Source organism: Medicago sativa, chromosome 3 (assembly GCF_051527215.1).
Source record: "Medicago sativa cultivar Bolivia chromosome 3, Bolivia_mono, whole genome shotgun sequence".
Taxonomy (NCBI): Eukaryota; Viridiplantae; Streptophyta; class Magnoliopsida; order Fabales; family Fabaceae; genus Medicago; species Medicago sativa.
This window is the reverse complement of record NC_140751.1, coordinates 36,728,071-36,800,159: the sequence shown is the minus strand read 5'-3', so window position 1 is coordinate 36,800,159 and position 72,089 is coordinate 36,728,071. Positions and strand designations below refer to the sequence as shown.

Here is a 72,089-nt window from a genome sequence, read left to right as displayed (position 1 = left end):
GGTGAAGAATCCACTCAGTATCAGAGGCAAAGAACCTGATGAATTCTTGCCTAAGGAGCTGCATCTGATTATTCCTTCTGAGATCCTGGAGAAGATTGATGCACCTAACCTGGCTCTAGCTCAGGAGAACAAGGTGCTCAAAGAAGAAAATGACAGGCTTGAAACAGAGCTACTAGAGCAGAAGCTGAAGATATCAAAGTTGGAAGCTGATATGCAAGAAGCCAAGATCAGAGAAGACAACTACAGAAAAGATATGGACAAGAAGTATGCTGATGTTCAAGAGCTTTTGAAGAAGATTTTAGAGAAATAAGCCAACCCATAGTTGCACACTTTTAGCTTATTTTTTTTATCTCTTTAGGCTTTTAATATTCTTTGATCATCTCTGCTTCTTATTTAGTTCTTTTCGCTTCTGATATTATAAGCTTCTGAATTCTTCCTGCTTCTGAAAATCTTTAACTGTCTATACCTTGTGTGTTATTATTTGCTTTGATAATAATGCTTGCTATGCCTGTTTATTTAATCTTTGAAGATGGTTAATATGCTTTAAAATAATTTGAATTATGCTCTGAACCTTTAATCTTATGTTTTTCTCATCTCTTCTTTTTGTTTATGTCTTTTTGCTAATGACAAAAGGGGGAGTATATGTGATAGTATTTAAAGGCTCTGAGCCCCATTAATAATATTTGATAATTTTGAAAAATTTCTATCTTTTTGTTTTACCTTAAAACGGTGTATCAAAAAGGGGAATTATCAAATTTCAAATAAAAATTAATTGAACCATTCTTCTTATCTATAAGTCAATTCTTTCAATTTTTTTTAAGCTCTGATATTATTGTGCGAAAAATGAATTTAATTAACCTGGATAGAACTTAGGGGGAGCTTACAAACCTCACCTTAAAAACTATCAGACTCAGGGGGAGTTAGAGCTTACAAACCTCAGACTCTGAGCTTACAAACCTCAGAAACCCCAAAGTCAACTCTTTAATTAGATTAACAACAATTGACCAATTTTAAATACTATTGTTTGTCATCATCAAAAAGGGGGAGATTGTTGGAACAAAATGTGTTTAACAATGAACCTCAAAGAGTTTTGATGATAACAAGGTATTAAAAATTGTAAATTGGTCTAGCTAATATTTGTTCAAGTGTACAGGACCACAATTAAAAAGGTACATCATTTATTAGTTCTGAATGAGCAAATAAAGAGCAAATGAAAATGAAGCTTAGACGATTCTGAAGGCAATACGCTCCTGAAAGTGGAAAGCGCTCCTGAAGTCAAGCTGCTCCTGAAGATAGTAAACGCGCTCCTGAAGAAATAGTGCTCCTGAAGACAAGAGGTCCAGAAGCCACATTATCAGAAGCTGCATCATCAGAAGCTGCACCATCAGAAGCTGCAGAAGCTGCTTCATCAGAAGCTGCATCATCAGAAGCTGCCTCATCAGAAGTCATTTCACCAGAAGCTAAAGATCAACTGGATTTGCAGAAGATTCAAGATTGAAGAATCTACATTGCAAAAGCTGTCTATTGGATTCGAAAACACAGCAGAAAATTAGTGGAACATTGCAACGGTCATTTCAAAGGTGTTTTAAGGCATGTGCTTGCAATTTGGACGAAAGCGTTGACATTGTACTATTGTACGAACTGTACAACCACCTTCTCCACTACTCTCTTTTGTGTCCACGCTACAAGACAAGAAAACAGCACCAGAATATGGCTTCGCCTGCATAGATGTTCCTTTGAATAAGGAATGGATTTCAAATTTGTTCTTCATAGGACAACAACCAAATCAGGCAAAATATCATTGGTGAAAGATCAAGCATCAACAACGACTCTTTGGTGTGCTGGCAATTTCACAACGTCTCTTTCACACCTCTATATAAAGGAGTGAAGACTTAGAGTTTTGGTAATGCAAGAACGCTGAACGAAAGACTCACAACATTTTTACAAGTGCCAAACCTCTGCTGAAATTGTTCTGCATTCACTTAGAATTTCTGTGTCTCAAAGTCATATCTTAGAAATTCTTAAGTCCATTGAGTCTGTATCTGATTTATATTGTGAGCACCTCTGATTGTATATCAAGTGTTCAACCTTAAACAATTTTCTGTGTAATTTTGTTTAGTTAGGAAGTCTCTTGCAATTGTGCTTGAGCAGGAAGTCTCTTGATTGTGTTCTTGAGTAAAGGAAGTCTCTAGCTTGTGTGCTTGAGAAAAGGAAGTCTCTTGCTTGTGTGCTTGAGCAATTGTAATCAGATATTACTCTTAGTGAAATCTCCTTGGAAGTGCAAGGGGGACTGGACTACTTCCGGATTGTGGAAGGAACCAGTATAATTGCTTTGTGTCGTTCTTCTTCTCGCTCTCTGTTTTATTCCGCTGCATTTAGATTCTGATCATCACTTCAGAAGCTGTCTCACTTAGCTTCTGATCAGTGTGTTCATTTTTTAAGAGAAACGAAGAATTTTTCAAAACACAATTCAACCCCCCTTCTTGTGTTTTTCTCACCTTCACTATCTTCAAGCTCTTTGTCATGAAATTTAACGTGCATTGATTCTTCAACACAGAGTGTCTCTGAATTATACACTTTGTATGCCTTTGACCTTTCAGAGTAACCTAAGAAGATTCCTCTTTGGGCCTTGGCATCAAATTTCTTTAGGTAGAGCTTGTTATTTAGAATGTAACATGTACATCCAAATTGATGAAAGTATTAAATATTGGGTTTTCTTCCTTTAAAGAGTTCATATGCTGTTTTCTCCAAAATAGGTCTAATATAGATCCTGTTTTGAACATAACATGATGTATTCACTGTTTCTGCCCAAAAATGTTTAGCCAAATTGTTTTCATGGATCATGGTTCTGGCCATTTCTTGTAAGGTTATATTCTTTCTCTCTACAACCCCATTTTGCTGTGGAGTTCTAGGAGAAGAGAATTCATGGATGATTCCATGTTTTTCACAAAAAGCTTCAAATGGCTCATTTCAAAATTCTCCACCATGATCACTCCTGATTTTCAAAATCTTTTACTCTTTTTCAGTTTGAATTTGTGTGCAGAAGTTACTGAATACATCATATGCATTATCTTTACTTTTCAGGAATTTCACCCAAGTCCATCTGCTGTAATCATCAACAATGAGTAATCCATATTTACTTCCATATAAGGATGCAGTACTCACTGGTCCAAATAAATCAATATGGAGTAATTCTAAGGGTCTGGAGGTTGAAACAATGTCTTTGGTTTTAAAAGATGATTTCACAATTTTCCCGCTTTGACATGCACCACAGAGTGCATCTGAATGATAGTCAATGTCTGGTAGCCATTTGACAAGTTGTAACTTACTAAGCTTAGAGATTAACCTCCAGTTAGCATGTCCCAACCTTCTGTGCCACATCCATTTCTTATCATTCACTGATATAAGGCAAATCACCTTCTGATCAGCAGTTCAGAAAAATTGATTTTATAGACATTATCAACTCTCTTTCCCTTGAACACAATGGATTTGTCTTCCTTGTTGATTACTGTACAGTTGGTTTTCTCAAAGAGCACATCATAACCATTATCACAAAATTGACTAATGCTCAAAAGGTTATGTTCAAGACTATCTACCAACCATACATTATTAATTGAGGTAGAGGAATTACCAATAGTTCCTGTACCTATGATCTTGCCAGATTGGTTGCCTCCAAATTTCACACTTCCTCCTTCTTTCATTGTTAAGCTGAGGAAGCTGGACTTCTCTCCAGTCATGTGTCTTGAGCAACCGCTGTCTAGGTACCATGATCTTTGCTTTGGTGCTGCTCTTAGACATACCTGCATCATTGACATTTTCAGATTTAGGTACCCATTGTCCTATGGGTCCTGAAAGGTTAGTACTTAAGGCTTTACTCTTCACTCCTTGTACCTTGTGTTGTGAGTTGGATTGCTTCTGATTAACCATTACCTTTGGTTTTGGTACTTCAGAAGCAGTAACTGTCTTCTTCTGAAACTTAGACTTCAGAACCTCAGATTTTGGTTTCACCAGACTCTGAGGTACAGGTTCTGATCTTTTCAGGATCCTGATCTTTGAAGTCTTGGAATCAGATTTGATCATAGCCTTTGACTTAGAGTTCTTTGGCTTTGAAGTAATCTTAGCCTTAGAGCTAGAAGCTTCAGGTTCTGATTGATCAACAGTTTCCAACTCAGCACCTTCAGGTACAAAAACTGTTTTCAGACCTTCCTTGATGCATTCACAACATGCTTTGAGACTGATTTCATTTGGTTTCCCTCCTGAAAAACCAATCCCTTTGCCATTGTTTCTGTAAATGCTATAAATCATAGAAGCCACTCTGCTTCTGTCAATGCCAGATATGATAAAATCTTCAAGAGCAATTTCATGGTTGCTTAAAGGTTTCTCGTTATACTTTTCTTGTAGCTTCTGACATAAGAACCTGAGCTTGTCTTCATATGTTTTACAAATGAAGTCAAAGCCCCTAAGTCCTTCTTCAGAAGCTTTCAGATCCAATAGAGTTTATTTTTGTTGTTTCATTAAATCAACATATTTTTCTTTTAAATCCTTCAACTCATTGGTTCTTACTTCAAAATGTGTAAGAAGTTCTTTAAGTGACTCAACAAGTTCATTTCTGGGAATTTTGGAATATACCTCGTTTTCATCTTCTGAGTCTGAATCTGATCCAGCTTCTGAAGTTGCTGTTGCTACCAACTCAACAGCTATCTTTGCATCTTCATCAGCCTCCTCTTTATCAGATCCAGATTCACTTCCCAAATCATCCCAGGTTGCCATTAAACTCTGCTTGATCTGCTTCTTGAATTTGCTTGGTTTGAATGTAGACCTCTTTGACTTGTCCTTTGTCTTTTCTTTTTGAAGATCAGGGCATTCAGCAATGAAGTGTCCAGGCTTCTTACAGTTGAAGCATCCCTTCTGATCTTCTTTCCTTGAGCTTTTGGAGTTACTCCTCTTGGTTAGAAACTTTCTGTTCTTCTTGGCCAGATATTGAAGTCTGTTTGAGAGCATGGCCATTTCAGCAGCATCTGGTTCAGAATCTGAACTTGATTGTTCTTCCTCTTCAGATTCAACCACTTTGAGAGCTTTTGATGACTTGCCTTTGGATGGAAGAGCTATTGATTTACTCTTCTTAGTAGACTCATGTTCATTAAGACTTAACTCATGAACTTTGAGAGAACTAACAAGATCTTCGACACTTAAAGTGTTTAAATCTTTAGCTTCCTCAATGGCAATCACCTTTGGTCTCCATCTTGCAGGCAAGCTTCTGAGTATCTTGCTCACATGGTCAGAAGCAACATAGCTCTTCTTTAGAATTTGTAACCCAGAGACTAAGGTTTGAAACCTTGAGTACATCTCCTCAATGGTTTCATCATCCTTCATTTTGAATAACTCGTACTGATGTACAAGCATAAGAGCTTTAGCCTCTTTGATCTTCTTGCTGCTTCGTAGTTTGAACAGAGAGAAGCAAACATAGCTTTAGTAGTGGATTTGTCACTCATCTTCATGTACTCTGCTCTGGGTATAGCAGTGACAAGAGCTCCTCTGATAATATGATGCTTCTTGTAGAGTTTCTTCAACTCAGGAGTATGTTTCTTTCTATCCACAGCAGCTCCTTCTTCGTCAAGAACTAGGTCACCAACACCATCTTCTAGTATATCTCATAATTCTTCATCTAAGCTCATGATATAACTATAGAAGTTGGTTTTCCACCAAGAAAATTCTTCGGCATCTCCATTGAATTTTGGAATCTTTCCAACACTGGATTTCTTACTATCACTATAATCATGTGAGACATTTTTATAGCTGTTGGAGTAAGCCCTAATAGCCAATCTATATTGATTGGGTTTGGCTTTGTATCATGATATTGATATAAATATATATATATTGTGAAAATATAAATTATAAGGCGTTTCTTTATTGATTTTGATTTGTTTCAAAATAATAAAGTCCCTAGAATAGTTAGTCCGTTTAATGGAACATTAAGTATAACTTAATTGTGAGACCCCGTTAAACATAAGGAAACTATTCTAAAAGTATCCGTAGTCAAGCTTTATTGAGAAGTGGGATATCATTAAAGCATAGAGACTATTATGTGGGTAGACTGATGATCACATCTCACAGATCATGGATAAAGAGTTATCAAGTCTTCACATAGATATAAATATTAGGAGTAATATTTATATTGGATTGACCCACCGTGAGAATACTACATAGTAAGTTATGCAATTGTCATAAGATATACTCACAATGATAATAGTGTATATCGCTCTTAGACCTGAAACCACTATGATCCCTAGATGTGGACTCAAGTGCTTTGTTGCCATTCTAACGTTGTCTGTAAAAGGATAACCATAACGTTGGTTGATGGGTACTTGATGAAGCATGCTGAGGGACATGAGTGTCCTAGATGGGATTTGTCCCTCCTCATAAACGGGAGATATATCTTTAGGCCTCTTGATGAAATATGACTGTAAAACTGCATGGCCATGCCGAACTAAGTCAATATAAGATATTGGACTTATTCGTTATTCAGTATATTTCGGAATCAAGGAATATGAATATTGATCTATACAAGGGTGACAATATCTATGCCTTGGGATCAATAAAGATATCGAGACAAAGGAGTAAGTGTACACATGAGTATTATCATGGAAAGGTTTCGTCAGATCACTTGACATTCTTGTCACTTGGGTAGCAATGATGTGTTGCTAGATACCGCTCATTGTTTATAATATTAAATATTAGATTTAATATTATTGCCAACGTGACTAGAACCTATAGGGTCACACACAAAGAACAGTCAAAAGAGAAATATATAAGTATGACTTATATAAGGGGTGCGTTTAGTAAATAACACTAATTAGTTAGCAAAATTACTAAACTCGTTGTTGGGCTTACTGAAGCCCAATAGTGACTTATGACTTGCAGAGCACACTAGAAGTTCTATAAATAGAACTCTGGTGCTGAAGTTTTTGGTTACACGTTTTGAAGCAAACCCCTTTCTTCTCTGCACTTCCAATTCATTGGCCAGCACCGAGTTTTGGAGGAGCACTGTTCGTGTGGACTTGCTAGAGGCTTTGCTGCTTGCTTGGCTGTGATCGAGATTCCAGTTTCCAGTTCCAGCTTTCAGATTCCACAGTTCAAGGTAACAATCGAATCACTGATTCATGTTTGAATTTCGTAATGATCCAAGGAATGAAAATCAAAATTATTCCGCTGCTTCTACTCCATTCTTCTATTCGATTTTCCTTCAGTGGTATCAGAGCCAATTACGAAACCATGAATCGGATTGCTTTGTTACTGCTTTATGTTTTAATATGATTAAACATTTTGAATCGGAATTAAATAATAAAGAGAATTAAAATTGGCATCGTATCATGTTTTCTGTGCATGGCTTTTCGATTTGTTTGATGTTTCAGAAACCGTTTCTGGTGAAGTATCGACATATCGATTATACATATCGACGGGAACATGATTGGAAACAAATCAAATTAGATTATCTTTTAAAATTGTTTTAAGAGATAATAATATTTTCGCAAATATTTGATTTGCTAATATTTTGATATTCTATAAGGAATTAATTTGGAATGCAAATCCGTTAATAAAATAGAATATTAAGTGTTAATATTTTATTATTTAAATTTAAATATTAATTAAAATTGATTGATCAATATCATATATGTGATATATGATTTTAATACAACATCATTATATGTGATATATTGATGATATCATTCGTTCAATAGGTTTTATATAATTGATTGTGAATTTGTAGTCAACTCGTGAGATTGAGCTTCGAATACCGATTCTGGTGAAGCATCAAAGATCCGGTTGTCCATACTGAACAAACAATTGTTAAAACTATTGATGTTTGATTGTTGTATTAGGATACCTAACTATACAAGCGTTGTATTATTATGGTTGTATCATTCGATCAATTATTTTCAAAGAGATTGTTGTGAATTTGAACAATTCGTGAGAGTGAGCTTCAATATCCGAATCTGGTGAAGCATCATAGATCCGGTTGTTCATGCTAAAGAAACAATCCTTGAAAATATTTATGTTTAATTAATTTATTTAATTGGAGAAAGGTAGTAAATTTAAAAGATCATGATTTTGAAAGAGTTTCAATATCAGATATGATTTTTGAATTTGGTAATAAAATATTTGCTTAATTTTAGCCCTGTAATTTGTTTTGGAAACAAATTGATTGCCTAAATAAAGCAGATTTAATTATAATAATTATTTAGTGTCAATATTACTATAATTAAGTAAATAAAAATTCTACCTTTTGGATTGTTTTTCAAAAGTTGTTTGAAAGGTAATAAACGATCCTAAATTGATAGTTAATTTAAAAGATCATGATTTGAAATAGTTTCAATGTCATATATGATCTTTTGAAATTATTTAATCGATTTGCATGACTTTAACTTGATTTGTTTATAATTTAAAAGAATCATGATTTGAAAGAGTTTCAATATCATATATGATCCTTTTGGATTTGATCATAATATTTGCCGAAACGATTTGGGTGTTCATAAACGTGTCAAGTGTTGATGCGAAATACGCAATCTAGAATATTTTGGAACACAATCTGAGATATTTTGGTATGCAATCTAATATATTTTAGTACTTGATCTGAAATATATTTTGGTACATAATATAATATATTTTGGTACTCAATAAAATATATTTTGGTACATAATATGAGATATTTTTGTACTTAATATAATATATTTTTGTACTCAATATAATATATTTTGGTACTCAATTAAACCCCCAGCTAATCTGCGTAATGTGATCATATGTCAAATTTTAATTTAATTTATTTAATTATAAGGTATAATTAATAATAATAAAAGTGTGTTTGTTATTATTATCATGTGAATGATTATGGCCCTAGTCCTTTTATTTTATTTCTTTTGGATATTAAAATATGGCCTGCGTGTCGTGCCTCTCTCTTATATCTCTATTGTACATTCTCTTCTCATCCACTCCCTCGTATGTAAAACGAGTTTCTTTCATATGTAATGTAAATAGAATGCAAGAAGTAATAGGGCTCATGACGTTAGGATAGTCCTGGAGGTCAAGCTTGGAGAAGCAAGATCGTTTCTAGGATTAGTTTAGATTTTCTCATTGGCTTGAGAGAGTCATAGCGTTAGGATGGCCATAATCATGTCACTTTTATTATTGTATAATCGTTATGCATGTTATGATTGGAGTGCGAATATATATTATATATAAGCCGTGGTGAGGTGAGATCAAACTTAATAAAAATCCTTCAATTCAAAATATTAAGTTTAATGCTTTCCAAAAGTTTAACACCCTTCAAGACTAATATCGAAATGTGTAGGTTTCGCCTCCGCGAGGTGCACTTTCTATACTAGTAAGTTGCGGTGCGGTAATCCAATTTACCCAAGTGTTATTCTTTTGGGTTTAACTTAACTAAATTAATTTTAATAAGATTAAAATAAATTTAGAAGCAATGTTTGGGAACATCTATATGATAGATTAGAGTAAGGAGTTATTCACTCAAATGATTTGAAAGTTGTATGAGATACAACTGGAAGGAGTTCCTACCTAAATAACTGAGTTTTGAGTACAGCCCCCGTTGACTTAAAGCAAGGTGAAATATGGATTTCAACCCACTAGAAAATCTTCCAACGGGATTTTCCGAATCAAGTGTTTTGAAGGTCATTTGATTTGAGTAAAATAGTGGGAGCGTATTTAATTAAAGACCTATTTAAATATGTTTTAAATCATGATACATTTATTTTATTTATTTTCTGTATTTAGAATTTCTTTAGCATATAAATTTTATTATACTGTTAAAAGTTCTTATGAAGAACAAAATTTTCAGAAAAGAGTTTCTGAATTGGTACAAAATTTAAGAATTGTTCTTAAGAATGAGAAAAACTGTATATTCTTGAGCAGTTATTTCCTAGCAACTTTCTATGTCTATATTTGAAAAACAACGCTTATCAGAAGCATTGGGTCAAATGAGTAGATATAGGATATCTCATAGTGGTAACGACGATGGAGAATGATATGATCATTCAACCTCAATGTTATAAGATGAATAGTTTAAGGCTATCAAGTAGATGTACATGGATAAGAATAAAATTCAAATTCTGTTTTTCTACCTTTGAAAGGTTAAACACGGTTGCAAAAAGGGGAAGCAATTATTTCAAAAGTTGAAAAACAAAAATTGCTCGTAGTTTTGAAAGGGTCAAAATATAAGATAGAAGTAAGACTTCTTATCTACCCATATAGTTATAGAAAGTTAAATTTCTACTTCTGCATCATAAGTATATGATATTTGATGATTAGTCTCATATTTGTTGAAATATAGAGAGTTCTAAAGAAGCGGGAGATTAACTATAAGTGAAGTCCACTTACGTCTAGAATGAAACAAATTGTTTTATTGACGTAGGAGCTAATGCTTGGACTTAAATTTAACTTGATATGGAACCAAATAATTGTTATTAAATTCCATATAAAATAGAAGCATCAAATCATATATCTTGCATTGACAAGAGAATGATTGTGTAGTTGAATAAAAAGACAAATGTTGTCCTATTATCCAAATAATGTTTTCTATACAAGTGTGTTAATCAAGTAATGGAATTGAGTTCCATGATCTTGATAAGCTGGTCTATAACTTATGTGAAAAGAGGATCAAATGAGATTTGAACCTTTTGTAGATTATTGGCATCAACGTTTAGTACAAACAGGTGTGATTCACATTTCCAAAATCCATGGATATGGACTATTGGACTCATTTGATTTTATATCATTTGAAGGATGTGAGCCCCACTTTTCAAAAATAGATTAGTACACCGGTCACCAACAAAGGTGAAAGGGCACGTAATTTATTTGAGTTTATATACATATGAGATGTATATGGAGAACTAAACATATTTGCTAGATATTGTTTCTATTACTTCATCTAACATTACTAAATCATTTAGTAGAGAAGAAAAGTGTATTTGACACGATTCAAGAAGACTTTGAAATTGTTCAAAGATTTTAACAATGAAGTAAAAGGAATAAGTTTGAAAAGTATAAAGACTATACGAGTAAGTCGTGATTGTAAATGCTTGATTAATGAGTATAATTATCGTTTCATGTTTGACATGACTTGATCTAAAATAGTTAGATTATAGCTCAAAGACTCTTGAAATTAATTAAATTACAGTTATTCTTCACCCACAACTAGTTCTAATTGAGTAATCATAAAGGCACCATATTAGATATGGAGGTAAGAGTACCTATTCTTGACTTTATGATAATTTGAGGTTATATGGTTACTAGATAAACTAAACTTAAAATTAAATGAATGTATACTTGTGGAGGTTCTCTTAGGAAACTAGAGGATACTATTTCTACATCTTCTCCCTTGACAAAAGTTGTTTGTCGCTAGAACTGAAGTATTCCTTTTCAAGGAATATAGCTTTGCAAGAGCCAGTGGGAGTGATGTAGAACTTGAATTAAGTCAAGTAACACAAAATACACATCTCTCTAAGAATGGAACACGAGTTGATTCAACAAAGGGTTGTTGTTAAATCACCAGTTTGAGTAGCACAAGATCTAAATGGCTTGAACTTTGAGAAGTGGCTATATGCCATGGGATCTTATAAAGAATCTATGTACACAGACCATATATGGATATTGGAATGTGAGTTTTCTTTTAGAAAACTGACATGGATAGTATTATGAATACCTTTAAGATGTGATTGATTGTAAAAGGTTTCTTGCAACTCGTGATGCAAATCATGACGAAACTATTACATCATTGTAATACTTAAATCTATCGATCCCAAATTCCTGTTGTTGTATAATACATGTTCTAGAAGATGGATAACGAGGTTGTATTCCTTAATTGGAATAACCTTATATATGTATTTGACATATGTATGATTTCGTTAATCCAAAGGATACTAGAAAGGTAGATGTATTATCAAATTCATTTATGAATTAGAGAAAACTTCTCGAAGTTGAATTATTTATTTTATTAATGAAGTTTTATGAAAACTATGATTAATAAAGAAATCTTGTGCACACAAGTAAATTAGTGGGAGCATTTATATTAGTTTGGTGGAGTATGTAGATGACATACTAGTCACCAAAACAATTCATCTACTCATGTAAGACATGGTTAGAAAATTATTTCTAATATGTACCAAAATTGATTATAGTGTTCGACACTAGAATACCTTCAAGAATATCCTTGATGTCTTAAAGGATATTGGATTGTTTCTTGAACACGGATGAAAGAAACGTTGTAAATGAGTTACAATACTGTTGAATTTCATATCAGTGTACAGTATATGCTAGGATATAACCTATGAAATTTGTAAAAGTACAAGCTTCAGATAGTTGTTGTTCTATTACAGATGTCAAATATATATGATTTGGATTGTTTCGCTCATAATTAAGTGAAAGCATGTGTTTCATGCATTGTGGATTCCATTGATCTCGTCTGAGGTAAAATTGGTTTAAATCTTGCGAGCAATGAAAACTTGATCTCACCAATGATCCAAATGTATACTTTGACACTTCAATTTCTTTTCGATAGAAGATCGAAAGTGGAAATTGAAAGAGGTATGACCTACAAACATAGGAAAGAGTTCCTTATCTGCTAGTAGAGTATCTTGTCCATAGTGTGTTTGATGCTAACACTTGACCAATAGATATTGAGTTAATATTTGATTGGCTTTTAGTGCTAGTGGGAGATTGTTGGAGTAAACCCTAATAGCCAATCTATATTGATTGGGTTTGGCTTTGTATCATGATATTGATATAAATATATATATATTGTGAAAATATAAATTATAAGGCGTTTCTTTATTGATTTTGATTTGTTTCAAAATAATAAAGTCCCTAGAATAGTTAGTCCGTTTAATGGAACATTAAGTATAACTTAATTGTGAGACCCCGTTAAACATAAGGAAACTATTCTAAAAGTATCCGTAGTCAAGCTTTATTGAGAAGTGGGATATCATTAAAGCATAGAGACTATTATGTGGGTAGACTGATGATCACATCTCACAGATCATGGATAAAGAGTTATCAAGTCTTCACATAGATATAAATATTAGGAGTAATATTTATATTGGATTGACCCACCGTGAGAATACTACATAGTAAGTTATGCAATTGTCATAAGATATACTCACAATGATAATAGTGTATATCGCTCTTAGACCTGAAACCACTATGATCCCTAGATGTGGACTCAAGTGCTTTGTTGCCATTCTAACGTTGTCTGTAAAAGGATAACCATAACGTTGGTTGATGGGTACTTGATGAAGCATGCTGAGAGACATGAGTGTCCTAGATGGGATTTGTCCCTCCTCATAAACGGGAGATATATCTTTAGGCCTCTTGATGAAATATGACTGTAAAACTGCATGGCCATGCCGAACTAAGTCAATATAAGATATTGGACTTATTCGTTATTCAGTATATTTCGGAATCAAGGAATATGAATATTGATCTATACAAGGGTGACAATATCTATGCCTTGGGATCAATAAAGATATCGAGACAAAGGAGTAAGTGTACACATGAGTATTATCATGGAAAGGTTTCGCCAGATCACTTGACATTCTTGTCACTTGGGTAGCAATGATGTGTTGCTAGATACCGCTCATTGTTTATAATATTAAATATTAGATTTAATATTATTGCCAACGTGACTAGAACCTATAGGGTCACACACAAAGAACAGTCAAAAGAGAAATATATAAGTATGACTTATATAAGGGGTGCGTTTAGTAAATAACACTAATTAGTTAGCAAAATTACTAAACTCGTTGTTGGGCTTACTGAAGCCCAATAGTGACTTATGACTTGCAGAGTACACTAGAAGTTCTATAAATAGAACTCTGGTGCTGAAGTTTTTGGTTACACGTTTTGAAGCAAACCCCTTTCTTCTCTGCACTTCCAATTCATTGGCTAGCACCGAGTTTTGGAGGAGCACTGTTCGTGTGGACTTGCTAGAGGCTTTGCTGCTTGCTTGGCTGTGATCGAGATTCCAGTTTCCAGTTCCAGCTTTCAGATTCCACAGTTCAAGGTAACAATCGAATCACTGATTCATGTTTGAATTTCGTAATGATCCAAGGAATGAAAATCGAAATTCTTCTTCTTCTTCTTCTTCCGCTGTGTATGATATCTTTCGATTTTTCCTTCAATAGCTAGTATCACCAGATCTAGTAGGAGGAGGAGTAGACATGTTTTTCTCAGATCTTTGACTGTTACATGGTTAAGTGATACACAACAGACCAAGGCTCTAGATACCAATTGAAGGTGAGAAAAACACAAGAAGGGGGGTTGAATTGGGTTTTGGAAAATTCTTCGTTTCTCCTAAAAACTGAACACACTGGTCAGAAGCTAAGTGAAACAGCTTCTGAAGTGGTTATCAGAATCTAAATGCAGTGGAATAATACAGAGAGAAAGAAGAAGAACGATACAAAGCAATTATACTGGTTCCTTCCACAAACCGGAAGTAGTCCAGTCCCCCTTGCACTTCCAAGGAGATTTCACTAAGAGTAATATCTGATTACAATTGCTCAAGCACACAAGCAAGAGACTTCCTTTGCTCAAGCACACAAGCAAGAGACTTCCTTTGCTCAAGAACACAATCAGGAGACTTCCCTGCTCAACCACAATTGCAAGAGACTTCTAACTAAACAAAATTACACAGAAAATTGTTTAAGGTTGAACACTTGATATACAATCAGAGGTGCTCACAATACAAATCAGATACAGACTCAATGACTTAAGAATTTCTAAGATATGAATATGAGACACATAAATTCTAAGTGAATGCAAAACAATTTCAGCAGAGGTTTGACACTTGTAAAAATGTTGTGAGTCTTTTGTTCAGCATTACCAATTCTCCAAGTATTCACTCCTTTATATAGAGGTGTGAAAGAGACGTTGTGAAATTGCCAGCACATCAAAGAGTCGTTGTTGAAGCTTGATCTTTCACCAACGATCTTTTGCCTGATTTGGTTGTTGTCCTATGAAGAACCAATTTGAAATTCATTCCTTATCCAAAGGAACATCTATGCAGGCAAAGCCGTATTCTGGAGCTGTTTTCTTGTCTTGTAGCGTGGACACAAAACAGAGTAGTGGAGAAGGTGGTTGTACAGTTCGTACAAAGTACAATGTCAACGCTTTCGTCCAAATTGCAAGCACATGCCTTCAAACACCTTTGAAATGACCGTTGCAAAATTCCACTAATCTTTTATTGTGTTTTCGAATCCAATAGACAGCTTTTGCAGTGATGATTCTTCAATCCTTGAATCTTTTGCAAATCCAGTTGATCTTCAGCTTCTGGTGAAATGACTTCTGATGAGGCAGCTTCTGATAACGCAACTTATGATGATGCAGCTTCTGATGATACAGCTTCTGATAACACAGCTTCTGATGATGTGGCTTCTGGATCTCTTGTCTTTAGGAGCACTATTCTTCAGAAGTACTTTACTAACTTCAGGAGCGGCTTTACTTCAGGAGCACTTTTCTCTTCAGGAGCGAGTTGCCTTCAGAATCACTAAGCTTCAATTTTGTTGATTCCTTTTGCTCTTTATTTGCTCATTCAGAACCAATAACTGATGTAACTTTTTAATTAAGGTCCTGAACACTTGAACAAATATTAGCTAGTCCAATTTACAATTTTTAATACCTTGTTATCATCAAAACTCTTTAAGGTTCATTGTTAAACACATTTTGTTCCAACAGTTATGAGTATTCCCCCGGACCTATGTTTTGTTTAATTGAATTGCTAAAGCTCGTTATGATGATGGATAATAAAGTTTACTTGAGTTTAGAAAGATATATGCATATGGGTGATTGAAATTGATATTTTTGAAATTCAAATGAAAATTTTGTAGGTACCGGTTTGTTACGATTCGCGTAGAGTGGGCTAAACTCACTAGAACCAAGATTTGATGGCACATATGTGTTATCAACTTGTTCTGTGATTTTAGAGTAACGACTGTGACCTATGTTTGGTGTATGTTTATTTATAGTGGAAAATCATCAACGCCAATGATCTGTGTGTTATATTATAATGTTTTCTTAAAGAAAGAAATTAACGAGCAAGCATTAGTTGATTACGCAAAACATAGTATGCGAGAATACGAGGATGCAATGAAGCAAGATCAAGAAAGGCATGTATAATTTATGATGAATCTACCATGAGAATTCGAGATTGCTCGGAAACAAGTTTAAGTATGATAAGTATATGTCATGAGGTAAACCCAACCTGTGGGAATGTGAGGTCTGTCCCCAATTAAAATAATATGGTAATGCGATAAGTCTACCGTGAGATTCAATCTTACAAGGTATTGTGAGGTGCAAGTTTATGGCAATGGTTGCCACTTGAAAGGTTTTGAGAAAGGTTCTAGAAGATGATGCTCATATGGGAAAAAGAATGTGAAGTTTCAGTCGTCTCAATGGATTAGAATATTGGTTAAAGTCAACTGGTGGGAATCAGAGTGGCGCAATGGAATGTTAATAGATAAAGTTTTCGATAATAACCATGGAACAGGAAACTTGATAGTAAGAGTCTTCTTGAGAAGCAATATGGGACAAGCGAGAAGCTCACGAAATGTTAAGTAAGCAAAGAGATTAATACGGACAGTGAAGGATATGGCAAAGGTATAATGGATGCATCTTCACCAAAGTAAGATAGGAAAGGCTAGAGTCACAACAAATGAAGAGTATGTGCTATGATAAGAGAAATAAAGGTCAAAGTCGAAAGGTTCCTTTTTGTGACTCAAAGTAATGATTGAATTATCAAGTGTGGAACCGGTATTAGAAGAAGAAGTGTCATGCAGGAGAAGGTAACAATTTGTGATCGTAACCGAATATGATGTTTTGAAGATTCAAGTTTATTGCTCTTAGAACGAGGAAATGAGATATTGTTATGAGGGTCAAGGATCCTATATGATTTATGTTATGCAATAATGTGAGTCTCCAAGATATGTATGTAAGTCAAGAAAGAATAAGAAAGAAGTTACTTTCGAAGTTCAAGAATTTCATTATGGAAGGAGATACAAATCATGAGTTATGCACGATGAAGTGCATACCCTCTTATGTCAAACTTGTTAAATGATCACGATACTTGCTATGAAGATTCCGAACTATGATTTAAAAAAAAAAAAAAAAACCTCTTAAATTTAAAATGGGTATTGAGGGACTTGGAAACGAAATTATTTTTTTTAACATGACATTTTTCACAAATTCTTTTAAAATATTATGTCTCTATTCGTTCCAAGGAAACAGAATTAACAAGGAAAATTATTAGTCATTTTGTACTTTTGAGTTGGACACTATTCTTTTTATGTCATTTTGCTCTTGGCTTATCGAAAAAAAACTTAATGACTTTGATGTCACTAACATTAAAGATCCTGATGCATGAATCTTCCAAACACTTTAATAGTCATATTTGTAGTCTTTGTCACATTCGTAAACATGTCGCTGCTATATTCTATGTACCTGGATGTTGTGAATATGTTTTAAATTCATATTTTTTTTTGGTTTTAATGATTTTTTTATGTGTAACCCTCCGATTCAATGGAAGAAGAGACATCAATAATATGAGTTCAGCCGAGAGATAAGTAAAATCTGACTAATAATTGAGCTCAGTTTTAATGATTTTGTATATGTATATGAATTTACCTATGAAACGATGCATGGAACGTAGCCATTATAAAGAAGTTCCACGAGTTATAAAACTGAGACTTTTTAAGTTTAGTCATTACTTAATTTTAATAGTTCTCTTACTCTCTGCAAAAAAATATGCACTCGGTATTAGTCTCTGCTCAATTCAAATTTGTTAAATTTATGTTTAAATCTAAAGTTTTTGAACAATTTTTTGTAGACGTGTTAAGAACATTACTAAAAGTTCATCCCGAAAAAATTATCGCAAAATATGATTTTTATGTCCAAATTTTATTACTTTTATCTTTAACTTTTGTCTTTTTAAAAAATTCATATTTAATTCGTTTCATATTAAAAAATTCTAAATTTTAGTATATGAACATTTCATAGTGTTCTAAACTTGCCTGAAAAAATCGTTCAAAAATTTAAGAATTTAAGGATAATTAAACAAACTTTGTTTTAGCAGGGACTAAAATTAAAAGTAATTTTTTTTAGTAGGGACTAAAAAAGCTATTAAAATTAAGTAAGGACTAAACTTAGAAGTTCCCAATTTTATAGGGATCAAAAACATATTTAACCCTAAAAACTATAACAAACCTTGTAGGCTCTGTTCGTTACGGATTAGAATAAAAAATATTTTGACATTCAATAATTTAGAGATTCTTTTTTGAGATTTTATAAATAAATCAGATGTTGTATTTTTGCTAAAAAATATTAGGAAAAAATTGTATTTTTGCTAGTTATTAACTTTCATATACGGTGCTATATTCTATTAACCTAGATGTTGTAAATAAGTTTGTAAATTCATCTATTTTGGTTTTACTGATTTTATCTGTGCAACCGTAAAATTCACAGGAAAAAGAGACATTGATAATTTGAATTCGATCGAGAGATAAGTAAAATCTGACCAATGATTGAGCTCGGTTTTAATGATTTTGAATTTGTGTAGTTAGATGTATTCGATTGAATGATGTTTTTATAGTTTTTTTTTTGACAAAGTTTTTTTTTAGTTAAAAAGGTAAAAATAATGTCATTATTTACAAGCCTTGCCTTTTCAGCTCTAAGAGGTAAATACGCCGAAAAGAGATTATATAAACATTGTCAAACACCATCAAGCAGCTCCATTATTGTACAGGAAGTGAATATTTATTGTTGATGAAAGGGAATGAAACAATTTTAATTTCATGATGATACCACAAAATTATTAAATATCACCATCAATTTAATAAGGGAGCTATAGTGTCAGTTAGTATATGGACCTCTCTATAAATTATTAAATATAGCCATTTCACCTTTCCTAACAATTAACGTAGGGAGCTATAGTGTCTGCTAGTATATGCACCTCTCTATAAAATGTTGCATGTAACAATGAACTCATGCAACACTAAGCTAAGTTGATAACAAATAATTTCAGCTTATTCTTTCTTTTGATCAAACAATGACTTATGTTAAGCTTGCTACTTTGGCTGTCTTCATGCTCACCATATTCTGTATGTATAAATTTTTAACATTGTGTTCATCTTTCTCACCGATATATTTATATTTTAGGAACTCAAAAATTATTCTTAATCAATGAAAAAAAATCATACTACATGCTCAATTTAATGCCAAACTTTCCTAAATATATACGTTAATTATATGCATAGATGTGTATTGGTTCCAACTTTAACTTCCTTTGCCATTTGCAGTAATCTTTCAGACGAAGAACATTGAAGCAGGGGTATGTCCATCCGAAGGTAAGCGTTGTTCACGATTATCGTTGAATGCTTGCGGCGACATCGGAGAGTGTATTTGTGTAAATAGATTCGGCAACATCGGATACAATTTTGACGGTATATGCCAGTCACTCTGAAAATAGTTTCGGACACTATTGAAAAAGACTACTTGAAGACGGCTTTGGAAATTGCCACCTAAGAATGATATGTCTCAAAAACTAAAAACCAACCATGCATGTTATCCTCCTCCAAAAAAATGAAAGAAACCATGCATGTTATCATGCATTACTTTAAAAACAACAACCTTTGTTTCCAATTAATAAATTGTATTTCTACGATGTAAGTCTGGATTTTAATAAAGTATGCATGTACATGGGTGTGGTGATTTTGACTCATACATTACTCGTTCTTTTAATTTTGCACGTTATGATATGTTTGTTGTTTTAATTCTTACAATGTTTAAATTTCATTTTTATATGGAACGAAACATAAAAACAATCCGTGTAACAAATCATGATGATAGAGGCCAGCCGTAAAAGGATAAATATTATTGATATAAAAAGCTTTTGAATGAAATTTTCAAGAGAAAAAGAAGAACAAGCAATTAATGTCAACACCCCTTCGTCCTAAGATATAAGCAAAAATAAGACATTATAAGCCGATGGATTTGATATAGATTTTTAACCAAATACATTAATTTTTGAGTGAATAATCAACTTCGTCCCCCAATTTAACGAAATATCAAAATAGTCCGTGAATTTGTAAAATGTCAATCAATTAAGTCCCTCTGTCCAATTGAAATGTTAATGGTGCAGACGTGGCCGTTAACCTCTCACATGTTAGATGCCACATAAGCAGGGACTAATTTGGCCGATAGTGACCAAAATTTTCAAGGACGAAATTTATTGATTTGCAGAAAATGCCCCAACGGCTCTTTCTTTCTTCCCCAACGACTCTTTCTTCCCCAATAAAATTGGAACTCTAATTTTACAATCTTTAACCCACACTCCAAAATCCCCAAAATTTCTTCCAATAATTACTGGTAATGTTGTTCCCTAATTCAAAAAAGTCCAAACCCTAACTTTTTTTTATTGAATCCGAAAACCAGAATCTCCAAAATTTCTTAAAGCAAAACTGTTCAAATTTAATCTGAAATGATGGGGGGTGGGCATATGGGCAAAAAGAGTTATTAAAGTTAAGCTCCATTTTCAAGATCCATGTTTAATGGTGATGTGAGAGTGCTTGAATGTTGGTTTGGTAGAATTTGTGCTGTAAGAAAAGCCAACACTCTCAAAAACCTAGAAAGGTCTTTCTATGCTTGCCCTCTGCCAAAGGTTTGTTTACCATTCTTGTGTGACATAAGAATGGTGTGATCAACACCTTACTGATTCTGAATTTTGTTTTGTACAAGATGATGTTGAAATTGTGAATTTTTTGTCTGGGTTGATGAAGTTGAAGAATTGGGTTACTTTAAAACAATGAAATTGGTGCTGGTCATGGAAGAAAGACAAGATTGATGGAGATGGCTTTGTCCATGCTATCGTATTGTTTCATGTGTGTGTAGAGTTGTAATGAAAAAAGGTTGAAAATGAATGAAATGTAGCCTTTCTGTAATAATTTTACCATCATAATAGTCCTGATGTAATATCCCGCTCGTCAGCTAATGGAAATTTTATCTATTAAATGTATCAGAGGACTAAGGTTCATGGAAAGCGAGTATGATGAAAATGTTAAGTACGACAGAAGATAATATTATGTAATATCAGTCAAGCAAGGATTTATGTATCAGTGTCAGGCTAAATGCGACCGAGACAAAGGACATTTAAGTAATTTCGCACAAGGGGGTATATAAGTATGTTTGGGCACCAAATACTCATTTTCCCATTTCATTTCTCTCTCTAGGTTTTGTGGAAATATTTCTCTCCCTCTTCTCTCTAGACTTGCGCCCTCCCTCTCTCTTTAAAGGCATCCAAACTTCCTCCAAAACATGATCAATCATGGATTAAGGTAGCTTATCAAGCAAGATACAAGTGGATAAAGAGATTAAAGCATGGTTTGGTGGAAAGAGCTAAAGATCAAGAATGAAGAGGAAGCTAGGGTTTGATGCTTGATGCTTGAGAAGTTGCAAGAAACATGTTTAGGTGAGTTCTTAGATAGTTTCTCCTACCTTTGGGTTGTGCAATTCTTGTGAGAAAACATGATTTATATTAGTATGTAAGTTAGGGTTTTAGTACCCCTTTTGCCATTAGTCATTGAAATTATGTTGTTTGTTGTTATGTATTTGTTCTAAGCTATTTTCTATGTATTTTAAGTGGTTTGTGTGCATTGGAAACTTATTTTGAGGTTTAGAGGTCAAAATTACGAATTCTGCAGGTCTGGTACTGAAGAACCTCGCTTAAGCGAGATGAGTCTCGCTCAAGCGAGATCAAGGCAGAACCGAATTAAAATCTCGCTTGGAATCTCGCTCAAGCATGATGAATCTCGCTCAAGCGAGATTTCACATCACATCACTTTTTACAAGAAAATTCATGAAATGCAGTGGTTTCGACCAAGCTTTTCCCTGCAGTCTCTTATAACTTTAAACACCCCTCAAAGTCAAGTTATCATTGCACTTTTCACCTAAGGATATTGGTAAAGAAATGCATTAACAACATCATGAATTTCAATGACGAATATCACATGAGATGTTTTGATAGGCTATGCAATACATCCGGTTAGTGATGTATTAAGAGGGGGAATGGAACTAGAGCCTCGACATAGTTGTCGAGAATTAGAATGATGATCATGAATATTTATGTATGTTAAGATGCTAGTAATATTTTCTACGCTCATGAACAAGAATGAACTAGTATGTAGTTCACCAACAAAGGATCGAGCAGGGATCTCGAGATAAGGAATTATCTCAAATTGATGTATGTGTTCGTGTCTCTTGTTACACGAGATAAGTTACTAGTATGATTTGTTACACAAGATGTATGTGTTCGTGTCTCTTGTTATCCACGCCAGGGGGATACGAGAGGTTCTTGATCTAAGGGGAACGGTTCAAGCCGTAAGGGACCCGCACGACATCGAGGGAGTCCGATGTACGTACATCGGTCATGTATGGTATTGTTCTTGGGGTTACTCCGCCCGGGGCTCTCTGTAAAATGAATCAAGATAATGACTGTTTGTTCAACGCTAACCTAATGAATGAACTTATGCACGACCATGTATGTTATGTTTATGCAAGTATGATTTCATGTAAGATTAATTTAAGAGCAAGAGCATGAGATGCTATAAGACAAGTGTTATGTATAGAACAAGTAAAGAATGTTATGCCGATGATGATCTTAGGTTTCTCCTAATCGTCCGGTTTAGAATTGTGTCATGATTATGCTATGATTAGGCCTCGATACGTGGTACGTATTCTTGGCAATGCAGTTTTAGTTTCCCCTTAATCGCCATGACATGTATAGGAAGTTTAGCCTATAACAAGTTGAGATGAGACTATGACGGCCCTAGCATGCACGACTGTCTAGTATGCAAGTCCCCACACACGTATAATCAACCCTCAGGTTATATTATAGACACGAGGTGATCGTTGGTTTCCCCTTGAGGTTGCATATAGCCTAGGATTTAGGGGAACTCAATGAGACATTATGTCTCATCCCAATCCTTATTTGTTTCAGATAAACAGGTTGGATGGCAAGCTAGTAGCCGAATGGATGTTACGACAAGTGATCGTTCGTACCCGCAGCAGGATGTTAAGGATATTCAAGGATGTAATTATTAGAAATGATGAGTAGAATTATCATTGTACGAATCTATGATGTTTTATATAATATTCATTCGAAGTTTTTATGTTGTAAATGTTTAATGTATCCAGCACTAAACTAACGCACATGCTAGACTTTCTAGATACGTCTAGTATGGGTGTTACAATTTGGTATCAGAGCAGGTCGATTCAGATCGTTCCATGGGTCATTAAATTACAACTAAGGTAGTGGGACCATTGGGTTCCGGGTAAATGATTTAATTGTCGTTGTTAGTTGAGCCTGATCAACTCAATTTAACATTCGACAATTAGAACCGATGCCTGAGATCTGAAGAGGATCCAGGAGGAACGAAGTATGTGCTGAAGATGAACTGATAAGTAAGAACTCAGAGCGAGTTATAGTAAGAGTTTTAACGTGCCAATAGGTGGCCGGTGAACTAAGCAAGTATAGTGTGAGTTCTACGGGAGTGCAAGGCTACAAGAATAGGAGAAGTCGACATGTGATGATGGAATCAGTAAGCTCTCAGGGATTAAAACATGAGGACGAAGATAAAGATCTATATGTTCAGTGTGAATAAGGTTCTAAAAATGAATGATGAATGAGTTGACAGAGAAATAAGTTAAGCCGTTCTTAGCGGACAAAGTTAAGGTTTTATGTGGAAGTTTTATGTTAAGTGTCATGATAAACAAGACATTAGTTTTTAATGTGCCGTGAGTTGAACCGATTGATGTTAATGCTTGCCATGCAAAAGTTATAAAATTGTTTTTAACATGATTGGAAGGAATGATATGCATTGGATTACTTGAGGAAATAAGATTTTTTATGTAAAATATGATTTCTGGAAAACTAAGCTGAAGAAACTCGCCAATAGCGAAATTTTCGCTATGAGCCAAATTACTCTAGAGGATTTGGCTGATAGTGAACCTGGGGCGAAATTTCCAGTTTTTCGGAAAACTGTCATTTCGTCTCTAGGGCCTTAGTAGCTATTGGGGGTTGTTTTCACAATCTTTTATGCAACAAACACTCTCTATAACACCAAGTATCGAATGCACATCACACCCTATGATTTCTAAGGAATAAAATGCATGGACAAGTATTAACAGAATCAATCCAGTTTAAGGTAACATTAGAAGTTAACGTGGCAAGAGCTGACGAAGAGCCTGGGTCAAGAGTTTTAAGGTTTCGGCTTATGGAACGGATAAAGTGGATGTAAAATCACGAGATGGAAAGTAAATTGGTAAAGAGTTAAGTGAAGTCACAAGATTTTCAGATTTAATGAAGTTATGAGTATTCCCCCGGACCTATGTTTTGCTTAATTGAATTGCTAAAGCTCGTTATGATGATGGATCGTAAAGTTTACTCGAGTTTAGAAAGATATATGCATATGGGTGATTGAAATTGATATTTTTGAAATTCAAATGAAAATTTTGTAGGTACCGGTATGTTACGATTCGCGTAGAGTGGGCTAAACTCACTAGAACCAAGATTTGATGGCACATATGTGTTATCAACTTGTTCTGTGATTTTAGAGTAACGACTGTGACCTATGTTCGGTGTATGTTTATTTATAGTGGAAAATCATCAACGCCAATGATCCGTGTGTTATATCATAATGTTTTCTTAAAGAAAGAAATTAACGAGCAAGCATTAGTTGATTACGCAAAACATAGTATGCGAGAATACAAGGATGCAATGAAGCAAGATCAAGAAAGGCATGTATAATTTATGATGAATCTACCACGAGAATTCGAGATTGCTCGGAAACAAGTTTAAGTATGATAAGTATATGTCATGAGGTAAACCCAACCAGTGGGAATGTGAGGTCTATCCCCAAGTAAAATAATATGGTAATGGGATAAGTCTACCGTGAGATTCAATCTTACAAGGTATTGTGAGGTGCAAGTTTATGGCAATGGTTGCCGCTTGAAAGGTTTTGAGAAAGGTCTAGAAGATGATGCTCATATGGGAAAAAGAATGTGAAGTTTCAGTCGTCTCAATGGATTAGAATATTGGTAAAGTCAACTGGTGGGAATCAGAGTGGCGCAATGGAATGTTAATAGATAAAGTTTTCGACAATAACCATGGAACATGAAACTTGATAGTAAGAGTCTTCTTGAGAAGCAATATGGGACAAGTGAGAAGCTCACGAAATGTTAAGTAAGCAAAGAGATTAATACGGACAGTGAAGGATATGGCAAAGGTATAATGGATGCGTCTTCACCAAAGTGAGATAGGAAAGGCTAGAGTCACAACAAATGAAGAGTATGTGCTATGATAAGAGAAATAAAGGTCAAAGTCGAAAGGTTCCTTTTTGTGACTCAAAGTAATGATTGAATTATCAAGTGTGGAACCTGTATTAAAAGAAGAAGTGTCATACAGGAGAAGGTAACAATTTGTGATCGTAACCGGATATGATGTTTTGAAGATTCAAGTTTATTGTTCTTAGAACGAGGAAATGAGATATTGTTATGAGGGTCAAGGATCCTATATGATTTATGTTATGCAATAATGTGAGTCTCCAAGATATGTATGTAAGTCAAGAAAGAATAAGAAAGAAGTTACTTTCGAAGTTCAAGAATTTCATTATGGAAGGAGATAGAAATCATGAGTTATGCCCGATGAAGTGCATACCCTCTTATGTCAAACTTGTTAAATGATCACGATACTTGCTATGAAGATTCCGAACTATGATTTAAAAAAGAAAAAAACCTCTTAAATTTAAAATGGGTATTGAGGGACTTGGAAACAAAATTATTTTTTTTAACTTGACATTTTTCACAAATTCTTTTAAAATATTATGTCTCTATTCGTTCCAAGGATACAAATACTCATGTTTAGAAAACTTCTTAAAGCAATATGTTAGAACGAGTATCGTTATTATTTAACAAGAAGCGACATTTGAAAGTATGCGAATGCTATGGAGAGTAAGATGTGTTGAAGTAAACAACAAAGTTTTTCGAAAAGTCTTATGAGGCGCACAAGTATATGTTGAGAGTATTCAGATGCAAGAGGTCTAAGTCGGAAGTTTTAAGAGCATGTAAGCTACAAGATGGGTTGGTGAATGACATATGCATCGGCGTATTTAATCTCACTCCTCCACGACAAGTTATATGAGTTATCCATGAATTCGGATGCTAAGAGAATGATTATGAGATCAGAAGGTTTAATAAGACTCCGAAAGAGATGAAAGAATCGTAGAATCGTTAAGATAAGTAAAGAAAGTGAGAGACATGTGTCTCAAGGTACAATAAGTAAGATGATATATGAACTATGTGTACATGAAAAGATGTTTATAATACAATCGAGCACTGCATGGCAAACCTGGTTTCCATTAGGACCCCAGTTAAAAAGGTAAATCCTGAGTGTTCTAGTTATGATAAGTTACTCATATGAATGGTTAATGTTAAATGGGTATGATATGGATCCAAAGAGACAAAGTCGATACGCAGAAAGGATAAGATATGATCATGATGTTTTAAGTTAAGCCAAGATTATGGGAGGAATAATTTCGATAATATGAGGATTACTTCACTATGATATGTTTTGAACTCGGTTAATGTTAAGTAATCTCTAAATTTCGAGGACAAAATTTTTTAAGGGGGATAGAATGTAATATCCCGCTCGTCAGCTAATAGAAATTTTATCTATTAAATGTATCAGAGGACTAAGGTTCATGGAAAACGAGTATGATGAAAATGTTAAGTACGACGGAAGATAATATTAGGTAATATCAGTCAAGCAAGGATTTATGTATCAGTGTCAGGCTAAATGCGACCGAGACAAAGGACATTTAAGTAATTTCGCACAAGGGAGTATATAAGTATGTTTGGGCACCAAATACTCATTTTCCCATTTCATTTCTCTCTCTAGGTTTTGAGGAAATATTTCTCTCCCCCTTCTCTCTAGACTTGCGCCCTCCATCTCTCTTTAAAGGCATCCAAACTTCCTCCAAAACATGATCAAGCATGGATTAAGGTAGCTTATCAAGCAAGAAACAAGTGGAGGAAGAGATTAAAGCATGGTTTGGTGGAAAGAGCTAAAGATCAAGAATGAAGAGGAAGCTAGGGTTTGATGCTTGATGCTTGGGAAATTTCAAGAAACATGTTTAGATGAGTTCTTAGATAGTTTCTCCTACCTTTGGGTTGTGCAATTCTTGTGAGAAAACATGATTTGTATTAGTATATAAGTTAGGGTTTTAGTACCCCTTTTGCCATTAGTCATTGAAATTATGTTGTTTGTTGTTATGTATTTGTTCTAAGCTATTTTCTATGTATTCTAATTGGTTTGTGTGCATTGGAAACTTATTTTGAGGTTTAGAGGTCAAAATTACGAATTCTGCAGGTCTGGTACTGACGAACCTCGCTTAAGCGAGATGAATCTCACTCAAGAGAGATCAAGACAGAATCAAATTAAAATCTCGCTTGGAATCTCGCTCAAGTATGATGAATCTTGCTCAAGCGAGATTTCACAGCACAACACTTTTTACAAGAAAATTCATGAAATGCAGTGGTTTCGACCAAGCTTTTCCCTGCAGTCTCTTATAACTTTAAACACCCCTCAAAGTCAAGTTATCATTGCACTTTCCTCCTAAGGATATTGGTAAAGAAATGCATTAACAACATCATGAATTTCAATGATGAATAGCACATGAGATGTTATGATAGGCTATGCAATACATCCGATTAGTGATGTATTAAGAGGGGGAATGGAACTAGAGCCTCGACATAGTTGTCAATAATTAGAATGATGATCATGAATATTTATGTATGTTAAGATGCTAGGAATATTTTCTACGCTCATGAACAAGAATGAACTAGTATGTAGTTGACCAACAAGGGATCGAGCAGGTATCCCGAGATAAGGAACTATCTCGAATAGTTTAACCTTTCATGTATGTATAAGAACAAGACTATTACAAGATGTAGGTGTTCGTGTCTCTTGTTATCCACGCAGGGGGATACGAGAGGTTCTTGATCTAAGGGGAACGGTTCAAGCCGTAAGGGACCCGCACGACACCGAGGGAGTCCGATGTACGTACATCGGTCATGTATGGTATTGTTCTTGGGGTTACTCCGCCCGGGGCTCTCTGTAAAATGAATCAAGATAATGACTGTTTGTTCAACGCTAACCTAATGAATGAACTTATGCACGACCATGTATGTTATGTTTATGCAAGTATGATTTCATGTAAGATTAATTTAAGAGCAAGAGCATGAGATGCTATAAGACAAGTGCAAGTTATGTATAGAACAAGTAAAGAATGTTATGCCGATGATGATCTTAGGTTTCCCCTAATCATCCGGTTTAGAATTGTGTCATGATTATGCTATGCTTAGGCCTCGATACGTGGTACGTATTCTTGGCAATGCGGTTTTAGTTTCCCCTTAACCGCCATGACATGTATAGGAAGTGAAGCCTATAACTAGTTGAGATGAGACTATGACGGCCCTAGCATGCACGACAGTCTAGTATGCAAGTCCCCACACACGTATAATAAACCTCAGGTTGTATTGTAGACACGAGGTGATTGTAGGTTTCCCCTTGAGGTTGCCTATAGCCTAGGATTTAGGGGAACTCACTGAGACATTATGTCTCATCCCAATCCTTATTTGTTTTAGATAAACAGGTTGGTTGGCAAGCTAGTAGCCGAATGGATGTTACGACAAGTTCGTACCCGCAGCAGGATGTTAAGGATATTCGAGTATGTAATTATTACACTTTTGAAAAGATGAGTAGAATTATCATTGTACGAACGCATGATGTTGTATATAATATTCATTCGAAGCTTTTATGTTGTAAATGTTTAATGTATCCAGTACTAAACTAACGCACATGCTAGACTTTCTAGATACGTCGAGTATGGGTGTTACACCTAAATTATTTGTTTAACTATCAAATCAATCCCTACGTTATATTAAAAAAAAACATCAAATAAGTCTTTGAATTATATAAAAAGAAATCAATTTGATCCTTGAAGTAGCATCTGCAATGTCCCACAAACATAACTCATCAACATCCATTTTTTTCCCAAACATAGAATTCACCATGAGCATATTGCAGCCTCTGATACTCATCTCGCCGTGACGCATAATTAGCGTAATATTGTCTTCCATCGTATGGATTTTGGAAATATTAGTCTTAATCACAAACAAAATAACATCAAAATGCAAACCCTAAAATGCAAACCATTTTCAGATATTGTTTTAATCAATCAGTAATTTCCTTCATTACTAAGTTAATCTTCATCAATTTTAGTAATAACCAACCAGAAAAAAAATCAAATTTTTAAGTCTTAAACTGAAAACCCTAAAATGAATAATCTAAACAACCGTCTCAAAAACACAACACTCACAAACAAACAACAAAGAAAGCTTCAAATGAAGTTTAAAGTTGAAAACGAAATGATAAAAATTGAAAACAAAAATAAAAAAATAGATAAAAAAATGGGGGAAAATGAACAGAGAAAATGAAAAGGAAAAGGAACGATGTTACCTTAACCATATACGAATTCTTCCTTCAAATATCCAATGTTGATCACCGAAGATGATGATGGTTTTGGAGATGTGAAGATGGTGAAGGTTTAAGCGGGAAGGAGAAAGGTCAAGGACGTGTTTGATGTGAAAATAGTGAAATCTGAAGGTAGAAGGTAAGGGTAAAAGAGGGGTAAAATTGGAAAAATAGAAAAAATTGAAGTTGAAAAGTGAAAACTGACATTTTCATCGTTTCCATCAAATTGGTCCTTGCACACGTGGCTTCCTTGTTGACATATGTACAAGACAACACAGCATGTAACAGAGCATTTGGACGAAAGGACCATTTTGATGGAAGCCTGACAAATTCAGCGACTATTTTGATATTTCATTAAATTGGGGGACGAATTTGGCCGATTCGTACAAATTCAGGGACATAGTTGATGATTTACTCGTTAATTTTCTTTATAAATTTTTTCTTATATTTTAAGATGGAGATAGTAGTTTATAAAATCCTTTGAAATATAATATAAATTCTAATATATATATATATATATATATATATATATATATATATATATATATATATATATATATATATATATATAAGAGACAAGAGTAAGAGAATATCAACACAATAGATTTATACTAGTTCATTATCAACACCTAGTAGTTAGTACTTATTCCCTCAACCTAGTAGTTAGTACTTATTCTCTGTTAGTTGATAGAGATAGCCTTTGGTATAGAGTGTTGGTGGCTAGATATGGTGAGGAGGACGGGAGGTTGGAGGATGGGGGCCGGAGTGGTTCTTTATGGTGGAAGGAGGTGGTGAAGATTAGAGATGGGGTAGGGGGCGGTGAAGGGTGGTTCAGTGGGTGTGTGGTGCGTCGTGTGGGGGATGGGGAATCAATGTTTTTTTGGCATGATCGATGGTGTGGTGATGTTCCTTTTAGGGAGCGCTTTAGTAGGTTATATGATTTAGCGATGCATAAATCAATAACGGTTAAAGATATGATTTTACGAGGGTGGGGGGATGGAGGTGAGGCTTGGAAGTGGCGTAGGAGGCTGTGGGTGTGGGAGGAGGATCTTTTAGAGGAGTGTAGGCTATTACTTTTTAATGTTTCTTTGCAGCCTCTTTCTTATGATGTGTGGCAGTGGTTACCGGATCCCACAGGTGGTTACTCGGTTCGTTCTATGTATGCTATGCTCACAACTCAGGAGGTCCCCCAGGTTACTCAGAATGTCGATTTAGTTTGGCATAAACAGGTTCCCCTAAAGGTGTCAGTCTTCGCTTGGCGGTTACTACGTGATCGCCTTCCTACAAAATCTAATTTGGCATTACGTGGTGTTATTAATGTGGAGGATTCTAGGTGTGTTTCGGGGTGTGGCCAGGTGGAGGATGCTCGTCATTTGTTTCTCTCATGCTCTTGCTTTGGGTCACTGTGGCCTTTAGTGCGGTCATGGATTGGTTTCGATGGTGTTGATCATCAAGATGTTTCTGATCATTTTATTCAGTTTACTCACTATACAGGTGTTATGAAATCAAGGTGGTCTTTTCTTCAGCTTATTTGGCTTCTGACCGTTTGGATCATATGGAATGAAAGAAATGCTAGAGTTTTTAATCATAAAGAGTCATCTATAGATCAGCTACTAGACAAAGTGAAGTATTATTCTTTGTGGTGGTTGAAAGCTAAAAAGGCTTGTTTTGTATTTGGTGATCATATGTGGTGGTCTAGTCCTATGTCATGTTTAGGCATTGGTTAGACTCTTTTTTATCTTTGTGAACTGTTCTTTCTTGGTGGTTTCTTGGCACACCTTGTGCTAAAGAGATCATCTGTGCAGTATTAATATAATCCATTTTTGCTTGTTCAAAAAAAACCTGAATGATTTCTACTAACAGCCATAAACCAAGATCACCCGAACTGTCAACTTAATTTAGCGAGACTTCTCTTTTTTATTTATAATAATATATAATACTTCCAACTATACTTTCGAACTTGTTATTTGTTGATTTTAGAATTTGCTAAATTCTGCGTGACTTAATCAATGAAAAGTTTTTTTTTTTTTTTTTTTGGGAAACAAAGGGGCCTAAGCCCAATGAAAAGTTGTTTTTAGTACTTCATTGATGATAACTAAATGGTTATATAAAATGTTGGAGTTTCAAAACGATTTTTTTACTGAATTTCGAAAAAAACAGACATGATATACTCGATGTTTAAATTTTCATCGGACTTTATTGCCACTAAAATTTAAATTGGCGTTTTATGTTGAGACTATAATGAGAATTTAAACTCATTATATATATATATGGGTTTTGCTAGAAGACACCTTTTATGAAGGTGTCTTTTAGCAAATTATTCTATGAGCATTTGTTAAAAGATACCAATTAATTTTTATGAAGTCGTATTTTAGCAAAGTTATAACTAAAAAGTGGAAATCACACCTTGTGGTGTGACTTGCTAAAAGACACTTTCATGGGTGGCTTCTAGCAAAACCATATATATATATATATATATATATATATATATATATATATATATATATATATATATATATATATATATATATATATATATATATATAGGGTCTTGCTACAAGCCACCCTTTGGTGGTGTCTTTTAGCAAGTCACACCTCAAGGTGTGATTTTCACTTTTTAGTTATAACTTTGCTAAAAGACACCTTCATAAAAGTAAGTTGGTGTCTTTTCGCAAATGCTCATAGAGTAACTTGCTAAAAGACACCTTCACAAAAGGTGTCTTCTAGCAAAACCCATATATATATATATATATATATATATATATATATATATATATATATATATATATATATATATATATATGAGGTAAGCTTACGATAACACTCATTGTATATTTCCAAAGTGAAGGAAGCCATTTTTACCGAAAAGACATTTTAAATGAAAATCCATTTTTTTAATGGGAACTTTGCTGATAAGTTTAATTTTGTGGGCTTGTTTAAAAGGAAAAAAAAGTTCGATTTTGTGGCCTAGAATTTACGCACATGACTTTGTGATCTATCTTTTATTTTTTATTTTTTATTTTTATAAAAAGAGATAACTTTTATTAATTAAAACCAATTATTACAAACTACATGACAACACGAACACGACAACAAAGAAACAAGATCTAAGCTCGTACAAACCCAAGAAAAGGCCACAACCTCACAATCTTAACATTAGACTCTTCATTTGATTAGTTTTCAAACCTATAATAATGCATACAATCTCGTAGAGTGAAGGAGCTCTTGAGCTGACTGATGATGTTTTTGAAATATTCTGGCATTTCTTTCTTTCCAAATTACATACTAAGTTACACTCAACGTCATTTTTCTTAGTTGATGCGTACTGTTGTTCCTCTTACATTGACTTTGAATATATTGCACCACAACCTGTTGCATATTTTGATTCGAATCATTTTGACCTTCGGGTTTTTCTTTTTATGTATTTGATTCGAATCAACTCAGTTTAAAAGGAAAAATGATTCAAATCATTACTCCTTTCTGGAAGTATGATTCTAATCAAAATCTTGCTAATTCGTATCACCCTTCATCTAGAAACTTTGATTCGAATCACTGTTCATGAATATCAAATCAATCTTCATCACATCTCAGATTTCAAAACTACACTATTTGATTCGAATAACACATTCTTTTATTCGAATCAAGCAATGCTTTTAAATTAAATTTGTAGTCAGACTTGCTCCTACCTTGATCACCTATATATTGTTGTCTTCACTCATTCCACTACTCATTGAACTAGTTTGCAAACACTCTCTTAATCTTCTCTTTCTCATTTTCTCTAACATCTTTAGATTAAATACTTTTTCTAAGAACCTTTTAGGATTTGAGATCTAGATCAATAGGGTGCTATAAGATATTTGTAATTTTGGTTTCAATCAAGTATATTGGTGGAGCATCAAAAAAAAAGGTGGTTGTGGGGGTTGTTTCTTAAACAATCAAGGTTGATGAGGATCGAAGCAGAGTCATAGTAAAGAAGATTTCTTAAGTAAGAAGATAAAAATATTGCATGCTAGCTTGATCTGAAGACCTTGGGATTTAGATCAAGCTAGCATGCAATCTTTAATTTAAAGGAGCTTGAGGATTGGAGGCATTATAGTGGTTACATAACGTAGAAGATTCAGGATCGCGGTGATTTGTAAAATGAAGGCATTATAGTGGCATTATATGAAGGTGAGAAAAACACAAGAAGGGGGGTTGAATTGTGTTAGATGTTTCTTCATTTTCTCCTACTGAAGTCACTGATCAGAAGCTGATAGAGTTCAGCTTCTGAAGATATGTTCAGATTCTAAATGCAGCGGATAACAACAGAGAGAGAGGGAGAGAGAGAGAGAGAGAGAGAGAAGAAAGACATAAAGCAATTATACAGGTTCCTTTCACAAATTAGAAGTAGTCCTGTCCCCCTTGCACTTCCAAGGAGAGTTCACTAAAATGTAATATCTGATTACAACTACTCACTGCTAAACTTTGCAAGAGACTTCAAACTTACACAAGCACAACTGCAAGAGATTTCCTATGCTTCTGAACACAATCAAGAGACTTCCTATGCTCAAGCACAACTGCAAGAGACTTCTATTCAAACAGAATTACAAAGAAATATGTTTGAGGTTGAACACATGATATACAATCAGTGGTGTTCACAATACAAATCAGATACAGACTCTTACGACTCTAGAATTTCTAAGATATGAAAGTTGTTAAGAAATTCCAAGTGAACTATTGATGCAGAACAATTTCAGCAGAGTTTTGGCACTGGTATATTGTTGTGAGTCTCTTGGAAATCTTCAAGTCTTCACTCCTTTATATAGAGGTGTGAAAGAGACGTTGTTGATTGCCAACACATCAAAAAAGAGTCGTTTGAAGCTTTGATCAATCACCAATGATCTTTTGCCTGATATGGTTATTGTCCTTTGAAGGATCAATTTCAAATTCATTCCAAGTATGAAGGAACATCGTTGCAGGCATAGCTGTTATTCTTGTCCTATAGCAGAGACAAAAATAGAGTAGTGGAGGTAGTGGTTGTACACTTCGTACAATTGTACTTTGTCAACGCTCTTCAAAGAACAAGCATCCAATGCCTTCAAATCCTTTCAAAATAGTCGCTGCTTCACTCTCCTGGTCTTCTGCAATGCTGGGCGTGATTAAATCCTTTGAACAGCCTTTGAAGCTTCAAGTCTCTCATTTTCTGATGAACTTCAGCTTCTGGTGATGTTGCTTCTGATGAGGTGCTTCTGATAAACTTGCTTCTGACGACGTCATAACTTCAGGAGCCCTTGACTTCAGGAGCACTTTTCTTCAGATGCTTCAAGCTTCATTCTTGTTGATTCCTTTGCTCTCCTTTGTTCCTTCAGAACCTTATAAGATACCAAAGTTTTTGTCAACAGTCATGTACACTTGAACAAATATTAGCATATCCAATTGACAATTTTTAATACCTTGTTATCATCAAAACTCTAAAGGGTAATGTTAAACACATTTTGTTCCAACATGTTCCTCTAGCAATCACGCCTATTCTCATGGTTGATTGCCTTTGAAATCCTTGAAGAACGAAACTTTATTTGTCTCAAGGTTTGCTAGACTATTCTCATGTTTTGCAATCTTTGTCTAATTTCACTTGTTCCAATATCAAAACTCCACTTTCGCTTTATGAATTGATATTTGAGATGATGAATTAACAAATAGTAACCCTCAACTTTCGCTTCATGAGTTTGATATTTGTTAATTCATTATGATAACAATGAAATTAGATTAGAAAGTAGATTTATATAAAATTAGGGTTCAAGGCTTGGTTTGATTAGGGTTATGCCATTTAGACTTACCCACTACTCACTCATGTTCATCGTCGACATAGAAGAGGAGAAGAAGAAGAACATAAAATAAAATAATAAAAAGGATAACTTTTATTAAGAGATAACAATTGTCACTATTGAATTCCAAGAACAAAAGATGAATTGTTATGATAGCTAGCTACTCTATTTATAGTCTATAACGACTTAAAACCTAAGCAATACATCACTAGAATGTTCCATAAGAAACCATGGGCTTTTAGGTCATAAAATAAACTAATAGGTAGCTTGTCCTTGAAGAAAAAGCAGCAAAAGAGTGTCCTGGGAGGTGGCACGACCGTGTGGCTGGTGGCACGGGCCGTGCCATGCTTCTGACTTGGGGAAATTGTATTTTTGACTTCAATCTTCGTATTTTTGACCCGAATCAGCTCCAAATCCTCTTTCTTTTGCTCCAAGACTCAATCTTTCAATTATTTGTTCCTGAAATTAAATAACTTGCAATTGAAGTAAAATAGTTCTAAAACAGAAATAATATTAAATAAAACGGAATCAAATCTAAATAAAACGGACTCAAATATTATATTAAAAACGCTAATTATTGACTCATCAAGACCAAGTGAAGATGGTACTTGCAGAGATTGTGGCTAAAGAGGCGGGAAACCCGGTTGTAGACTTGGGTCTCAGTCATGATATTGAGTTTGGACTTTTTACTATTTGTGTGTCCTTTATTTCCTTACTTATGTCAGCACATATTTTGTATATCAATCTAATACGTCTATTTTAATTTTTTTCCCCTTTACAGTCTAAGGATATAAAAACAAATATAATGTAGTTCCTCTTTTAGCCATAATGAGAGCTGCATTTTGGAGGGTATAATGCAGAATCATAGCATTTGATTATAAAAATCAAATAAGACAATTTGGCTTTCAAGTACTTGTTTTATCACAATCCTAATTATTGATATTCCACCAATGATTGTAATTATGCATTATACAAAGGTAGAGAACAAGTGCAAGTGCCTTTGCATAACTAGCATACCATATCATCATGAGCCTACTTTTTTGAGGTGTTATTTTTTGTGTTCCGAGAACAAATAGCTTGATTCCTCAAACTTCATAATTTAACTTCGTAGCCACACATGCACGCGAAGAAGTTTGACGAAGGCTGTGTAGTGTGTCGAAAGCCGCCAAGTGAACCTCATCCTAGTTGGCAAATCTACTATCATGAACAAACTGTATGATTTTGATTCAAGTTCTCCTTGTTAGTTTATTTTTTATTCAAAATGAGTGTTAGTTTCTTTTTTATTCAAAATCAATGTTAGTTTCTTTTATATTTCTTTTTTATTCTATCGTAGACCTGATATGATTAGTAGTTTGCATGTGTGTGTACATTTGTCTGTGAACTCCAACTGAGGTAGTGTGCATTTGTGAAATCCGAACACAAGTGTATTGTTAGGAGACTGGTCTTCTGCATAATATTTTGCATGTTTGCAACACTATTTGGGTTGGCCTTTTTACATTAGTGCAGTCCAATCATAGGTGAATTGTTGGGTATGATCTTTTAGTCTATTTTGAAAGCAAGGGTAACATGGTGGAGATCTCACAGACTGGTGGAATTCGATGATTTGGCAGGCTGAGATTTACAAATATTGTGTTTTGGTAATAGGTAGGATGTTGTTTTCCTGCAGAATTAATGCATTTTTTTAACATAATGAGTAGGCATGTTTTTAGCATAATGAGTAGGCATGTTTGTGTGTAATGGAGTTGTTCTTTTGCCTCTCTTTCCGGTGAGCTGTATATAAAGTGTGATCAGGTATTGGACTGTCAACATTCTCCCTACTAAATAATGTGTTGCTTTTTATTAATTTTCTGAACTTCACATTATTATGTTCAGATCGAACATCCAATTCAAACATACAAAAGTGCTCGTTCTGTTTTTAGAGGAACTATTTGAAGTTATATCAATGATCATTATTTGTAGTTCCTTTGTGTATTATAAAGAAAAGTTAAGCACAACTTACTGGTTTTTTTTATTTATCCTTAACTTTGATAAATCTAAACCGATTTCATGTTTTTATTTTTTTGTTGGTTTACTTGTGCTTGTAGAATATCTCATGCTTCTGAATTTTTCTGCCAATTCTGCACTGAGCATTTGCGTTGACTCCTCATCTCTCATGAATCAGATTAGTTCACTATGTCATTTTAATTAAGGTAGAGATAAAATCTTGGGCATATGTGTTCTATGCTGGAAATCAAACAGTACATAATTAAAATTTCCTTCCATATGACACAGGAAATCATTTGTTAGAGGTAGCTTTAACCACTAAACGTTGGATCGCTTGTCATGAGAGTACCATTGCAGTTGGGGTTTTTTTTGTTGGTTGCGACTACTTTTGCTATATATGCACTGGCCTTACAATTTTTTTTTTAGTTTTGTAAATTAGATGTCCTTCTCTAGGATTGATTAATAAGAGATTTATTTTGTAACCAAGTTTCTGATGAACATATTACTAGTGTTTATTATTTATCAATGGATGCAATGAGATGTTTTATTGATTTGCTAATTCGCTGCAATATTGAACTTTCGAATGAAGGATTTAATAAAAATAAAACTTATAATGGCACACCTTTATTAGCGCTTTTTTGAAAGCGCTAATAAAGGGGGGATAATTAAGATAGTGCTTTCTCAAAAACGCTAAGAAACATCTGTTTAAAATAGCACAAAAATAAGGTTATGTTAGCGCTTTTCTGAAAGCGCTATTATAGGGGTTCTGACCTATAATAGCGGGGGCTTTCTTAGCGCTTCAAAAGCGCTATTAAATGCTAAAATGAATGTTATTAAAAGGGATATTTTGTAGTAGTGGCATCATCACAATAAGAACTGGGTTGATGGAAAATGGTCATGTGCAAAAAGGGACCCCATTCTGCGAGGGTTTGAAGCATATCTTTAATGAGGCTATGGGGTGTGCTACCTAGTAGGGCTTACTTTGTATATATGGATATTTTCGTTTGAATATTTTGTATTTTTGGATGTTTCGTTAAGATGCATAATATTATGTTTCACATTGTCAACTATTTGTTACTTGGGTTATGGTTTGATGTGTGTTGCCATTATCTTATGATTTGTTATGTTTTGATGTGTGATGAGTTTTTCTCAGAACATATGTTCTAATGTTAGATTGCAGCAAGTCAATCTATTTGTTCTATATTCTATTTCAAATTCTACCAGTCAAATACGTATTTAACATATGTAGTTTATAGAATACAAAATACATCAATATAATGAATCCAAGTGTGGTTAAAAACTAATCTTGAGGAGGTTCGACACGATTCAAATTGCATAACCTGAAATGTATGTAGATGTTAAATATTTTTTAGGATTGTATATAACCAATAAATAACTTTGTTGACATTATGATATAATGAAAAAAATTCTAGGTCTTCTACGTTTTGCTAGATTTCTGCTATAAAAATTGGAAAAATTCAAAACACGCTTCAGATTGTATAATCTAGAATGAGGACCATAATTTTTTTTTTGAAAAATTGAACTTTAAGCTTCAAAATAATCCCATCAGGCACCATAAAATGATCAAAATACCCCCGTTAATAGTTAAGTGTCGTTCGCTATTCAACGACAGCTAAATGTGTTCCAGATCAAAACATGCATAAACAGGAACCAATAATTTGAAAAACACATCAATGACACTTAAGTGATGTTGGTGCCTGACATCATTTTCCTTCATCATGCATCAAAAGTTGTTAGCCATAATTAGTGAGAAGGATGTTAGATCTTGTATTGGGGGTCTGTTGCAATAACTTGATCAAGAAGATGATGAAGATGAACATGATGAAGTGTGCACATAAATTCCAAAGATTGTTGTATATCTTGATTGATGGGAAGAGGTTGTTGCACTTGAAATCTAAAAAAGTTTGAATGGTTATGAATGTAAAACTCAAAGCGCATGGGGTTGCCACACTAACCTTTAGGTTCGATTCGTCTCCACCAATAACTGTATATTGGATGCAATAAGGAATGACCGACGAATCCCCTTCAGGATACTATGAGTTCCTTGAAGTGTATTGCACAACCACACCAAGCGTATCTTCTAACAGTATTTTACAAATTTATGGTTCCAGCAATTCACTCATGCATTAGAGAATTGATGAATGATTTAGAATAAGAGAATGCGGGAGAATTATGTTGTTAATGCAACAAAATTCCTGTTTTGTGTCTGTCAAACTAATGCCCAAATGTCAAACATTTATAGTGCATTATATGACCCTTCACATGAGAGAAAGCACCACTTTGACTTGAATCAATGTTATGGTTCATTAAGCACCCTTTTGCCAAATGTTATGATGATACACACTTGAATCAATGCTAAGGTTCATTAAGCACCCCTTTGCCAAAGGTTATAATCATATACACTTGAATCAATGAAAATGTTCATTAAACCCCTCTTTGCGAAAAGTTTCAATGTATATGAATGATTCCCATGAAAAGTTACAACTTTTGATTCTACAGTGATTCCATTATTTTGGAAATCATCAACAAAGGAGCAGGGCAAGAAATAGGAGCCATAATCATGTAAAATTATACAATTGAACTCGTAACCTATCCTTTATAAAAGCAGTATATATTCTTATTTGGTCAATGTAGTACTATATGTGTTGCAAGCTCTACATATACAACTTTTAAGAAGAATTTATTCATAGGGTGTAATTTTAGTTTCGTTACGTGTTCTTGAATGTATTGGAATCAGTGTTCGACTTGGACATATTTGTTAATCCGAAGTTCTGAATCATAGGTTTGGTTTTCAATTGTGTAGGTATATTTCAAGAGATAAATATTTACATAACTTTAAAGACCAACCTATGGCTCAAAAATTCAGCCAATTCTCTAGCTATATCTCCACCACCAACTTCAACAGGTGTTGGTTCTTGGCTTTCTGACCCAAAATTTTGTTTGGACATGCTCCTATTTCTTGGAATTTTAATAATACGTTAATAATGAAATACTAACGATATCAAAAGAGAATCAATCATCCTCTTGAAAATTTTAGAATATTTTCCACTATTTATATGATCCTTCAATTTTCCAACAATATTAATTTTTTTTTTAATATCAAAGTATTCGTGATTAATACTTCTTTTTGTAACCAATAAATAAATAATTGATATTTTTTATTGAAATAAACAACTATATTATGAAGGATAACATTTTTTTTTTGACGTTAAAGACAATTTCATTAATGAAAGTCTGGCAATAAATCAAATGCCGAGACTGCAGAAATACAAGGCGGAGTTTCTTCAATCCACATGCAATCTAAATTCTTAAGAGCATATTTTGCTAAATAATGAGCACATTGGTTGGCTTCACGCCTAACATGCGAAAAATTTAAACTACGAAAGCTACCATTAAAAGTAATACAATCTCGAATAATTGATCCAACATAGTTTGAAGATTGTTGGTGAGCATTCAACGCTAAAACCACATTAGAAGCATCTTATTCTGCTATAAGATTCAGAAATGACATGTCTTTTGCAAATTCCAAACCCTTCCGCATAACTAAAACTTCTGCAACCTCTGAATCTGGTGATGAAAAGACTATTGTGAAGGATATTATTTCTGCAACCTCAGAAAGGAGCATATTATGAAGGATAACATGAAAAAACAACACAAGTGTTAAATAATTTAATATTATTATTTAATTCTTTTTAATACTTAAAATCCTCATGTGAAAGAGAATTCAATAAGTTTATAAGATCCAGCTTAGCTTCCCTCAATAAAAAAAAAATAAAAAGATCCAGCTTAACTGAAAATGCCGACACTATTAGGCTGGCCATCTTATTTTTTATTTTTTTTGCCCAAATAGTTATATAAGATTTATTTGTCATGTCTTTTTTTGTGAAGACACAATTTTGTACCGAACAAAGCTATTTGGTTTTACTTCTTGAGCTTTACACGGGCAATACAACCTTTTGCCAAAATAGTTATATAAGATTCATTATCGCTTCAATACATAAATACAAAATAGAATCCTTGTCCGGTCTATTTAGGCTTCATCCACTGACCATAGTGCATGTGGCTGGAATATTAGGGCTTTGGAATCTCAGGCAATTATAGGTAGTTTCACAACACCAAGAAATGCTTTGTTCTCATTGACAGCTTAGTAAATACCTTGTTCTATGTCTATGATGACAACCTCAAAAAAAGACAATGGTTTTTGTAGGATAATAACAAGCTTAGATTTTTCCAAAAAGAATCATTTGCATCAGTCATCCGTTACATTAAGAGGAACATTTACATAGGATACTTGATATGCACAAGAAATGTTATATTGACATATGTTAAAATGCAATAATACCATCACACTTTGTATATTCATACTTGTCTCCTTCATGTCTCTCTTATAACTAGAGACTAATGCTTTTTTATGCAAGACTCTATGTTAGGGTTCTTATGTGAAGCTAGTGATTCATTATAACTATTCTAAGGTTGAACCATCATAAATCATGGCCACTGATCAAAAGCATGTAGTGGTGATACAGGATGCATCTAAACTAAACTTCAAAGTATTTTCTTGGGTTATAAATGGCTTATCCCTAAAGCCAACAGATATGGTCACCCTATTGGCAATCCTGTATGAGGTTTACAATCCTAGTAAGTAATCTTCAATACAATTGACGATTTTAAGAAATTTTTCTATGTAGCACTGACACTTTAAATTGAACGTTTTTTCATTGTTCGACATATTTTAGTGTTTAATATTGACACAACACCGATACATGTGGTTATATTCAATTATTTTATTTTCTCAAATTATTACTATGTTAATGTGTCAGTGTCATGTCTAATGTGCGTGTTTGTGCTTCATTTATTCTTGTTATGTCATGAATTGTTGATATTGTCACCTCAAGGAAGAAAAAATTGGAATTTAAAAATGATAATTGAAAAACAGAAAGCTTGAGTCTTTTTATGGATGTTTGGATTCGTGGCGAGTTTGTCAGAATCACAATGGCTAACTGTAATTTCTGCAAGTCCATCGTAATTTAAAAAACGCACGTACGTAGTGTCGTATTGAGTAATTAATGAGATATAACATTGTAAGCCTTTTGTGCAATATATTCATTTCACTTTCTCTTATTACCATTCAACCAATTCCTTTATAGTGGGTTACAAAAGCGCATTAGACAGCAATGCACTGGTTGGCGTAAATCAGCGGATCATTGACGGAGAACTTGCAAGGAAGAAGGAAGAATATCTGAACCATGAGGAGCTTGCAAAGATTGCTAAATTGTATGACTCAAATGAGGTAATATCAATATCAAGCATGGCTTGTTGGAAGTTGATCATACTTAGTGATGGTTCCTAAACATCATTAATATGTTTCATCCTAGAAATAGTCATCAGTGAAACAAGATTAATATCTGCGGTGCTGCAACATGTATGTTTTACAAACATGAATTTCATGAAGTTGTGCATTATGTTTTCAGGTTGCATTTAAGATACAATTGTACGCAGGATCTTCGCCGAAAGATTTTGCTATAGAAGGAGCCAAAAACCTAAAGGCAACTTGGGTGATACTTGACAGGTTAGGCTAAATCAACTAATAATCTGATTTCTCTATGTTGTTTTATTATTATATATAAAACAAGGTCATGTATAAAGTGAAATTCATACAGAAATGAATACAATAAGAAAGATACAATAATGAATTGTTGTATAAGTAAAATTGGATTGCTTGCATTAATGATAACTAGCGTCCAGACGGGCACTCCCGTGCCCGTCTGTCCGCTTTTTCTACTGCACTGACGTGTGTATATATACTTTATTATTTTATTTTTTTGTATAAATTAACATATAGTATATTATACACAAATATAATCGAGTTAACACCATGTAGAAAGACAACAAAATTGAGGTCTTAATTAAAATTGAAATAAACATAGTACTAACATAATCTTTGACTATTCCGAAAAATCGTGCAAACATCAATGTTTTCCAAGTCTTCATACACTCTAATCAGTTCCATCACATTCTTGAAAAAAGCAAATCATATGCCATGAAGAATAAGATTGAATATACATAGTAGCGATTTTTCTTTTTGTCATGAAAATAGATATTTTTTAACAATATAATGATAGTTGGACACCTCATTTTTCTAACACTCATTCAATGTTTTTTTCTTCTTCTTTCCTTTGTCTCTATTTTCATCGCATCATCAACCTATCATAGTATCATACGATTCTCTATATTCCTTTATATGTCAAGGTGATTAATAGATGAATAACTTAAGTGTCTAAAAATTATTTTAATATATTTGCCCTATAGATGGTAGACGTGATCAAGACTTCGAAATTATTTATGAAAATATTCGAAGAAGAGAAGGAAGGTTGAATCAATGCACTAACCTTAGCAACTATGGGATGATATGTAATAATATCATCCTTCTTTTAAAAAAACATGTAATAATATCATCCGTCATTTGTTAAAAAAAATTCTTGCAAGTTGTAAAAAAAAATTAATACATGCACAATAGTTAAACTTGTGAATATACAAAACTTTTTAACAACCAAAAACAAAATAATAATAAAAATAAAAATGATGCCAAATCATTCCATTGGAGTCAAGGAGATTTATGCATTATCAATCTTCCTGCCGTCTTCAACATTCTTTTTGCATAATTTCTAAGTTCCCTTTGATAAGTAGATAGACGGAATTGGTATCAAAAAAAAAAAAGTAGATAGAGGGAAAGAGTGGATAAAAACACGTTACACTAACCATTGATTATTGGAACATAAGTAAATTGTATTGAATCTTACCGGAGACCTCTATGCTTTTGATAATGCAGGACAATTCTATGTTACAGTGACTGAAGAAGAAAAATGAAGGAATGCAATAGGCAATAAAATATATACATGAACCATAAGGTTAATTACCACCATCTTAATTCAAAAAATAAATAAATTTCTCAGGCATCTTACATATTTGAATATTGCAATAATCAAATTGAATTGAATTAAATTTAAACTACTTTGAGTCGAAATACTCCAAAATCAAATCAAATAAATAATAAAAAGAGAAGCACAAAATTAAAACAAATTACTAATTGTCATTCTTCCCATAGTTTTAACGCGGAGATCATTGGACGCAACCAGAACGCGAAAGTTGGACAATATGCATTCTCAGTTTTGTGTTCCCACTACAAAGGGTGACTATCTTCTAGGTCTACTATTGTCGCCAACGCCTTAGTCTTCTATTCTTCATCCACCTTCTCTCTCGCATATGGTTGGTCATTAGCCTTTTCCTTAACGCACCCCCTCTCTCTTTCATATGGGTTGAGTTTCTTATTTCTTACTTTGGTCGCTACTCATCTTCTTTGATATGATGTTGGGTTTTCCCTCGCATAATATCACCGTTATCGGCATAGCCCTCCTATTTACCATAAACAGAGCCACTGAAAAAGGAAAAATTAAAAGTACAAATTTAATCAAATTCTAGTTTGAGTGGTTGGTAAGATATTTTTGGAATGCAAAAGAGAAACAAAAAATATATTAGAGAAACATGGAAAGGATAAAGAAGTTTTTGTTAAAAAAATCATATAACCTCCTTTAATGCAGTTAAGGAAAAAACCGTAAAAGAATAGAAAAAAAAGTCATTTTTGCCCTAAAGTTAGTTTTGGACATGAGCAAGTAATTGAATAGACTGAAGGGCAAAAATGGTATATAAAATAGGCTACACCAAAACAATGTTTTGCCTTTATTAATAGGTATAGATTATATGAAAATTATACAGTTGTTGAAACCTAATGCTACAGCTTTCTCAAATTTGGAGCATGAAATAAAATTATACATTGGTTGTACCATATCACTAAAGAAGACCTCAAATTAATGAAAGAATGCACCTGGTTTACAGGCAAATGAAGAAAGACGAAGAGTTTTTCCTGCAGACGCTTTCTTGTGGTATATCTAGAGTATTGGGTAAAAATCACATAGAACGCCTAAGAGGACCTATTGATCTCGCAGTTGAAATACAATGTAACAGCCATGAGTCATATGGGAGTTTACCAGAAAGCCCATGTGGAGATGTTTCCGGCATTGATAATGTCCCTAAGAGTGAGTAACGGAACACTTTCAGTCCTTTCAGTAGTTATAACAATTTGTGTCGAAATTTGATGTCATATTTGTCTGTCAAAATAACAACTCATTATTAATCTTCGATTTGTGACAAAATATCTTGTTCATTTGTTCCAGATCTTCTTGAGCATTCAATAATAATACTGATAACAATATAATGATAGGTCCAATCAATGTTGAAGGGGTGAGCCAGGTACATTGCAAGTCCAATAACGACGAGGGATGCTCAACATTCATTGCTCACAGTAATGGAAAAACATGTCAGACAAGTCCAGATCATTCTAGCATGGATGATGATATAAACAGAAACCAAATCATAGACAAAAGAGAAGAAAATAAGCAGTGCAAGGATCAAGAACATATTGAAAACATGCCTCATGAGGATGATACGGGCACAACACTTTTGACTAACAATGATCACGCAAAACATCTTCATATGAGCCAGGATCAAACAAAAAATGCCTCGGTGTGTTCTATGTGCACTGTCTGCAAAACTAGAAGACCTAACATTGAATGGCAGAAGGAATTTTCTTATGAAGAAATTGAAGCAGCCACAGATGGATTTTCATTGAAGAACTGTCTCTCTGAAAGTGGAAATCCATTCTCCACTTTCAAAGGCAAGCTGGAGGGAGATCTTAAAATATTAGTTAAGCAGCATGAAATAACAAACCTTCAAGTTAGGGAAAAAATGAAGTCAGAAGTTCAAACTATCCTCAAAGCTAGACATAACAATGTGGTCATGCTATTAGGTTCTTCTACAAAAGATCGCTTCATGTTGATCGTATATGAGTATGCGTGCAATGGTTCACTTGACATGTATCTATCGAGTAAGATATATCGTTCAATGCTACGTGAGGAATTTTATGCATGTGAATAGAAGACTCATTCAATAGTTTGATTTATATGTCAATGGTAAACAAAAAATTTAATACTACAGACACTTGCTGCATTATGCAGGAGAAAGACGCAAAACATTGGCTTGGAGTGAACGGATGAGAGTGGCGATAGGCTTCTCCAGAGGTCTAAAGTATTTGCATGACAATAACATTATTCATGGCAATATAAAACCAAGCAATATTCTTCTAACACATGACTTCAAACCACTGGTATATAACCTTGACAGCTGTGTTGAATATACATTTTCAATACGAATATACATTTTCTCATTTTATGCAACTAACTCTTATTGTAAATGATAAACATATTTTTAGCTTGGAGATTTTGACCTTGGAAAAAAACTCGAACCAAAGAAGTCCTCCAATAATAAAAGCATAGGGAATTCTGAATACATTGCACCCGAGTATCAGGAGAAGGGGAAACTATCTACTAAAACAGATGTATACTCGTTTGGTGTGGTTATTTTAGAGTTGATTACAGGACGCAAAGCCGCAGATAAGATATCAGGAGATAAAGGACTTGTTGAATGGGTAAGAAACACACGAAACATGTCAACAAGCTAATATTCCTGAAAAATAGTTTAATTCATCACCCTTTCATTTTTTGCTTATGAACATTAGACATATTGATATTATTTTCTTTCTTTATATTTCCTTTTCAGGCAAAGCCTCTTCTAGGAGGAAAGAAGTACTCAGATTTGGTGGATCCTATAATAAGCAAAACATATGAAGAAGACCAACTTCGCTGGTTGGTAAAAGTAATAGCACAATGTCTCAAGAAGAAGCCTAAGGAAAGATTTTCCATGAACATGGTAAGCCCCATTTACTACAATATCCCATTCACTATAGTATCTAATACCTACTTGAACAAAAAATAACTATCAAGCAAAGTACAAAAAATGATTTTACAATGAATAAAATCTCTCATGTAAAGCACACTCGGTTTCTTTTTGTCGGAACATAAACTATATGTGTAGATCATGACTTTCATTTCATGATTGAGTAGGCGTGCTTCGACTTTCAATGATTTTTTTTCAGAAGTGAAGTGACTCATATTTGGATTCTTTGCATGATAAAAATGGTATTCTTCCTATAATTGCCTCAGACATTCAGGTGGACCGTATTAGTTATACAGTAAAAATAATATCATTTACATCACAAGTGTAAATTTGGCAAAATTTCAGGTTGTTTCTGCATTACAAGGCATAGCAGATAGCGAACAATGCCAGATTACAGAAGACTTAACTTCAGCTACATCAGATTCTAGAATTATGTCTGATATCGATGGATCACAAGTTACATTACAAGGCATCGTAGACAGCAAACAGTGTTACATGACAGAAGACTTTCCTCCTCAAGTTGCATTAAATTCAACATCTGTGCAAAGCATACGTGATTCACAAGGTAAAAAAGAAGTAGGTCCAGAAGAAACTAATTATCCAATCCAAAAAGTGGAGCAGATAGAGAGCATCTCCTTTCAGGAAGAAAGTACGTTAAGGATAAAAGTTGAAAACAATCACTTTTACATGACTGGCCAGAAAAACTCGGATGAATTGAGCCAGATTGATGAACACATGCAGAGAAGGCCCCAAAGTTTGGACTCAGGAAACATGATATTAAGTCAACACATGATGGATCAGCCGAGTCATTTTAAAGAAATCATGTTCAAAGAAATTATGAAGAGAAACCACAATGAGAATGGCATTTCAACCCAGGAAAGTGGTATTAACCACATTATTGATCAAGATCAAGAAGAAGAGAAGAGCTTTGTTCAAATGAAAAGAGGCTTAAGACCCGTGCCTATTAGTGGAGTGATAGTTCAAACACAACTTCAGAATAGCTTCACCGAGAACTCACATGATGAACATCAAGATGAAATCATTTTGGAGAAATCGAAATCCTCTGCATGCTCTATTTGCAAAAGTAAACGACCAAAAGTTTCACGGATGAAAGACTTTACTCATGATGATCTCCTAGAAGCTACTAAAGGATTTTCAGTTGAGAACTCTCTATCAGAAAGTGAAGATGGGCCTACTTTCAAAGGGTTGCTGCCGAGTAAGGTGAAAATAGTTGTTAAGAAATATCCAATTTCTAAGTCTCAGGAAGAGAAGATATTCAAGTCAGAAGTCCAGTTGTTCACCAATGTTCGACACAAAAATGTGGTCATGCTGTTGGGTTTATGTACAGATAAAAGTCAATTGATGATTGTGTATGAACATGTATGCAATGGTTCTCTCGACCATTACCTATCACGTAAGGACTAATATATTTACTCTCACTTCTTTATATACAAATGAAGGTTTAAGAACTTAATGCTTCAAACTTCAATTAATTTTCTGATTTAACGAACTTTACGACATTGTGCAGGGGGAAATTTCCAGTCATTGACATGGAGGGAAAGAGTGAAAATATCAATAGGTACTGCTAGAGGTTTGAAGTACCTACATGGGAATAGTATAATTCATGGAAGTATAAAAGCAAGTAACATTCTTCTAACACATGACTTTGAACCACTGGTACTTGCTTGAACCTTTTGTGGATTTGATGCATTTTTCTCAATGTCTAAGTTTCAAAAAATAATTTTCTACTTTTATATATGTTTTCTTTAGATTGGAGATTTTGGCTTTGGAAAAGTGAAATTTGAACCAAAGAAGTCCTACAAAGATAAAAGTGGAAGAGATTCTGGATATGCAGCTCCGGAGTATTTGGAGAATGGGAAACTATCAATTAAGATAGATGTGTACTCCTTTGGAGTAGTTCTCTTAGAACTTATCACCGGCCGAAGGGCAACGGACAAATTACCAGGCGGAAAAAGCCTTGTTGGATGGGTAAGAGACAAATTACTATTGCAACTAACTTACTAGGGTTACATAACATTATTTTTTTGTCTATGAATGTAGTGCTGTTTTCACCGTGTTCACATTTTAAATTGGTTTGCTTATGTGCATCATACCTAATTCCTTCTTTGTATATTGTTTGCACTACTAGGCAAGGCCACTACTTGGAGGAAAGAAGTATGCACTCTTAGTGGATCCAAAAATCAGTAACTCCTATGAAGAAGAACAACTTCAATGGTTGGTCCAAGTAACAGACAAATGTCTCAAAAAGAATCCTAAGGAAAGATACACAATGAATATGGTAAGTCTCAATGATATTTAATATGGTCTTAAAAAATTACATCGAAGAATCATTTCAGTTCATTTACTAGATAAATACGGCACTAGAGAATAAAAAAGTACATGTCACAGACCTGCATTGTGTGATATAAGAACTATATGGTCTGTTGCAGCCTGATGTGGCCATTGCAACCCGATGCAGCATTGCGATGCAGGTTTTTCTATGATTTATAATCACAGTTCAATTGCAGGCTGATGTCGTTGCACACATTTAAAACCTTAGTTTGCAAGTTCATTATGAAAAAAGTAATAAAAAATAAAACAGTCTTTAGAGGGGATATAAGGATGACTTGATGGTTGGGGTGAGGGAGTTACACAGTGGTGTGACAAGGAAGTCGAGGGTTCGATCCCCACCCGCAACATAATACTAACAACACTAACATTTGAGTTTTCAAAACAAAAAAAATACAAGAAAACAAGAAGATGTAAAACTTTATAGGTTACATATCATTTAAAAGTTACATATGATGGCTATTTGGGTTATTTCAGGTTATATCAGCATTACAAGGTATAGAAGAATCAGATGAGAGTTGTGTCATTGAAGATTCTTCTTCTTACTCGGATTTACCAAATGATGAGCCGACCACCCTCATGACTAGTGCACAAGGTATTTTAGGAAAACTACATAAAAAGGGATAAGAAACTTCTTTTGGACCTTAAAATGTTAGAATTTTTCCCAGTACAAAACAATTTTACAGAAGGTATGAGGGACTTATTGGTAGATAAATATTTACAGAATTAAACACTTGTTCGGTTCAATTTCTGCTATATTTGCTTCTTTATTGAACTTTTTCCTTAAGGAGGTAGGGAGGACTTAACCATAAACAAATGATAGGTCAAATTATGGCTGATCTGGTAAGCCGAGAAGCAGACCAAATTGACAGAAACACATTCAAGGAAGAGAGAAGCTTCAGAACAGCAATTACAGCGAATGACGTGATTGAACAGACAAACAAGGATCAGCAGATCCAGAAAAATCAACACAATGAAGAAAGCTTCCACATAGAAGGTAATGAGACAGAGACCGAGGAGGTAGATAAACAACAAAAGATTACAACTCCGATGATTTTCCAGGAAAAAAATCAAACAGATTACAACTCCGATGATGATGGTTTATTGAATGAGAATCAAGACAAAAGCATTTTGGACAATTTTTCAAAGTCTTCGGTATGTTCAATCTGCAAAAGTAGACGGCCAAATAATGAATGTCAAAGGAAATTTACTTATGAAGAGCTTGAAGCTGCTACAGAAGGATTTTCAATTATGTATTCTCTATCTGAAGGTGAATATGGACCTGCCTTCAAAGGTCAGTTAGATAATAAGCTGAAAATAGCTATTAAGAAAATTCAAGTCACAAGCTTGCAGGAAGAGAAGGTGTTTATGTCAGAAGTCCAGTTGCTCACAACTGCTAGACATGAAAACTTGATCATGCTTCTGGGTTCATGTTTACGAGAAAATAAATTGTTGATCGTATATGAGTACGCATGCAACGGTTCGCTTGATCAGTACTTATCAAGTAAGGTTAAATATGTGAATGTTAAACTTAGAACTTGTTATTATAAACGAGGTTTGAAATCCATGTTCATGCAGGGAAAAGTGGTAGATTATTGACTTGGAGAGAAAGGATGAAAATTGCAATAGGTATATCCAATGGTCTGAAGTATCTACATGAAAATAACATAATACATGGAAGAGTAAAACCAAGTAACATTCTTCTAAATCATGACTATACACCATTGGTACTTCCTTGAACCTTAAAATCATTAAGCTATTTTATACTGTGCTAACTTTGAATATGAAGAAGCTATTTGACATCTTAACAAACTACCTTTTTTTTTTATTGAAATGCAAATATCATTTAGCTCGGAGATTTTGTGTTTAGAAAAGAAAGACATGAGTTGAAGAATAGCTGCAAGGATAAAAGTTTTAGGAATTGTGGATACACTGCACCGGAGTATCAGGAGAGTGGAAAACTATCAACAAAGGCAGATGTGTACTCTTTTGGTGCAGTTCTTTTAGAGTTGATCACAGGCTGTATGGTTTCGGATAAAATACCAGGACAGAAATGTCTTATGGAGCGGGTAAGAACTATGAGACTTTATTTCTTTATGCTATATATATAGATGCAGAAAATATGTTTCAGTTTTATGCATAAAATAGTCTAACCATATTAGGAACAATTTTCGTGCTACGGTTCTTACTGTCCACGGTTTGCAATATATCTGAAAATACTGTATTCTTGAGAATCTACTAGTAGCAAATCATTAGATACTAGATACTCCATTTTATAAATCTCACTTCATAATTCTTTTTAAACTCACATAAAAATTATATCCTATGTGAGTGAGCCTTTTTTTATCTGTACTAACAAAGGCCTGAATTGTTCATCATATTTTCAGCCAAGACCACATTCACTTTCATTATGAACCTAAATGCAAGGTTTTATTTTATAACTTACGAAACCTGGCAGTTATATCATACTGTATTCATTGATTATGTTTTTTGCGCAAAAAAATTTAGGCAAGGCCACTTCTTGGAGGAAGGGAGTACCTTCAGTTGATGGATCCGGAAATCAGCAGCTCCTATGATGAAGAACAACTTGCTTCATTGGTCCTAGTAACGGAAAAATGTCTCAGAAAGAATCCGAAGGAAAGGTTTACAATGAATATGGTAAGATAAATAACAGATAAGTTATTGCGTGTGTGCGCGCGTGTGTGTATGTGTGTTTGAGTCTTGAAGCAATACATCCAAAAATCAAACTCATGAAATCATCATAAAACAACTTAAAACACAGATCATATAATTTGACTAATATTATGAGCTTTATACATTGCAGGTTGTCTCCTTAATGCCATGTGTAGTTGATAGCAACGACGATGTCTTTTATGCAATGGAAGACTCTTCATCGGAAAAGTCCGATGAAGTATGCTGTTTGTCGGATGTAAAAAACTTACAAGTTCAGGAGGAACTACGAGAAGAAGAAGATTTAGGCATAGAGAATGGTGAAGAGAGTGATTGGTACACAACTAGTGGCAAAAAATGTATGGAAACACAAGCAAAAGAAAGCAAGAGCACCATAGTATTTCAAGATGGGGAAAGGTGTGAATCTTATGGTGGAGCTAGAGACTTTTTTCTAGACGGGGCTCAAGAATATATAGCATGCGGAGAATTTTTTAGCTTGTGTTATTCAATTTGAGTATTTCATTTCAAAATTTCACATTCATGTACTATATATACATTTGTTTTGTTACAATCCATGAAATGTAAAAGATTGAATGAATCAAAACACACAACTGGCACAATATAGAAAATTAAAACACTATTTCTGAGGATGTGGATCTGATGTAAATTAGTTTACTCTTGGAACAATTTGTGGAGAAATTACAATCACATCTCCTGAGGTATGTTTGAATAACTCATATTTGTACAAGACATCTATCTCCTCTTAATTGCATATCTATCTTCTATTATGTAAAGAAAAGGTATATGTAATTTAAAAAGGTATTATGTTAATCCTGTCTATATGTGATATATGCATCCCTAGTCTCAAGCCCAAATCCAATGTAAAACGTAGTCGAATCTCTATGAGCATTATGGCGGCGGCGTTTCATCCATGTAGCCATCCACCCCACTTAGTAGGAGAAGGCTTGGTTAGAAAGAATATGTAATTTAAACAACATTGAAGAGTGGTGTGTGTAATTTTCCAAAGAATAGGGTTCGTAAATGTTGATTAAAAAATAGACAGAGTGCAATTTTTTCCGAAATTTATCTACCATAGGCCAACTAATGCACCTAAATGCATGCATGGTTGAGATTTGCTAAGGGGTACCTGTTTTAAATTGAGGAGGAGAAAATCGTCAATATCAACCCGTGTTACTTCAAACCGTTTGCTTGGATTGGATGGACATGATGAAAGAGTTGGTACGGGAACCGTTGTTCAGTGTTTGAAATCATCACCGCCGTCGTTTAACAGGTTTAGGATTAAATGCTTCTATCACAGAACAAGAACAAGGTGAAAGGAAATATGGGCAGCGGTAGTATAGTTGCTTCTTTCGGGAAGGAATGAATGTTCCATTGTGTGTGTGAACTTGTTTTAACTATTTCATTCATGTCATGTGGTGTCCAGTGGCGGAAATGGGGGTGGCAAGGGGGAGCCACCGCCACCCCATCCTAAAAAAAAATAAAAAAATTTATATACTGGAAATTACAAAAATATCCTTCAGTAATACTAACATTTTATGTCCAGTCTCATTTCCCCTTCCTGTTTCTCTTTCATCTGGAACTCTGAGAAAGAAACGCGATACTTTTCTTCTCCCAACCAAAGCAAATCGATCCACCACCACACCACCGCCGGTGAGCCGCGACCACTCTCCTCCTTCTCCATTCATCACCGCCACGATTACTCTCTTCCTTCTTCAGTTTAGAGAGCTATCTCCATCTCTCTCCACAAACCCTAACTGTTGTAATTTCTAAGGTAATGTGAAATTGAATGTAATTTCCTTCAATTATGGTACTGATTTGATGATTATATGTTCTTTAGTTGATTGCCAACCCTAATTGTTGTTAATTGTTTTTTTTTTTAGAGAAAGGTGTTTATAGCATTTCATTAATAATAATGGATTCAATACAACTTGGGATAACATAATAAATAGTGGGACTAGCTAAGGAAAAGGCTTCTCGTGCCAACACATGAGCCGCCGCATTCGCTTTTCGCCTAGTGAACTCCACCCTGGAGTTTGTAAAATGTACATAGAACATCTCCCTACAAGCCTTCATAATGCTTCCAAATTCTGTGTCGTCTGTATGGCGTGAATGGAAAGCATCCCTAGTCACGTTCGAATCAAATTCAAACTCAACATTATTAAATTGCATATCTTGCATTTATTGAATAACATGGAACAGTCTCAACGCTTCTCCAACATCCACGAGGTAAAGATAATCAAAATGCATCACTTTGGCTAACACAAAAGTTCCGGAATCATCCCGTAAACAAATCCCAATACATGTCCTTTGAAATTGCTCCGAAAAGGCCGCGTCCACGTTGCACTTAAACCTCCCGATGCTTGGTGGCTGCCACTGCTGAACAGCAGTGCTTATACGAGCAGTCTGTTGCTGCAACACAGTCTGCTGGACTGTGACAGCAGCCAGCTGCTGGCAAGCAATATGCTGAGAAACGTGCGGTTGAACTGTAGCAGATTGTTCGTTCAGCTATGGTGCATTAGCCTCTTGCCAGTCGACAATTAACCCTCAAGCTCTGTCAACAACAACAACACTAATCTCAGTGACGTCCTCCCAAATTTTAAGGTTTCTATGCTTCCACAAACTCCAACATAAAGCAGTAAAACGTTTATTAAGTTGCACGGACAAGTTGAGAAGCAAATAAAAAATGGCCTCAACAGCAGAATCAGTTTGCATAGTTGCATGTTGGACATCAAACCACATCCCAGATGAGTTCCACACCTGAATTGCAAAAGGGCATTCAAAGAAAATGTGGTTCATGTTCTCATGATTAGAATTGCAGCTAGCACACATTGTCGGACACGACACACCTTTGTCTTGCAAACGGACACGGGTAGGTAAACAACCCCTACACATACGCCATAACAGATGCTTAATTTTTGGTGGAACCTTAAGCCGCCAAATATCCTTCCAATTGCCCGGACGATGAAGATGAGAAACGTCGATCAACTCTTCAACACATAATCTATACGCACTCTTCACCGAGTAACAACCATTCTTCTCCGCCTTCCAAATCAAATGATCGTGCTGAACTTGTTCGAAAAGTGCCATATTCAAAATACAATCAGCCACATCATCGCTGAAAACCTGTCGTATCAGAGGAACATTCCAGCCTTTGCGTTGGACAGACATAAGGCTTTGAACCTTAAATTCACGGACATAATGACTTCCGGTAATGTTTCCATCAATATACTCTCCGTTAGAGAGCCAAGAAGCATCAAGAATAGGTATATCCGCACCAGAACCAATAGTCCACATAGCTCTGCCTCTGTAACACCCATACTAAACGTACCTAGGAAGTTTAGCATGTGCATTAACTTAATACTGGATACATTAATTTTTTTTACAACTATAATACATTGAATGAATAATTAATACAACAATGAGCGTTCGTACAATCAAATAAACTCTACTACTAGTCCAAAATGTAGAAAATACATCCTTGAAATCCCTGACTTCCTGCAGCAGGTACGAACGATCGCTTGCTGAAATATCCATCTGGCTACAAGCTAGCAAGTCCATCCTGCTTATCTGAAACAAATAAGGATTGGGATGAGACATAATGTCTCAGTGAGTTCCCCTAATCCTAGGCTATAGGTAACCTTGGGGGAACCTACGGTTACCAAGTGTCTACAATACAACCTGACGGTTGATTATACGTGTGTGGGGACTTGCATACTTAGACGGTTGTGCATACTAGGGCCGTCATAGATTCATCTTAACTTGTCATAGGTCTTACTAACATCATACGTGTCATGGCGGTCAAGGGAACCTAAGACCGCTATGCCAAGATTCGTTAAACGCATCAAGACTTAACTTAACATATTCATGACACGGTCCTAAACCGGACGATTAGGGAAACCTAAGATCGTCATCGGCATAACAGTCATAGCTTGCTCTATTTGCATAAACCCGTATGTATCTAACAACATATTTTATCTTGACATACTTTGGGATTCATGCTATCATACTAGTTCTCGACGATCTACGTCAAGGCTCTATTACATGACTTGTTCATGGCTAACATCATATCGTAAATCGTGATCATAATCATATTCATTCATTAGTTTAGAGGTTAGTGTTGAACAATAACATTATCTGAGTTCATTTTACGGAGAGCCCCAGGGTGGAGTAAACCAGAGCACAATCCCTATCTAACCGATAAAACCCTATCTAAGGTAGTATCGGAACACCCTCAGTGACGTGCGGGCCCCCTTACGAGCTTATCCCGTTTCACCTAGCGGAAACCCCTTGAGATCCAACCTAGTGTGGATCACAAGAGACACGACACCTACGTCTTTCATTAAAGTCTTAGTCTTAAACATTCATGAAAGGATAAACCTACACATGCTTTCTTATTTACCTCGGATCTTTAATCGATCCTACTAATGGTAAACTACATACTTCTCGTTTACCACGGGTCCGTGAACTACTCGTTTGGCGGTAAACTATCTACATATTCGCACTCGTTCAAAGAGAAGGAATTAACTTAACTATTCACGGATTATCATGCTTGCATGGTCGTTCTTATTCATATGCGAAGAGAATACACTAAACACTCCGCGTCTTATCTTACATAGGACACATACATCACATTCTATTTCTCAACCAGCTATGTTGAGGCTCTACATTCTTACCCTTTCTTAGTTCATCGCTACCCGAGTAATTCGGCTTAAACTCTCTTGTATTTCATTTATCAACAAACATTGTTAATGATTTGCCATGCCTTTCCCTTGTTTAAAACCTTGTTTGGAATTGTATTTTAGACTCTTGGAATTGAGGGGTTCTTTTTCATTAAATGATTGCAAGAAACGGGCCTTGAATGACATTTCTGGACCACCGGAACATTTTCAAAAAGTGCTGTGTTGAGGCTGTTCGCTTAAGCGAACCCTGAGCAAACTTTAAGCGAACAGCTTTGGTGGTTCTGCCATTCCTTCGCTTAAGCAAACGTACGTTCGCTTAAGAGAACGTTCATCAGTCCAGAAGTGCAGAAATTGTATTTTTGACATAGAAACCTCAATTTCAAGTGTCCTAACCCATCCTAATCATCCAAAACATCATAAAAACAGTCTTTATCATATGCATGGTAACAATTAATAATACTTGATCATAAATAATACAAAGGGGTTCTATAACCCTATTTTCATAAACTAACATAATTCATAATTTCTTCACAAGATTATACAAACCCAAAGGTTGGTAATCTATCTATGGAGCTCACCTAAACCAGTTTCTTGCAATTCCTTCAAGTTTCAAGCTCAAACCCTAGCTTTTGCTTCATCCATGATCTTCAACCAATTCAAGCTTCAATCCATTTCTTTGTTGTTTCTTGTGCAAGAAGCTTTTATGATCCATGCTTGATCCCTAATTCATATATTTGGAAGCTTTGATGGAAGAAGATTGAGGGAGAGGGGGCGGTTTTTAGAGAGAAGGAGGAGATAATTCTCTTCTCAAAAACCTAGAGAGAGAAAGAGCAATGGAAAATGAATATTTTGGCCCCAAAATCACTTATATACTCCCTTGCAGCTTTTTACCATTTTGCCCTTCGCCTTAATCATGTTTGCCTGACACTGATACTTAAGTCCATACTTGACTGATATCGTTAATAAATATTCTCCATCATACTTACATTCCATGAACATTTGTTCTCTTACACGTTCAGCTGGTAATATTCCAATATCGACAAGCGGGATGTTACACTCTACCCCCCTTAAAAAAATTTCGTCCTCGAAATTTAGAGATCACTTAACACTTACCGATTTCAAAGCATAACATCTTGAAGTAATCCTTCTAATGTCGGAATTGATTCTCTCATAGTCTAGGCTTAACTTAAAACATCTTGGTCATAACCTATTCTTGTTGCATGTTGAACTAGCTATCTCGGATCCATGTCTTTTTTGCTTAGCATAATCCATTCATGTAAATAACCTTTCATTAACTAGAACACTCAGGATTTTCCTTTTAACTCGGGTTCTACTGGAATCCAGGTTTTCACTGAAGTGCTTACTTGCTTCTAAGACATCTTACCATGTATACACATAGTTCATACATAATCTTTCTTATTGTATCTCGAGACTCATGCCTCTTGCTTACATTACTTATCTCGACGATTCTAAAAATCTCTTATCTCTTTCCGAGTCTTAAGAAATCTTCCGATCTCATCACAGTCTCATTGCACCGGAATTCATGGGTAACTCTTATAACTTGGCATAGAGAAGCAAAATTCAATTATGCCAATACACCTGACATCTATTAACCAGTCTTATAGTTCACATGTGCTTGAAACTTCCGTCTTAAACCACTTGCGCTTAAATATTCATAACAAAAATTCATACATTCCGTACGATCTTTAAGCGGACACTGTTGTTTATTTCATCAAACCTTATCTCCCATGGTGTCTTGCTTACTCTTAATTGTCGCATCTTCTTAGATAATGATGATACTTGTTCTAACATATTGTTTCAAAAAATTTCTAAACATTGGTATACGGGTCCTTGGAACGAATATATGCATGGCTTTTTAAAAGAACATTGCGAAACCAAACCCATAACGGCACTGCAGAACCACATGACGAGTCACTAAATTTTGAAAAAGGTTTACAACTCGCTCGCCAATGACGAGTTGGTCCTGAAGCCCGCACGTCTTAAGTGAGCCCACTCGCTTAGGACGTGTGTCATTGGTTTCAAAATATAAAGATACAATGTTTTTTTTTTTAAAAATAAACTTCGTTTCCAAGTCCCTTACTACTCATCTTAACTTAAAAAGTTATAAAATCATGGTTTGACATTATTCTAGCAAGTATCATCATCTCTTAACAAGTATGGCATAAGAGGGTATGAATCTCATCGTGCATAACTCATAAATCGTATCTCCTTCCGTGATAAGATTCTTAAACTTCAAAAGTGGATTCTTTCTTATTCCTTCTTAACTTATATATATATATATATATATATATATATATATATATATATATATATATATATATATATATATATATATATCAGAGACACACATCGCATAACATAAATCATGTAAGATCCTTGACCCATATGACAATATCTCGTTCCTTTGTCCCAAGAACACTGAACTTAAATCTTCGGAACATCATATTCGAGTAACGCTCAAATGTTGTTACCTTATCCCGTATGGCATCTCTTCTTCGAATACCGATTATCACACTTGATGATTCGATCATTACTTTGAGTAACGAAAAGGGAATCTTTCAACTCTTACATGTATCTCTCTTGTCATAGCAAATACTCTTTTAACCGACTAACAGTTCTTGCGCGTATTCGACATCACCAATTAAGCAACCCGATTACTTCATTTGTAGTCACTCCAGCTTCCTATCTTACTTAGGTGAGGACACATCCATTATACCTTTACCATATCCATCACTAACTATATAAGTCTCATTACTTACTTAACGTTTCGAGAACTCTTCGCTCTTCTCATAATGCTTCTTGCTAAATCCGTATTACTACACCGGGCGTTCTTCACGAAGATTCTTACTATCAAATTCCATTGCGCCACTCTGATTCCCACCGGTTAGCCTTAACCAATAATCTAATCCATTGAGACGAGTGAAACTTCACATTCTTTTTCCTATATGTATACCATCTTCTTGAAGTTTTCTCAAGACCTTTCATGTGGCAACCAACACCGTAATCTTGCACTTCTCATTGCCTTGTAAGATTGAATCTCATGTTAGACTTATCGTATTATCATATTAATTCTCTGATGGATAGATCTTACATTCTTACTGGTTGGGTTTACCTCCTGACATATCCATATCATACTTAAACTTGTTCCCGAGCAATCTCGAATTTCCATAGTTGACTCATCATGTACTCGTGCATGCCTTTCCTGAACATCCAACATTGCATCTTCGTATTCTCGCATACTATGTTTTGCGTAATCATACTAATGCTTGCTCGTTAACTTTTCTTTTAAAGAAAACTTCATAAATTAACACACAGGTCATTGGCGTTGATGATTCTTCATCATATATATATATAAAAACATATTGAATCCGGGTCCTAGTCGTTACCATAAAATTCATGGAATGAGTTGACAACACAACTGTGCTATCAAATCTTGCTCCATATGAATTTTAGCTTACTCTGCGCGAGTCATGACCGACCGGTACCTGCAAAATTCCATTTAAATTTCAAGAACGTCAACTCCAATCACCCATATATGTATACCATTCTAAAACCATGTAAACTTTTGATTCGTCCTTATGACGAGCCTTAGCAAGTCAATCAAGCAAAACATAGATTCGAGGGGTACTCATAACTCCACAAAATCCGAGAATCTTGTGATTTTATATAACTCTTTACCACTTTAACTTCTTACTTCATGTCTTTACGTCCGTACCGTCCATTCCATAAACCGAAACCTCCAAACTCTTGGTCTAAGCTCCTTCTTAACTCTTGACACATTAATCTCCGAAGTTACCTTAAACCGAATCGATTCCGTTAATGGTTGTCCATGCCTTTTCCTTTGGAAACCTTAGGATGTAATATGCATTCATTACTTGATGCTATAAAAGGTGTTTATTACGTAAAAGATTGTGAAGACAACCCCCCTAATAGTCACTGCGGACCCTAGAGACGAACTGACAGTTTTCGGAAAAACTGAACATTTCGCCCCAGGTTCGCTATCAGCGAAATCCTCTGGAGTAATTTCGCTCATTGCGAAAATTTCGCTATTGGTGAGTTTCTTCAACTCTATTTTCCAGAAAACATGTTTTGCATAAAAAATCTCATTTCTCGAATAACCCAATGCACATCAGTCATTCCCAACATCATAAAAACATTCTATAACATATGCATGACAAACATCAACATCATTCGGTACAATTCTTGGCACATCATAAATTAATGCCTTAATCATGATATCATTTAACATAAACGTCCACATAAAACTCGTTCACTACGAATGGCTTGACTTGTTTCTCTGTCGACTCAATCAACATCCAATGTTAGAACCTTATTCATACTACTATCCCTGAAAGCTTACCAATTTCCGTCCACATATGTCGACTTCTCCTTATCTTGTAGCCTTGCACTTACTTTCCAAAAATATATTTCCTTTCTATATCACATTCCAACAATGACTCTTACCGAAACTCCCGGTCATACTTAGATATTTTCAAATTCTTCACTTACGGTATACGAAGTATCATTAACATATCACCCAACGTTGTCGGATCATTCCATCTTAACATTACTTTGCATTCCTAGAGGACTCAAACTTCTACCGCCTAGTTCACCGGCCACCTTCTAGCACGATCAAACTCTTACTATAACTGGCTTCGAGTTCTTACTTCTCAGTTCACCTTCATCACATACTTCATTCCTCCTGGGTCCTATTCAGCTCTCAGGCATCCGTCCTAACCGTCGAATGTTAAATTGAGTTGATCAACAACAATTAGAACATTTACTCGGAACCCAATGATCCCACTACCTTAGTTGTAACTTAATGACCCATGGCACGATCTGAATCGACCTGCTCTGGTACCAAATGTAACACCCATAATAAACGTACCTAGGAAGTTTAGCATGTGCATTAACTTGATACTGGATACATTAAAAAAATTTACAACTATAATACATTGAATGAATAATTAATACAACAATGAGCGTTCATACAATCAAATAAACTCTACTACTAGTCCAAAATGTAGAAAATACATCCTTGAAATCCCTGACATCCTGCAGCAGTTACGAACGATCGCTTGCTGAAATATCCATCTGGCTACAAGCTAGCAAGCCCATCCTGCTTATCTGAAACAAATAAGGATTGGGATGAGACATAATGTCTCAGTGAGTTCCCCTAATCCTAGGCTATAGGTAACCTTGGGGGAACCTACGGTTACCAAGTGTCTACAATACAACCTGACGGTTGATTATACGTGTGTGGGGACTTGCATACTTAGACGGTTGTGCATACTAGCGCCGCATAGATTCATCTTAACTTGTCATAGGTCTTGCTAACATCATACGTGTCATGGCGGACGATTAGGGTAACCTAAGATTCGTTAAACGCATCAAGACTTAACTTAACATATTCATGACACGGTCCTAAACCGGATGGTTAGGGAAACCTAAGATCGTCATCGGCATAACATTTATAGCTTTCTCTATTTGCTTAAACCCGTCTGTATCTAACAACATATTCTATCTTGACATACTTTAGGATTCATGCTATCATACTAGTTCTCGACGATCTACGTCAAGGCTCTATTACATGACTTGTTCATGGCTAACATCATATCGTAAATCATGATCATAATCATATTCATTCCATAAGTTAGAGGTTAGCGTTGAACAATAACATTATCTGAGTTCATTTTACGGAGAGCCCCGGGGTGGAGTAATCCCGAGCACAATCCCTATCTAACCGATGAAAACCTATCTAAGGTAGTATCAGAACTCCCTCAATGACGTGTGAGCCCCCTTACGAGCTTATCCCGTTTCACCTAGCGGAAACCCCTTGAGATCCAACCTAGTGTGGATCACAAGAGACATGGAACCTACGTCTTTCATTAAAGTCTTCATCTTAAACATTCATGAAAGGATAAACCTATACATGCTTTCTTATTTACCTCGGATCCTTAATCGATCCGACTAATGGTAAACTACATACTTCTCATTTACCACGGGTCCGTGAACTACCCGTTTGGCGGTAAACTATCTACATATTCGTACTCGTTCAAAGAGAAGGAATTAACTTAACTATTCACTGCTTATCAAGCTTGCATGGTCGTTCTTATTCATATGCGAAGAGAATACACTTAACACTTCGCGTCTTATCCTACATAGGACACATGCATTGCATTCTAGTTCTCAACTAGCTATGTTGAGGCTCTACATTCTTACCCTTTCTTAGTTCATCGCTACCCGAGTAATTCGGCTTAAACTCTCTTGCATTTCATTTATCAACAAACATTGTTAATGATTTGCCATGCCTTTCCCTTGTTTAAAACCTTGTTTGAAATTGTATTTTAGACTCTTGGAATTAAGGGGTTCTTTTTTCATTAAAAGATTGCAAGAAACGGGCCTTGAATGGCATTTCTGGACCACCGGAACATTTTCAAAAAGTGCTGTGCTGAGGCTGTTTGCTTAAGCGAACTGTAAACGAACCTGTTCGCTTAAGCGAACCCTGAGCGAACTCTAAGCAAACAGCTTTGGTGGTTCTGCCATTCCTTCGCTTAAGCGAACGTACGTTCGCTTAAGCGAACATTCATCAGTCTAAAAGTGCAGAAATCGTATTCTTGACATAGAAACCTCAATTTCAAGTGTCCTAACCCATCCTAATCATCCAAAACATCATAAAAACAGTCTTTATCATATGCATGGTAACAATTAACAATACTTGATCATAAATAATACAAAGGGGATCTATAACATTATTTTCATAAACTAACATAATTCATGATTTCTTCACAAGATTATACAAACCTAAAGGTAGGTAATCTATCTATGGAACTCACCTAAACCAGTTTCTTGTAATTCCTTCAAGCTTCAAGCTCAAACCCTAGCTTCTGCTTCATCCATGATCTTCAACCAATTCAAGCTTCAATCCATTTCTTTGTTGTTTCTTGTCCAAGAAGCTTCTGTTGGATATTTGTATGTTGGCTTCACTTTTGCCTAAAACAGATATTCATGTGAGATGTTGGACACGACGTTCCAACATCCTGGCATGGTTCAGTTGATCTGCACCTTGCCTTGATTTTCGCAAGCGTTTTTAAGGAATCCAGACCTTTATTCTTGTTGGTCAAGCTGCATACTTTTAGTACAGGATCAAATCTTTTGTGATTTCCTAAGATTGTGCTATTTAATTAGGAAAGTTTTGGAGGTGATCAGCATGTTCCTAATTATGTGTCTACATATTAGGAGTTTCCTTTTCTGGTTCTGTTGTTCGTGAAATGGATCACCGAATTGTTCTGAAGTCCAACAAGTTGTTTTGACCCATATTGCTTCAGTATATATAGAAGACTACAAGACCTAATTCACCACCAAGGTCGTCATTACAAGATTAGATCATTTTTAGGGTTTTGAGTCTATTGTTAATTGTGAGCCTTTCGTGAGCCTTTCGTGTATCACCTTGATGCATGTTTAGGACTGTGTTTTGAGTTGTAATTTGTTCACTCCTCTAAAGCTTTTAAGCAAAGAGGTAGATAGTTTGTGTACTGCACCAAAGCTGTGAAGCACAGTGTTAGGTAGATTGTTTGAAGGTAACTTCATTTTGATTGAGTCTGTAAACTGAGAATCACAGGGGCTGTGATTGTGTTGTAGGGAGTGAGATGGGATCTCAGATCTAGGAGTTCCTAGGTTGAAGTCAATACAGGTAGGTCCTAGGTCTTTAGTGTAAACAGGGTGTTTACTAGAGAATAAGGACTACATTAGTGGATTTCCTTCCTGGCTTGGTAGCCCCCAAAGTAGGTGACATTGCACCGAACTGGGTTAACAATTCTCTTGTGCCTTTTACTTTTCTGTTCTTTATTTTCCTTATTATTTTTGGCCCCAAAATGAATATTTTGGCCCCAAAATCACTTATATACTCCCTTGCAGCTTTTTACCATTTTGCCCTTCGCCTTAACCATGTTTGCCTGACACTGATACTTAAGTCCATACTTGACTGATATCGTTAATAAATATTCTCCATCATACTTACATTCCATGAACATTTGTTCTCTGACACGTTCGGCTGGTAATATTCCAATATCGACGAGCGGGATGTTACAACCTCGCATGATGAAACGAGCGCGTAAGATACTACACCAAACAAAACTTGGATTATGACCAACAGTGGCATCAAGATAGGATTTAGAAGGGAAGTACCAAGCTTTAAAAATTCGAGAAACCAGAGACTGAGGTTCTGTTAGAAATTTCCATCCTTGCTTGCCCAACATCGCAAGATTGAAAGCTGAGAGGTCCTTGAAACCCAAACCCTCATGAGTTTTATGAATCGATAGTTTTTCCCAACTCAACCAATTTATACCTCTGTGAGTGGTTCTGCCATGACCCCATCAAAACAAATTAATCATTCTCTCGATAGAGGTAATCAACGTGGACGGTAGCTAAAAAAGACTCATAATATAGGAATGAATGGCTTGGAGAACCGACTTGATCATAACTTCACGTCCTGCCTTAGATAGGCACTTACTACTCTACGAATTAATGCATTGCCACACACGGTCCTTAATATAAGCAAATGTGGTTGTCCTATCTCTTCCAATCATAGACATCATTCCTAAATACTTACCAGTGCCCAAGACAGCTCTGACTGCTAAAATGGTTGTGATGTTCTGCTTTAACTCATCGAACACATTCCTACTATTGAAAATTTCTGACTTCGGCAAACTAATTGCTTGACCAGACGCAACCTCATACACATTAAGAATGTTCTTCATAACATGAGCCTGATTTCTTCCTCCTTAAAAAAGAGAAAGCAATCGTCTGCAAACAGAAGATGAGAAACTGGGGGTGCCCCCCCGACAAATGCTAGTTCCATAAATGGTTTCCTTCTCCTCAGCTTGTCGGATTAAAGATGAAAGACCTTCTGCACAAATGATGAAAAGATATGGGGAGAGCGGATCCCCTTGTCCGAAACCACGCCCCGGTATTACTGGTGCAACATGTTCACCATTAACAAGAACACTATAGTCAACAGATTCCCAATCCATCCTATCGTAGGCTTTACTGATATCGAGCTTTAGAGCGACAAACTAGTCATTGCCTCTAGTCCGTCTTCATAAAATGGATAACTTCAATAGCCACCATCGCGTTATCAAGAATGGACCTATTAGGAAAAAATGTTGATTGGTTTTCTGACACACATTTATGAAGAACTAATTTGAGACGATTTGCAAGCACCTTGGAGATAAGCTTGTACAACACGTTACAAAGAGCAATGGGGCACCAATCTTTCATAGACGCCTGAGAATTTCCTTTTGGAATGAGAGCTATGTTCGTCATATTTAAATTAGGCGGAAAATGACCTGTATCAAGCCACTCACAGCACTCCTTGAAAATCTCATCACTACACAAATTCCAAAACTGTTGGTAGAAACCGGGATTATAGCCATCATGACCGGGACATTTGTCCGGATGCATAGAAAACATGGCCTCTCGGAACTCCTCCTTAGTGAATGGCGAGGTGAGCATCACATTTTCATCACATTGGCAGAAGCATGAAAGAATTTCGTATTCCGGTCATCGTCTCTATACGAGTGAGATTTCGCCTGTTGCAGCCAATAAGCATCCTCTTGGGAAAGAAATCTGCACATCTTCTTTTTAAGACTCACAACTTGCTCTTGACTAGGACCAAAACTATTCAACCAAATAGTTTGTATCTGCCGCCTACATTCTTCAATATCGGATTTCAATTTGTTACAATGGTCTCTGCTCCATACCACCATGTCAGCCGCACAAGAAGATAATTTAGAGACAATTGAATCTGGTGAATGCATATGCCAAGCATCAGTCACGAAATCGTTGAAACCTGGTTCCGGGTAGCAAGCATTCTCATAATGGAAGCTGCGTTTATGCAAATGAGATCGTTGCACATGACAACTATTTAAAAGGATGGGATAATGGTCTGAAGACGGGGATGTCAAATTCTCTAGCGTAGCCGTAGGAAAAATATTGAACCAACCGGTGTTAGCTAAAGCTCTATCAAGTTGTTCTTCCACCACACGCGGCATGCCCAAACTTTTGAACCACGAAAAAGGATAATGTGCATAGATTCCCGGAGGTTGAATGCGTAACATGGAAGAACCACTTCCCGTTACCGTTCATGGATCAAATGATAGAGAGGTTGGCTGGCCAAGCCTTTTATTGCTTTTTGGATGGGTATTCGGGGTATAATCAGATTGCGGTGTGAAATTCTAGCGTACTTGTTTTAAGATGTTCTGTCAGATGTTTTAACGTTTGCAGTGTTCCGGTTAATGTTCCAACAACGCGTGATAAACAGAAATAAAAACAAGAAAATAAATGACAAGAAAGTAAAGAACACAGTGAGTTTGTTGACCTAGTTCGACACAACACGCAGGGCTACCAAGCCAGGAAGTAAATCCACTAGTGTAGTCCTTATTCAATAGCTCTCAGCAAACTCCTCGTTTACACTATATGACCTAGGACTTACCCGTCTAGACTTCAAGCTAGGAACTCCTAGATCTGAGATCCCATCTCACTATCCTAATGGTCAGTCACTGCCCTAGTGACCTTAACACACCTCAACCAAAACAAAAAGTAGAAGTTACCTTCAAACACAATCAACTAGAACTTTGTTTCACAACTTCGGTCTAGTGCACAAGAGTATCAAACTCACACACTCAGTCCTAAACAAGTATCACATGTGATACAAGAAAGGTACACATTAAGAGATTCTAAACTTGCATCACAAACGATACAAGAGCAGAATACATGAAGACTCAAACCCTAAAAATCTAACTTTTAGAATGACGGCTTGAATGAGCAATTAGGTCTTGAAATCTTCCTTTTATGCTGAAGCAGCTTTGGCTAAATAAATCATTGGGCTTCAGTACCTTGCAGATCAGTTCGACTAATCTGCAAAACAAGAATCAGAAACAATTCTGGAAAGTCCTAAAATGTCGGAACATTTATAAGAGCGTTCCAAATATAACAAATATTTCCTAAAATAAAATATCTACTTTAGAAATATTCCACAACTGATTCTTAGATGATATGCACGTTGTTTGATCAATAAGTAAAGGAAATATTGTTTCCTTAAACAATAAAGGGAGCGGGTACATTTAGGCATCAACCCAGGCACACTGAAACGTGCCAGGATGTTGGAACATTGTATCCAACATCTTACAGAGTTGTCTAACCACATGTTGGAACATTGGTTCCAACTTACAGAACAAGGATATTTGTTTTAGCAATAATGCAGCCAACACAAATACCCAACAATCTCCCCCTTTGGAAAATTTTTGGCTAAAACAAATTAAGGCAAATACTTATAAAATATAGGGATACAGATGACCATTTCTCCAAGAGCATGAACTCATACCTATGAAGAAACAACTAGCACATAGAATCTAAAGAGATACCATATATACACTTCCTCAAGTCATCACGAACACATATTCAAGAAGAAGAAGTAACAGGTAGTATCACTCTAGAGATAGCAAGAGTGTGCTTACATAGAATACCTCACGAATCTTCAATCACAGCTTCAGCTGGTAGAGGTATTACACTGGATCAGAGACGTACAATAGCGGATCAGCTCAATAGCATAGTCTCAAGAGCAAAGGAAAAAAAAAATTCCTAAGCTACAACTAGGGAACATAAGTTCCTATACAGAGGATATGCCAACATCCTTCACCACTAGAGCAGAGGAAAAAATAAATTCCTATGCTACATTCAGGGAAAGCAAATTCCCACACAAATATAGAGAGATGCAAGTTCTCTCAAGAGCAGAGGAAAACTAAGTTCCAGTGCTACAAATATAGGATGTTCCAACATCCTTCTGAACGTCAGACAGGAGTACCTGCCACACATAGAGGCAATGGAAAAAATAAATTTCCCATACCTACAAAGTGTTGTCACCAACCAATCATAGAAGCACATAAAAATAAATTCCTACACTTACATGTGACAGACTTGGATGCCTTCAGAGTACTGTCACAAACAACATATAGAAGCAAGGAAAAATAAATTTCTATACTTACAAGTGACAGACACAGATGTCTAAATTTCTGACTCAATATCCTTCACCCAGCTTGGATTTATCACAAGCACACATAGAAGTATCACTCCCCCTGAATATATGATCTTATGAGTGACTACTTACAGGAATATTCCATTACTCTCCCTGAATACATGCATACAGAACATTCAAGGAATATTCACAAGCTAGCAAAAACTATCAGCAGATATATGCTAGCAGACCCATCAAAGGTCACACACACTGAGACTTTAAAAAGTCATCCAAACATGTTCCATAATATAAGGAAGTAGCACGGAACATGTACACTAAGAATTCTAAGAAAAATCAATTCTCAGAATTACAACAAGATGTTGCAGCTTAAGTGCCAACATCTGCACAGAGTCTCTTAGACATGTTCCAACCTTTTATTGAGCAGTTGCAGGGAACATGTACATCATCTGAAAAAAGTAGATTCTCAGAAGCATCATAGAGATGTTCTAGCACAAGTGCTAAAATCTACACCAGTCTTCATAGACAAGTTCCAATCATTCCAAAGAACATCAACAAGGAACATGTACATTCAAAAATACTGAGAACAAATTCTCAGATTATCATTAAGACCTTCAAGATGTTGCAACATGATGGCCAACATCTACACAAGACGTTGCAACATGAGGGCCAACATCTACACATAACCTGATATAGTTGCAAAATAAATGCAACCACATGAAATAGCAGTCATAATCATTCAGGCATACACAAAGCTGCAAAATTAGGGATTAATGCAGACAAGATACATGCAGAAGAGCACATATACAGAAAGGGAATATAGATAAAGATATGCCAAATTTTTCTCCCCCTTTTTAGCAATAAAATTTGCCAAACATAAATTGTTGAGAGCATCAGGAGTACATCATTGCTTGTATACCCCACATTACAAAGACGTGCAGAAGTAGAGATTTGACAGCACGCCTCACACCACAGATGATCAGGTCTCCTCATGCAGGCAAATTCCCAACTTGCCTCTTAGATTTTCAAATTGTTTAGCATCTAAAGCCTTGGTAAAGATATCTTCTAGTTGCTCTTCTGTGTCTACATGCTCAAGTGTCACAACCTTTTCTTCAACAAGATCTCTGATGAAATGATGTCGAATATCAATGTGCTTTGTTCTGCTATGTTGAATAGGATTTTTGGAAATGTTGATAGCACTTAGATTGTCACAGTATAAGGTTAGAACATCTTGTTCCACATTACACTCCTTCAGCATCTGTTTCATCCAAACAAGTTGGGAACAACTACTCCCAGCTGCTATGTATTCAGCTTCAGCAGTAGATAGAGACACACAGTTTCGTTTCTTGCTAAACCAGGAAATCAGATTATTTCCTAGAAAGAAACATCCTCCAGAAGTACTTTTCTGTCATCAGAACTTCCTGCCCAGTCAACATCACAGTAGCCTATCAGCTTAGAGTTTTCACAAGACGAGTATAAGTTTCCATAGTCACTGGTGCTATTGATATACTTTAGTATCCTCTTCACTTGAGTAAGATGGCTCATCTTGGGTTTAGCTTGATACCTTGCACACACACCTACAACAAAAGTAATATCTGGCCTGCTTGTAGTAAGATATAGTACACTCCCAATCATGCTTCTGTACATGCTTTGATCAACAGATATACAACTTTCATCCTTCGTCAGCTTCGAGTGAGTGGCAGCTGGAGTTCTTTTATGACCACCATTATCCAAGCCAAATTTCTTCACAATGTTCTTGGCATACTTACTCTGAAAAATGAAGATTGTATCCTCCATTTGTTTAACCTGAAGTCCAAGAAAATAAGTCAATGCACCAACTAAGCTCATTTCAAACTCAGACTGCATCTGCTGAATGAAATGTTGAACCATCTTGCTCGACATTCCACCAAAAACAATGTCATCAACATATATTTGGGCAATCATCAGTCTACCATTGTCATCTTTTACAAACAAGGTTTTGTCTGTACCACCTTTCCTGTACCGTTGACCAACAAGAAATTGAGTGAGTCTCTCATACCAAGCCCTAGGTGCGTGCTTTAAACCATATAGAGTTTTCTTCAATCTGTACACATGATTTGGAAAGTTGGGATCAATAAACCCTTTTGGTTGTTCAACATAGACTTCCTCATTCAAGTACCCGTTCAGAAAGGCACTCTTTACATCCATTTGAAATAACTTAAACTTGAGGATACATGATACACCTAACAGTAATCTTATAGACTCTAGTCTAGCAACAGGTGCAAAGGTCTCATCAAAATCCAGACCCTCTATTTGAGTGTAACCCTGAGCTACTAGTCTTGCTTTGTTTCTAGTCACAGTCCCTTGTTCATCAGACTTGTTTTTGAAGATCCACTTGGTGCCTATCACATTTACACCTTCAAGTCTTGGAATTTATTAAGTTCTTCTTGCATTGCTTCAATCCAGAATTCATCTGTCAGGGCTTCTTTGACATTCTTAGGTTCAATCTTGGACACAAAACAAGAGTTGGCAATGACTCCAACTGACCTTCTGGTTGTGACTCCTTGATCAGGATTCCCAATGATTAGGTCTTGAGGATGATTCTTCTGTATTCTAGTAGACGGACCTTTAGTAGTGGACATCTGATCTGGTTCAGATTCATTCACCTGCGTAGGTGCATTTGTAACCTGAGTAGATGTTTCAACATCAACATCAACATCAGGAACCCTTTCTTTAGGCACATCATCTATCACTACATTAATAGATTCCATCACGGTTTCAGTTTTGGAATTGAAAACCCTGTAGGCTCTGCTGTTAGTAGAGTACCCCAGAAAAATTCCCTCATCACTCTTATGATCCATTTTTCTTCTGTAATCTCTATCAGACAAGATATAACACTTGCTACCAAACACATGGAAATATTTAACAGTAGGTTTTCTTCCAATTCAAAGCTCATAGAGAGTTGTTGTGGTACCAGTTGTCAGTGTCACCCTGTTGTGAATGTGGCAAGCTGTGTTCATAGCTTCTGCCCAGAAACG

The 72,089-nt window shown here is 35.3% G+C and overlaps 3 protein-coding genes across 3 annotated transcripts; 1 reads left to right on the top strand and 2 right to left on the bottom strand.

Annotated features, from left to right (window-relative positions):
* Positions 1 to 41,942: 41,942 nt before the first annotated feature.
* On the top strand, positions 41,943 to 52,949 carry LOC146937423 (uncharacterized). Its single transcript, XM_085757781.1, has 18 exons — positions 41,943 to 42,090; positions 42,600 to 42,742; positions 42,924 to 43,021; positions 45,346 to 45,545; positions 45,731 to 46,393; positions 46,524 to 46,672; positions 46,778 to 46,993; positions 47,125 to 47,274; positions 47,647 to 48,715; positions 48,830 to 48,978; positions 49,072 to 49,290; positions 49,451 to 49,600; positions 50,128 to 50,245; positions 50,474 to 51,154; positions 51,229 to 51,377; positions 51,501 to 51,719; positions 52,159 to 52,308; positions 52,475 to 52,949. The coding sequence occupies exons 1-18, from the start codon at positions 41,943 to 41,945 to the stop codon at positions 52,832 to 52,834; spliced, it is 5,031 nt and encodes a 1,676-aa protein (XP_085613907.1). The 3' UTR covers positions 52,835 to 52,949.
* A 1,570-nt stretch (positions 52,950 to 54,519) lies between these two features.
* On the bottom strand, positions 54,520 to 66,073 carry LOC146937422 (uncharacterized). Its single transcript, XM_085749424.1, has 6 exons — positions 65,947 to 66,073; positions 65,649 to 65,823; positions 64,967 to 65,402; positions 55,816 to 55,908; positions 54,963 to 55,659; positions 54,520 to 54,824 (listed from the first exon to the last, which is right to left on the bottom strand). The coding sequence occupies exons 1-6, from the start codon at positions 66,071 to 66,073 to the stop codon at positions 54,520 to 54,522; spliced, it is 1,833 nt and encodes a 610-aa protein (XP_085605550.1).
* Positions 66,074 to 66,553: 480 nt separating this feature from the next.
* LOC146937421 (uncharacterized) lies at positions 66,554 to 67,159 on the bottom strand. Its single transcript, XM_085749423.1, has one exon. The coding sequence runs from the start codon at positions 67,157 to 67,159 to the stop codon at positions 66,554 to 66,556; it is 606 nt and encodes a 201-aa protein (XP_085605549.1).
* Positions 67,160 to 72,089: the final 4,930 nt, after the last annotated feature.

Bases quoted from the DNA above. Each gene is read 5' to 3' on its own strand.
- LOC146937423 (XM_085757781.1), top strand. From the start codon at position 41,943: ATGGCCACTGATCAAAAGCATGTAGTGGTGATACAGGATGCATCTAAA. The intron at 49,291-49,450 runs GTAAGAGACAAA...TTGCACTACTAG, and splicing joins GAAAAAGCCTTGTTGGATGG to GCAAGGCCACTACTTGGAGG. The intron at 52,309-52,474 runs GTAAGATAAATA...TATACATTGCAG, and splicing joins AAAGGTTTACAATGAATATG to GTTGTCTCCTTAATGCCATG.
- LOC146937422 (XM_085749424.1), bottom strand. From the start codon at position 66,073: ATGGATTGGGAATCTGTTGACTATAGTGTTCTTGTTAATGGTGAACAT. The intron at 65,403-65,648 runs GTATTTAGGAAT...GGGTCATGGCAG, and splicing joins GCTGTCTTGGGCACTGGTAA to AACCACTCACAGAGGTATAA. The intron at 55,660-55,815 runs GTATTTTCTACA...AGGTACGTTTAG, and splicing joins AAGTCAGGGATTTCAAGGAT to TATGGGTGTTACAGAGGCAG.
- LOC146937421 (XM_085749423.1), bottom strand. From the start codon at position 67,159: ATGTTACGCATTCAACCTCCGGGAATCTATGCACATTATCCTTTTTCG.